Consider the following 72,089-nt stretch of genomic DNA (forward strand, 5'->3'; position numbering starts at 1 on the left):
CACATTTTTCCAGACCACCAGGATGCCACTGCCAACCATTTTCTTTAAGTTTACAAGCTATGTGTGTGTGTGTGTGTGTGTGTGTGTGTGTGTGTGAGAGACATGGTAACACTGTTCAATTATATTTGTGGACATTTGCATTGAAAAGAACTTTCATTCGTGTCAGTCACCAATTAACTCTGTAGAACAAAATGGAAAAATGAATTGGGGAAACATGTCTTTATCACATTGTGTAGTAAATACACACTTTCCACTTTCTTGTGGATTTCCTTGTGGTTTCTTTCCACTTTCATCTTTCTCCACCTCTAGCTTTTGCCTTTTTAGCATCTTGTACTCCATCCCCTGTTCAACTCCTGTTTTTGGGCCTTATTTCCCGAAGCTTTTATATATTGTTTTAACATCTGCTCCCTATAAGACGGACATTTCTTTATAAGGTAATGAGTTGCTATGAGCATTGCTGCAAAACAAGAGACATAGGTACACCTATTGCATAAAAGCCCTGGACATACACATTTCTTTGAAGAAGTGGTTGGAGATGAGTCTTGGTTTTCCTCCTATAATCATGCCAATAATTTTGGACCGCAAATCATAACTAATGGCAATTAGCCAAAGCATTTTCTTAGAATTGTGCAATTATATAAGGCCTATCTCTGCTGGCATCGCGGTGCGAGCAGACACAGTTTCATCATCATCATGATGAATCATCTCCTCCTGCAGTGCACAGATTAATTTCTGCCAGAATTTACACAGTGCTTTTCAACACATGGTGGAAAAAACTTAAACTCATTTGACAATGTTAAGAGCCAACTCACATCTGTGAGCGCGACAGCTGGACACCGACTGTCCTGTTCCTGTAAATATGTCATTCAGTAAGGCTATGGGAAATGTGTTAGGCCTATTGTTAAATGTTTGGGAAGTGATTGAACCACCAGTTAAATTGGCCGTCATTTTTTTCTTATTTGCCATGTTAGAGATGTATATTTTACAGTGTGCTGTTCATGTAAAATAGAGTATTAGTAGGGCAGGTCTACTCAGCAGTCATAAGTATATTCAGTCAGGAACACTCTCGTGATGAAGATAACACCATAATTGCATAATTGGCTCTACAGTTGGCGGTCTCCAGGCTGCTCCCTGTATGAATCCAAGCAGCATGCTAAAGAGGCAGCGGTGAGCGCAATCAACCCCCCCAGACTATCAGAACAGAACCCAGCAGACACAGAATATACTGTACATAATGCAAGAGGCAAGAAGATGCCATTGTAAGTATATTAACTAATAAAAAGCTAGAAGAGGTGGAGGGAGAAAGCAGTCAGCAGCAGCGTGTGGCAGGTAGGAGCCGCAGGGAAGGAGGAGGAGCTGGCAGCTTAAACACATCGCCTTGTTTGAAGTGTCAAACATGATTGGTGTTGTTTGGATCAGGGAACTAACCAAGCTTCATTTTTATATTTCACTTTGTCCTGATTCGTCATAACAGAATGACAGTGGAGTAATAATAATAAAAATGCTCTTTATTTATATAGCACTTTTCGAAACACAGTTACAAAGTGCTTTACAGTCAAAATAAAAAGAAAGTCCAAAGACAATAATAACTATGAAAAGAGAAAAAGTAAAATAACAACAATAAGATGGAACAATAAAAGGCAAAAAAAGAAGAATAAAAGCAACATATAAACACCAGAAACAGTAAATCATGAAACAGGGCAAAATAGTATAAAAAAAAAAAGAAGAAAAAAAAGAGTAGGCAGGGCTGTAGAGTATCTAAAAAGAAGTCCTTGCATATTCACAATAGTACAATAACATGTCTGTGTGTGGGAACTGATCTATAGTACATTCTGTCATACAAATTCAATTACAATATAGACAAATAGGCTATGAAGGAATGCATTGTAAATGTATGCGCTTGGCAAGTGATTATCAGGCTGCATCTGCTTTGTTAACAAGCAAATAGTAAACATGTTGTCCCCCATCAGTGATGTAGTTCCACCCTTGGGTCAATCAGTGATTGCTGAGTGTACTTGAAATATGAGTGAAATTGTATAAGCATTTTTTCATATGGGACAATGAAAGGACAGATTGACCATATATTTCTGTTGCCTACTCTTCTCAGAATTAGGCTTACAAGTTATATCTTGAAATGTAGTAACTGTAATTATCCTGTTTTTACTCAATACAGTACAAAATATAAGAACTACAATACAATTTATAATACAATATACAATATAACATACAACACCAGGAGTGTGAGTGTTATGAATAATATAAATGCTAAATGATAAGTGATATATGGTTTTGCACACTAGGTAAGTGGTAATATGATATAAGTAGTCAACACTGACGGCACAGTGGTAGTGCAGTGATGAGTTTGCCCAAAAATTCTCCATTGACTCTCACTTCAACACATTAGCCCAGTCTGATGTCTCCATGTGTGTAGCGTGTGTAGACTATTATGTTACCTATGATAACTTTAACTGTATTGCTTTACCACTGAGTCCCCATTCATTGTCCCCCACATTGTATGATAACTTTAACTGTATGACCTGCTTTACCACTGAGTCCCCATTCATTGTCTCCCACATTGTATGATAACTTTAACTGTATGATCTGCTTTACCACTGAGTCCCCATTCATTGTCCCCCACATTGTATGATAACTTTAACTGTATGACCTGTTTTACCACTGAGTCCCCATTCATTGTCAATGCCGCCCCCTAGCGGCACAAAGTCAACATTACAGTGTGACTAACAAACAAACAAACAAACTAACGAACTAACTAACGGATGGTGACCGATCCATAGTCCCCCCTTTGGTGGGGGACAATAACTACAGTATTGCCTTTTTTGGCAATAATGTATGAGTTGTAGCTCTGAGGCTGTGAAGGACACAGCGTCTTCTTTTGTCGCTTTCTCTACCATTGAATGCTACACATTTCTCTACTCGGTCTGCATTCAAATCTGTGGAGTGCACACATCACCCAGTTGCCTATAAGCCTGGCATCAGTTAGCTTGATATAAGCAGAAAACTATGTAGGAAACTGCATTCATGAAATGGAATTTATCTGCCTTGGTGAAACAGACCTAAACACGTTAACATGGTGCTAACTGAAGTGAGGCTTATTTTGGTAAGCACGGCTTTTGTTAGCCACGTTTGTGAAATACGCCCCAGATTTATCATTTTTGCCATAATTGTGCAACCCTACATGTGTATAGCATATAGGACTAATGATGTGTTCACATCACGGGCTACAAAAGCTATAAAATGGACTGGCATACCAAGCTACACTGTCGCCAACTAATAATGTCATACTGTCATAGCTTTGTTTTTGTCTCATTTTTTATTTTATTTGGCAAATAATCATTCTTGTTAATTGAAATAATGAATCAAATAAATAATAATAAAGTAAATATAACTAACATACACTTCCTTCCCTCTACTCAGATTGTTTTGTGCTTCACTGCATCATCAGAGCGTGGAAAAAAGCATTTGTAGCTTTGTGTCACGGGCTCCCATTGAAAATGAATGACTACCTGTTGCTTTGTAGCCCATAATCTGAATGTGCCATAACACTGCCAGAGTAAGGAGCTCATTCCCACTGAGGCCAGCCATGCTGAAAGCTAGGCATTATTGCCATTATATAAGATTACTGCATTCAGATTCACTTTGATGTTTCATCAAACTAGACAGCAGGCCTATTCAGTTTTGTCCCATGAGAATTCCTGTTCATTACTATTGATTAATGCTGTATTCTACTTCCCCCGCTTGGTGGCATGTACCTGACGGGAATAATGTATATTTGGTATGTATGATAAGATGAATATGAATATGATGAATATGTGACACTTAAACTGCATTCTCTGCTGGCAAACACCATGGGATGCATTTCCTTTGATTAGAGCACCTGGAGATTTTGTTTTATTAATTACTTCATTGTGAACAAATTGCTCTTGGCAGGCCCATAGCACAAGTGTTGAGTCTTTGTGGGTAAACAGGACAAATAAGGAGTTCGATGTTATTTATAATTTTCAGTATATGCAGATACCAAGGGCTAGATTTTAACTACTGCCTAATACCATGTGCAGATTTTACTGAACCAATATACTGTATACATCCAGTGAGTCTGTGTCAACAGACAAAAATAACTGAGACTTCCCTAACTAAAGAGAAAAAGAGAATTAAAGTAGATTTATAATACATTTTAAAAGGATATTATACAAATATCACAGATTAAACTATAAGTCCCTATAACGTTGTATGTTTTTGCTTTGTCCCAGCAGCTACTGACCTTTTATGTCTTTTTAACATGCTATTTTGTGTCTTGTGCTTTGTTTTGTCTGCATCCTGTATTACATTATTTTGTGATTGATTGTTGATCAGATCTAGGTAGGCTCGTTCTCTGTAAAGTCCTTTGAGACATGCATATAATATATAATATTAAAGTGATTTTTCATCAGGGATAAATCTTTTTTCTCCATTAGAGACCTAACACTATATGTGTGACAAAGGCAGAGAATGACTATTGATTTTGTACATTGAACACATGGCTCATGTGTACTGGAGAAATTATAATTTTTTTAGCCAGGTTATGGTCAATATTCAGTACCAGTGTCTGTATAAGTGCAGCTCTGCCTATATAGAACATCTAAATGTATAGACTTGCATAGTGGTAACTGAAACAGGAACAAAAGGATGCAAGGTTGTTTACTGCAGTGAAGGGACACTCAGCCCACCTTTATAAGTGTGTGAGTGCGTGTGTGTGTGTGTGTGAGTGTGTGTGTGTGTGTGTGTGTGCGTGTGTGTGTGTGTGTGTGTGTGTGTGTGTGTGTGTGAGAGAGAGAGAAAGAAAGATTAGTTGACTATGTATCCTTTCTCCCCAGTATTTTGTCCTTGCTATCTGCCGGGCAGCTAGATGAATGTGATTTTATCTCACTTTTGCAGAGCTATACCTGTGGTAAAATAATAGACACAGGGGCATGATAACCAAACTTTGATAGTGTATCTTTCAGTGACCATATGTGGGCATTGCATAGCAAAGCACTAGCAGCAGGGCACTAGCAGAGGGCTAGGGTAATGAAATGCGGTGGATGGGATGGATGTGAATATTGCCTGACTGCATTTCTGCTGTGCCACACCTTCTTGCTGAATGATAGCCTTATAAAAATGTAGTCAGCAATATTCCCAGTGATTTAAACAAACTGCTTAATACGGAGCCATTCCCAAGTCCCGAGCACCAGGCATCAGAAGCAGATAGCGGGAGGAGGAGGTAAAACCAAACTACGCCCTGTAGGGTTGTTACTGCAACCAGGCACGCTGACAAACTGAGGCGGCTTATTGGTTGGCTGACAAACTGATTTGCTGGCTGGCGGGTTGACTGGCTGTCAAAGTGATTAGCTGACTGGCAGCTTTAAAGGATTCAATGTTAATGGGCTGGCTTGCGCATTTGCTGACTGATACTTGGCTGGACTGGCTGGCTGGTTTGTTTGTCTGGCTGACTTCTTGCCTGGTCGTTTGGAAGAATCCCCCTCTCCTACGCTCCCCTCTCCCCACCAAACCTCTGACTGTTTCTCACAGAAACGCAGCATCCATCTCTCATAGCCCTGATGCGCTCTGTACCACAGCAGCAAAATGCAATGTTCCCCCCAGTTAGATGATTAGAGCTGGCCAGCTATTCATCTAGGTGTGAAATGGCCTGAGGCAACACTGCACTGGGACGGAGCAGAGTTGCTGGGGAATGAAAGCCTAGAGGACTTAAATAGGATTTGGTGGAGCTGTAAACACACACACAGTCTCTCTCTCTCTCTTTCTCTCTCTCTCTCTTTCTCTCTCTGGGGTGTTTGGTGTTTCATAAAGGATTTATGTTTATTTGCTGTTAAAATGTCATTAGTTTCTCATTTTCCCACATGCTATGATCAGTCAAGAGTCACTTTACTTGAGGCTTCGGTTTGACCAGAGCAAAGCCACTTTGTGAAATGGAACAGATAGTGGTGCAGGTAGCAGGTCGACGGCTATCTCACTGCAGCCTCTAGACCGGAACAGCAATTTGAGAAGCAGATAGCCTAAGCACTTTTTACCGCTTTCTCAAGTAAATGGAAACCTCGCTGCCTATAACTACACATACTGTATATGCTGAATAGCTTTCTTTTCTTGGCCATGACTATTGCAGATATAGGTATTTTCTTAACTCTACCACCTCTCATTTTATTTATTTTTAAAATGGTATTTTTATTTAATAGTGTGCAGAGGAGAGTGACAGAAAAAAAAAAGGATAGCATGGGACAATGGTTCTTAACCAGTTTAAACTCACAACATTGCAAGTAAAAGGTATGCACCAGTACATGGATGCATATGGATTCTTTCAATAGCCCAACTTACTGTTGCTGCCCTCTGAAATGCCTCTAAAACAGCATTTAGATTATATGATTATACTCAAACCTTTTGAAATACATGAATGCAAAATGTACATCTTTAACTGCCTACAATATCATATGTACACACTGTATGTGCAGATACATATAGGTCAAACATATGTGCCTAATAAGTGTCTAGACATCTAAGCATGCGTTGTAAAAAACGATTTACCTTATAAAATATGTCCAATTCCTAGATATAAATAACATGTACAGAATGTGCAGATTGGCGTGTACATTATTAGCTGTTCACAGTATCAAAAACACCATGTGGAGGAGCCATATGTACAGAAAAACAGCCATACTGCCACTTTTCTGCATCCTCTTTCACAATATAAAGTTCTTTAATCTTTTTATACAGACCCACATTTTTCTCCGAAAGACAAATGTTTGGCGGGTGGAATATGAGGCAATTAAACTTAGTTTTGGTTGATTAGCCCTCCATACTGACTTGGTGGCCTCATGACATCACGTCTGCGAGGGAGGCCTGTTTCTGCAGGGAAAGGGCACATTCAATGCCCCTCGATAATAATCGTCTTGACAGGAGTAATCATGCTGCCAACTCCAATCCAATATTGCCTGCCTCCTAGACAGCCCTGTACCTGACATGGCAGAAAGGAAGGCATACACAGACATGCATGTGCGCGAACACACTCACTCATGCATGTACACACACACACTCTGAAACTGTGCTGATGTGTGCATATAACAACATTTACACTCTTAGACACCAGTCAACACATTTGGATTCATGCGCATGCACACACACATGAACACATGTGCAAACACACATACACTGAATCCACGGTGACCTCACAGATTCTCTGGGTGGGTTGATAATGTTCACACATGACATTTTGAATACATTTGTATTCATTGTAGATGAAATCTGAAGTGTGATTCTGCAGCAAAAGGGTGAACTTTTCCTTTGTAGCAGCCTCTATAATTCATTTAATTTTGTATGATGGAAGGATGAAAGATTATTTCACTACAGCGAGGGCACCCTCAGCCCAGTGTGATGAAATAAAATGTTGTGTGCATGTGTGTGTATATCTGGGAGTGTGTAAGCTTCCTTATTGCCATCTTAATCCACAACCACAGACACACACACACACACACACACACACATACTGTCCACTACACACTTGGTTAATTTCCCTTAGGTACAAAGAAACATGTTAAGCCAGTAAAGGGACAAAGGCAGAGAGAGAATGGAGAGAAAATAAAAGAGAGGGAAAGAAACTGAGAAGGGGCAATGAATGTTAGTGTATATGAGATTACCTGAATGGAGTAATTGCCTCTCTGAGGGTGGTACGGTTCCCCAGATGGGTCATATTGAGCCTGGCAGCGATACACACAGCTCTTGCCAGAGCTTCAGCCTGTGACATGGAGATCAATTGATGCCCCAATAATTCCCAAACCATCCCAATTGCATGTTTAATATGCACATTTTTTGCCTAGCAACAAATACATGTGCAGCCACTGAACATATTTTAGCCTGATATTGCTTGATAATAAAATTTAGTTCCAGGACATAACAAGTGGTTTGGGAAAAAGACTCTGGATACTGATGGTTGCTGCACTGAAACACATTTCAGATACCAGAGTTTCATTGGGTTGGCTGTATTTTTGGAATGTGCGTGAAGAAGAGAGAAATGTAATTCAATTTCTAATTCTGTGCTTGTAACACCGATGCTGATACCCCACGGTTGGCTGTAATGCCAAGTCCCTCTGCAGCACTGAAAATCAGATATCAATTTTAGAAATGGGAGAGAGGCATGCCCATTCATTTTATCGTATATCTCTTTTCCAGGGCAGATCACTTTGAAGAGTTATTACTGTACATATTGAACAAAAGATTAGATGTAGATTTCTGCTACCTGAAATTTATGTCAGAAGGCAGATCATTTTATCTTCAAAATGAAAACTATCTTCATAAGCAAAAGTCTTACATAGACTCATAACTTTAGCAAATATTGTGCTCATTATGAAAGTGGTAGATAAAATTCTGGATATCTTATTTTGGAAAACTCAGAAACTCTTCATTTTTTTCCTCATAATTAATTTTTACTTGTATCCTGTGTAAAAAGGAGTGTAGCTATGTGCAAAAATAGCTGTGGTGTGTTAGAGGCTGAGAATGGGAGAAGTCGGATGCACCAGTCTACAAAGAAAGGACGGACCACAATGCAGATGATACTTTATTCAGATGCGAGAGAAAATGCATTCAGAGAGATATCAGATTTACATTTTATTCCACTGACACTGCACTAATAGTAAATCTATGTGAATGTGTTACTGAGTGTCATCCACACAGCTGTAATTATCCTCTGTACAATTAAAGTATAGAAAAAATGCAGACTGTTACCAGACCCAAAATAATTTCAAGTACTCTAATAACATAATCTGACTCAAGTTCTCCACATGAACAAATTATGGAAATCATTAAAGAGTTTGATGGTGCCTCACATTGATAGATCATGGACAGCATTACTGATGATACTGACTTTATGCAAAAATAAATCTCACTTTCACAATATGTTGCTTGGAGACTATATTGCAGGCTGTATATTCACTGGAAAGCAATAGCAAAACTATCATTTGCCGGCAGCCACATTTTACATTTTGGAGACAGTTGATATTTTACAACTCCATTGAGTACCCAAGAGAGCCCACAAGTTTTAAAAAGTGTTACTTTTTTGTGGTAGCTGGTGGATAAACAGCTAGTTTTAAGGCCTGAAACGAACATAATGTATAGTAATCTATATTCTTTCATAAAGCGATCGAAAGGTTTGATGCTACAAATAGACTGATTGTATGTACAGTATCAAATTATCACATCAGGTTTCAGTCCGTATTGGAAAAAACAAACAGGTGAAACAGACTCAGAACCTTATAACCATACACTCCTCATACATTTTTGAATTCGGGTTGTCATGATTTAGATGTTTTTTTTAACATGTATTGTTTTCATGTTCATATAGACCTCTTGAGTTGACAAGGCAGATTCGATATAATAAAAGTCGTAGACTTAGAAGCAGAATGACTCGTTGGTCCAGCATCATCAAAAAGCATTTTCTGGCGATTTCACGATTTGATGTTTATAAAAAAAAGCAACAGTATACTTACTGTACAGTATTATACATAATATATGAATACAATCATGTTCATCTTTACACATCTTTTCAAATAAAAAAATACCAGCACACAGCATAGTGAGCAGAGCTACAATAAAGGCAACTGGCAATTCAACATACAGCACAATACATAAGCACAAGCGATTATAAAGATTACAATAGATATACAATCCTGAATGCTTGGCTCACTTGCTAAATGCTTAAGAGGAGAAGTGATTCCATATGAACCTATACCTAGCTTAATGGCTACTTCAGCTTCAGTTAATCATACACTCATAGTATGTTAGCACTGTACAACAATATGTCACGCTCTGTGCGCTGCGCAAACAGGCTGATGTGTCTTCTTTGCTGGTTTTGTGGATCCACAGTTCAACACAAGGATCCAGTGTGATATAAACAACTTGCTGGATTTCCTTCCATACATTCAGAAGTCTGTCGAACTCAGCGGAGAGAGAGAAGAGACAGTACTGTATGTTCAGTTACTGATAAGTCCAGCAAGAGGGGAAAAAAAGAGAAGAGAAGAGAAGAGAAGAGAAGAGAAGAGAAGAGAAGAGAAGAGAAGCCGAACAGAGACAGGCCGAGGAAACCGAAGGGGGGGGAGAGCTGATGAGAGGAGAGAGGAAGGTTGTATAGCAACAGAGTCAACCTTTCTCAAGTGCCCAAAGACAGCTTAGTCTCATGTGGCTCAATCAGCGGAGCATGGCGTTAATGCCTCTAAGGTTTGACCCCCGCTGGATCCATGCTGACGACAGAGGAGCGCCACAGTCGGTGCTGTGAATGGCTTTGGATTCAACTTACTTTGTGTGCTAAAGACGGTAGGAGTATTTGAGCATTCAGGGGTCAGTGCAGAAATCCAGAAATCAATAACACAGTCAAAAATCTGATTAGTTCCCATACAGTCCAGTAACCCCCATGAATCCAAATTTCCTTGAGCGTGCCCTTGTACAAGCCAGAATACTTTTCAGGTATAGTCAGGAAAAGGAAAAGTGAGGAAGAAAAGTGAAAAGACGGCCTTCTGCAGTAACTTCCATGTGACAGAAAGCCCTCTGCAAACAAAGACACTGAATGCACGTTTTTTTTCCAACCCTAGAGAGTCAGGAATAGGTATTTAGGGTCGGGACAGGATGCTTGGATCACTGAGGCGGTTCTATACAGAGCGAGAAAGAAAGAATTAAATAAGAATTAGAAAGAATTAGTGGCTCCTTTAGGCCGTCCTGCTCGCTTAGCTGCGCATGCCGCACATCCGCAGCTGCATGGGCTTCAATCCCAGTTCATTCTACGCTGATGCCTCTCATTTTGCTGTCTCTGTTTAGCGTATATTCTCACAAACCACTACGATGACTACTACTACTTCTAATAATAATAACAATTGAACACTAGGCCGCACAGTCCCCTTAGAAATGATTGAGTAAAGCAGAACATGCTCTTGTAAGACGGGAGTAGTAGCAAAAGCACGATTCGGTGCAGCCAGTTCTTCTGTAAGCAGGCCATGGTACGGGAGTGATGCTTGATTCTCTGTTTTGACCAGCAGAAACCAGAGAGAAAGGCCGTTCAGTAACTTAGTTTCACTTGAGCTATTTCAGTAAAAGCCTTGTGTTGGGAATGATAGCCATGCAGTAAGGAGTTATGCCGGTTTGCCTGTCCTGATGCAGGGCTGCAGTCCAGCCTGCGACACAGCCTCTACATGGTGTTCGCTTGTTATCTTGTCGTGGTCACATCCTGGTTTGTGTGTGTGTGTGTGTGTGTGTGCGGCTGCGTGTGTGTGCGTCAGAGTCCTGTGGTGACCTGCGTGACTTCCGAGTTGAGGTCGTCATTGGCAACGCCGCCACAGCAGCGAGAGTCCGCCGACGACCCCTCCAAGGCTAGTCATACCTGTAGAGAGAGGGAACGAAAGAGGGAGAGAGAGAAGGGGGGAGAGAGAGAGGGAGAGAGGGAGAGGGAGAGGGAGAGGGAGAGGGAGAGGGAGAGAGAGGGAGAGGGAGAGAGAGGGAGAGACAGAGAGAGAGAGAGAGAGAGAGAGAGAAAGACAGAGAGAGGGAGAGGGAGAGAGAGGGAGAGAGAGAGAGAGATATTCAGAGCCACTCCCAAAGTGCTGTGGGCTTTGATTCCCCATTAGGTCCACTCTATTAGAAAGCAGTGTTATGATGGAGATTAACATGTTTACAATTGCTTGTATTAGTGCTGAAACGATTAGTTGATTAATCGATCAGTTGATTGAAGAAAATGAATCAGTTCTAATTTTGATTTTAATCATTTATCAAGTAAAAATACCAAACTAAGATTTGCTTGCTTTTCTCCATTTCATATTAATATAAAATGAATACTTTGGTGTTTTTTGTCTGTTGGTCAGACTAAGTAGGCAATTATAAGAATCAGGCTCTGGTAACATATTATGGGCATTTGTCATTATTTTTGACATTTTATGGACTAAATGATTAATCGATTAATCAGAAAAATAATCAATAGATTAACCAATAATGAAAATAATTGTTAGCTTGTATCATATTGTATTGAAGTGTATTGTCCTGATATTGATAGCCTATATGATATGTACTCTTAAGTAGTAAATTTAATTTAAACAGACACATGTGCGTGCACTCACACACAAACACACACACACACACACACACACACACACACACACACACACACACCCTCTACCTGTTGATTGGTCCTGTCTCCTGTGTGTTCGCGCTGTGGGACGGTGCGGCCAACGGCTCCGGCGCGGGACGAATTCTGCAGCTCCAGAACCGAGGGGCTGGGGGTGCAGAACTCACGGAAACAACGCTTGAAGTTCTCATCCAGGAAGGCATAGAGAACTGGGTTCAGACTGCTGCAGGGGGCAAAAACCACCAGCAGGTCATATTCTCCTCCCATATTGTGTCTGTATTTATTTTGGTAGACCCTATCTAAATGAAATGGTGTGTATAATGTCTAGAAACCTATTAGTCAACTTGATAAATCATTGTATAATATCGTAGCACCCAGAACTGGAAAATAATCATCAAAAATATCTGCTATCACTCATCTATAAAAATGTTGTCTATAATGAGCATCCTACATTCTAAGCATAACCTGTGTTATTCCTAAAATTGTGCTTTCCACCTTTTTATCTATTAAACACTGGAATAAAATCTATGCATCTGTCTGAGTAGACAGATGCATAGATTTTATTCCAGTGTTTGTGAATGCAAGGCACCTTCAAAGCAATACCAGTAGACTCTACTGGTATTGCTTTGAAGGTGCCTTGTATTTCTGTCTCTCATTTCTACACTGACTTATCTCATTTTCACAACTCAACTTACCAGCTACTATCCTAACACATATATATAATTCATTGGCTTCACTCTTTCATGTGAGCTAGGCTTTTTTAAGAAACGGAAAAAATGCAGCTACTTTTGTTGGAGGCCGATGGATGCTCTTCAAAAAAACTTAAATTGATGCAGTAAAAACCATGCCAAGTTTTTTGAAGAGCATCCATCAGCCTCTAAGAGTAGCTGAACTTTTTCCTTTTCTAGTTATTTTCAGTTCATGCACCTTGGTTTAAAGACAAAGTTGCGACAGTTAAAAAAATGGACAATGAAATTGAATTTCACTTCTTTCATTGAGGAGTAGTAACCTTAACTAAAGTTGTTTTATTTGCCTAAACTTAACCGGTAGCTAACCTTTTCATATGACAAACAGGTGAAAATTATGTGCTTTTGTCATATAATCCAAATCATGGTATTGTCACATAATCCTTTTGTGGTAGAGGACTATAATCTTCACTAAATTTGTGTCCACAACATTTAATCTGTATGTCAGAGTTTGTGCTCACTTCACAAAATTTAATGAGTCTGTATTAGTGGGGGGGGTGACCAGTGTACACATGCATGTAAAGGCACTGCTGTATGCCGACCTGTTGGTGTAGCCCAGGGCGATGCAGAAGTGCCAGGTGACCGTCTGCAGCAGCGAGCTGGGGATGGTGACCAGGGCCTTGATGATGACGAAGATGTGGATGGGTGTCCAGCAGACGATGAAGACGGCTACCACCACCAGGACCATGCGGGTGATCCGACGCAGGTTCCTGTCCTTCTCCTGGGGACAAGGTGGGTGGCGGAGGAGAGGGAATTAAGGAGAGGAGATAATAGGGTAAGGATGAGGAGAGGAAGAGGAGGTAGAGAAGGAGAGTGGCAGAGGGGATAAAGGGGAGGTAAGAATGAGGAGGTGGATGGAGAGACGAAAAGGAGGGGGATGAGGAGGAGGAGGGGATGATGAGGGGAGCGATGAGGAGAAGATGGAGGAAGAGGAAGAGGGATGATGGGAGGGAGGAGGGCGAGAGGAGGAGGGAGGGGGAGAAAGAAGGGGAATGGGAATGGCCATGGAGGGAGATCAGAGGGAGGAGAAGATAGAAGTAGGAACAAATCATATCTAAAACAACAGGACTTTATTTGTTGTTCTTGTTGCCATGGTGTCTGGTAAATTTTCTATCTATTGACAGGGAAATTGTTGTTAATCTATTGCATTAATAAACATCTGCCACAACCTCAGGCTCAATTGGATTTTACTTAATTACCTTCTCCTTAAATGAGTGTACAGTGTTTACATGCCTGTTCAAGGCCACCTTCTGTAGTACATTATTTTATTGTTAGATAGAATCAGTCACGTATTCAGTAAACGCTGTGGGCACTTCAGCAAGTAGACCCAAGCTTTTCAAGGTTACAGAACAGTAACTAACACTTGTATTTTCATATTCCCATTTGCCACTGTTGTGAAAGCGATTAAAGCCTCAGGCGCAAACTCTAAAATATGAAATATGCATTGTTTTTAGCCAATGGTGTAAGCTCAGGTTTGTAAAGAACAGTGTTACGGCTATATGTGTTCCCTGTGCTGTTTGTCCCTTTTCCTCTCCTGGCTCTATAGCTCCGCCCAGGTCTTCTACACCTGATCAGTCCTCAATGAGGAAAGGAAGGGGTTAAATGCTCCAGGCTCCTGTTCTAGGGAGAGGCTTCTGGTTTGCGGACTGCTGGTCTTGCTGCCTCCCAGCCTGGGATTCTATTGAGTGTTGTTGTTATCTTTTGACGGTTGTTTGTAGTCTTGATTTAGTGTCTTGGTTGTTTTGTATGTTTTTATGTTAATAAATCCCATGACTTGGGTGGGGTGTAACTACAGGGGGCTCGTCCGGGATAGTTAATTCTGGATTTGTTTGATTAAAACCTGACTTCAGTAAGCCATTCAAGCTAGCTGTGGATGCTTGTGATGTAGGAGCTGGAGCAGTCCTTCTCCAGGATGACTCCATGGAGTTAGAGCATCCTGTGTGTTACTTCTCTAAGAAGTTCAAGAGTTATGAACAACTTTATTCCACCATTGAGAAGGAGGCCCTAGCCCTCATCCTTGCTTTGAAGCATTGATGTGTATGTTGGCTCTTCCACTTTACCTACTGTGGTTTATACTGACCACAACCCTTTGGTTTTCCTCTGTAGCATGATTAACTCTTTTCCCCCCGTTCCCCTTTTGGTTGGCAATTATTTGTAGATAATAAACCACTTCCTTTTTGCAACTTCATTTTGTTGTCAGTGTCCCTTTATGTTACCTCCCTCCGAGCCAGGGTCGTAACAAACAGCTTCAGTTTGTTCCTACCTTGGAGCCAGAGAGCATACGCACGCTCTTGAGCCGCAGGATCATGAGGCCGTAGCAGACGGTGATGATGAGGACGGGCATGATAAAAGCAAAGATGAAAACGCAGATCTTCAGCAGGGTCTCCCAGTACCAGGGTGGGTGGGGGAAAATCAGCGTGCAATCAATAATGCCAGAGGCTGCGTATTGGGTGGGGAGAAATACATGCACAGGCACGCAACACAGGTGTACAGACACACGAACACACACACACACACACACACACACACACACACACACACACGTGAGAAAAACGATGACTAGGTGTTTTATAAACTCTGTTTTCACATCTAGCTCCGTTCCAATTACCAGCAGTTCCAGATGATGGCACTTGTCTCAGGATAGTTCTGTATGAAATATCTGCCTTTTAATCTGGTTTTACACAATACATAGTATTTCTATGCATAGTCCTTTTTTTCTCTGTCCATACTCTAAGAATACAATGTGGATTTATTTTCTCTCTGAACCTTCTGGTGATTTTTATATGTGATTACATTGCATTGGCCATCAAAGGTTGCCACCACCATGTCACTCCCATCAAAGCACCAGAGGAAATATACCACAGGTTCATGTCTGTCTTATGCTGTCCTGCATGAATGAAGCTTCATGTGCTTACTATCAAATAAACTAAACAGAGCTTGAATATACTCTGCACCTTAGAGCTGAAGACAACAACATGTTTAAGCTCCAGCCTCCCCCAGAGTGTCGACATGACAGTAGCAGCGATTCTCTCATTACTCTCACTCCTCCATACCCAGAGTGCAGGAATCACGCCTCAGTAATTTCACTGGCAGTTTTCCCTCCATTATCACTGCAATTATACAGACAGGCCCCGTCAGAGAGGCCTGTTTGCGCGGGGAGCTCTTTGACTATGCTGACATTTGCATCAGTCACCTGGTATATAGCATTTTGTCTAACTGTATTAAACGGTTCTTGTGCACAATTACACGGAAAAACTTAAACGACTCTCCCAGCCTGTCTCCTTTAATGGAAGCTGTTAGAGTACATAATTACCATTTTACCCTGAAATGCAGTGGGTGAACCGAAAGTGGTTTTTTCCTGTTCTGTGCCTGTTCTACAGTCTTTTGAACTCATACTGTATCAAGGATATCATAAGAAAGGTAGTCTTTTCACACTCCGCTGGGTTAAGGTTTTCAGGTTTTTCATGCAGCAGCTGCTACTCAACAAGCGGCGGGTGATTACTGCCTATCCTTCCACCATTTGAATTTGCTCTTCACATCTAAATCTGTTAGATGAAATATACACTACCAGTCAAAAGTTTGGACACACCACATTTTTCTATATTTTTACTATTTTCCACAGTTTAGAATAACAGTGAAGACAAACTATAACACAAATGGAATTATGCAGTGACTGAAAAAGTGTTAAACAAATCAAAACTATCTTATATTTTAGATCCTTTAAAGTAGCCGCCCTTTGCCTTAAAGGCAAAGGCTTTGAAAGAAATTCATACATAGGCATCAACTTCACTATTTATATTTGTCTAAAAAACAAATTTCAAGCATTTAAGCATAAGCCTTTAGATTAAAAATGGCTGTAAGATAATGAAAAGCACAGTACATTCAATCAGGTGTGTCCTAATTTTTTGACTGGTAGTGTGTATGATCGGCAATAAAATTGTGATTTTCTAAATGTTTCCATGTGTTTGCATAATGTTTACATATTTTTTGAAAATACAGGTGTCAAATTATACCTATAAATTCTACATCAAATTATGAGTCAAATAAGTCTACAGGTGTTTTTATGTAAGGTCCACATGCATTTCCACCATACGTAGTGATCACATCTGTGTGTTTGGTGTAGCAGTCAGCAGTGTGGTAATATCTGTCGGTGTGTGTATGTGCACATGCTTACGGCTCTGGTAGGTGACGGTGGTGGAGGCCATGAACATGACAGGCAGCCCGATGGCCGAGGACAGGATCCAGTTGCAGACGTTGACGATCTTAGCGTTGCGCGGCGTTCTGAAGTCCAGCGCTTTGACCGGGTGGCACACGGCGATGTAGCGGTCGATGCTCATGGTGGTGAGCGTGAAGATGGAGGTGAACATGTTGTAGTAGTCGATGGACAGCACCATCTTGCAGAGCACGTCCCCAAACGGCCAAGTCCCCATCAGGTAGTTGACGCTCTGGAACGGCAGCGTGCTGGTGGCCAAGGCGTCGGCCAGCGCCAGGTTGAAGATGTAGATGTTGGTGGCGGTCTTCATTTTGGTGTATCTGGACAGAGGGAGCAGGGAGCAAATCCTACAATATCTCTCCCATTGGTCTCCTAATATAAAACAAGAAATCTGCATGGTTAAAACACCAAATAGGATATGAATTAATGAGTTACAAACCTGAAGGAAATAAATTAGGCTGTGCAGCGCTGTCGGTTGGACTCTGAACAGTATCATACTATAAAGCAAGGAATCTCTGTCTTTATGTGTGTCCTTTGCATATCTCGAGAACCGTTCATCCGATCTACTTCACACTTGGCGGGTGTATTGCTGGGGACCCAAGGAGGTGCAGTGTCGGATTCGACATGCTCAATATTAATAAACTGAATAAACAAGCGGACAGCGCTCTGTGCAGCAGCGGGGCTCAAAGCAAGCGACTGATAGCCTACGTCTACTTTGAACGGGCACAAGACTAGTTTAAAGCAATTTGACGAGTCTCCAGAACTAAGCAATCAAGATGTATGTCGAGTGGGCGAGGTTTTAAGGGATCAATAAAGGAGACGGCACTACCAGAGCACAGGGAGCGTGCCAAGAAATCATTTAAATGTGCTGAGTTTGACACAAGCCCAGTGCATCCAGTGTTTCTGCTTTGGAGAGGACCTTGATCAGTGTGTTGTCTTTTGAACAATGATTTGCAGAACTACATTGCGCAGCTGACATCCCTCCCTTGTTACTCCGGGAAACACGTGCCCTTTCCGTCAGGCGAGAAGAGCTGATCTCCTGGGATGTATCAGGAAAATTTCAGATTTCTGTCTTCAGCTACCTGTCTGGTTCTTAATGGCAATGTGCAGTCCTAAGTCACAAAGAATGTATTGTCCAGACAATCACTTAAACACAGAAAAATGTCCACAATGCACAATCCATCTTGTTACTGGCTCTCCAAATGTCAAACTGCGGGAGCCATCGGGGCACTGAGTGCACAAGAACATATTTATAGGAAGAGGAAACGACAGCATTCCACGAACATTCAATTGCCATGCAGTATGTCATGCTGATGTGGCCTTAACAAATGTGAGCACAAAGTTTCAATGAAATGAGCAATGCGATTGTAGGGTGGCATGACAGCGACTTCAATAGAAAGCATTTGTCATTTTGACATAAAACTTATTTTTGATCTAAGAAATTATTTCAATAACTTCTTACAAGCAAAAAAAAATACAGAATGTCCTAATTCAATAAAGATTTTGTATATTTTATTATATTTTTTATCTAATTTATGTCCCAAAGTCTAGTTTCCAATGCAGTTTTCATGTGCAGTTATCTTAAACAAAATTGAATTAAACAGAGACAAAAGTTGTTGAATTGAAAGAAATTATTGAAATGACTGAATTGAGGCCGCATAAAAGGCAAAAAATCCATGACCTGATTTTCCACCGTACCGATACGAAGGGCAAAGAGAAGCCCGTGTTCAAGCGAACCCACGGCCCAAATCCTCAAGTCTGACCAACTCAAAAGTGTGAATCTTGATCGCGTCTCTTCACACAGTCTGCATGGAGCCCTTGATGAACATAAAAGTACACTTTACACATTTACAGGTGAACCCTTTGATAGCACATAGCCCACACACTTCCTTTAAGAGAGAACATAGGCCAGGAAGAGGGGAAGTGGTAGTTCAAAGAGAATAGATAGTGAAGTGTTTGCAGAAGAAGAGAGAGAGCATGGATCCATTAGGACGGAGAAGTGGATGGAACAGAAGAATGAAGCGGCCCGGCTGTTTAGAGCTGCCGTCAACAAAAACAGACAAGATGTTTAGCCTTCGCTGTCTTCACCACAGTGCGGCAAAGAATAAAGCCGGATCACATCAAAAACATCTAAAATGATCAATTCATCTTGGAAGTCATAACACACAGACCTAAGGACCGACTTCCAAATACTGAAATACGTACAGAGAGCGATCTTAATCCAATGCTGCTTAAGATGGACAGACATTTCTGGGCGATGTGGCCTCCCAAAGACTCCACAATGTTCCGGAGAAAAATGTCATGAAACTTTATTAATATATATTTATGAGTGAAAATGGAGTGAAAAGTTCAGACGCAGCCTGCAGCGTGTGTGTCCATGTCTCTGAGCGTTTGATTATTACGAGTGATATATGGCATTCTGGTGAGGGTGATTTTTGTTTTTCATAATGTTAAATGTGGGTGGGATCTCCACAGCCAGAGCCCACAGTGAGGTCAATATGCCTGCAGGCTATTCATCAGGTCCGCGGAACGGCAGTATACGTTAATTAAGTCGTCAACCCAACTAATTAAACTTGCCAGGAGTCCGAAGATTGTGCCGGTGAAAAAGCTATCAGGTTTCCCTTGTTAATTTAGCACTCAAGATATTCTTGAGTGCTAAATATTCTAGACATTTTTCAATTTAGGTGATATGTAATTCAGTCTATTTTCTTCTGACCCCAGGATTTAATTAATTTCCAAAGCACAATAGATAGATAGATGGATAGATGGATAGATGGATGGATGGATGGATAGATATATAGATAGATAGATAGATAGATAGATACACAGACAGATATAGACAGAGAGAGAGAGATAGATAGATAGATAGATAGATAGATAGATAGATAGATATGTAGAGACACAGACAGACAGATAGATAGATAGAGAGAGAGAGACTTTATTAGTTCCCGAGGGGAATTTTGTCTTGGACATAGACGTGCTGGGAAAAACAATACAATCAGTTTCACATATACTGATATGTATATACAGAAAAAACCCAAATACGTGTCGCTTGCCAAGTATTCATTCACACTCCTCCGACTCGCATTTGTCCAATTCCAGTGCTAAATCTCAGTGGACATCTCTTCAGCTGCATTATATATTTGCTTTGTACTGTAATTTTATTGACAGCAGAACCAAAAAAGCTCTTGTATCCACTGAGCTTGCAGGTGGGCAACCTGTATCCGTTCCCTGGCGGCATCAACTCACACTCCGTATAAACAACGTGAGACGGGTGAGAGGGTGATTTTTCTTGCCCGCCTAAACCACCATTTCCTCGAAAAACCTCCTGAGGCGAAAGAGGGGGGTGGAGGGCTTAGACATTTCCCTATAGTAAGGTTATGGTAATATCACGGATACACAAAAGCGATGGTAATATATTACACCCCCCAACACACACACACACACCTCCCCACAGGGCCTTCATATTATTAAATCCCAACTGTCATCCTACCACTGGTGTAATTCACTTCTGTTTGTTTAAGCGCTCTCCTCAATAATCCCAAATCCTCTTAAGAACCAAAGATGACAGTTAGTTCATTAAATTCTGATTAACTTCAGCACCAACAGCTTAGTGCATTTGTTGTTTCTGGGGTTTTATTTGCACAGGGATCATCGTCACACCTGAAGATGCAGTAAAAAAAAAAAAAAACCCTATCACCCTACACTTTGAAACTGAGCGGTGCGCTGCAGCTCGTGGTAATTTCCAACATCCCCTAATTGACTGTGAGACTGTCATTAACGTGGCTTCAGATAATAGCTCTTGTTCCTCCTGTGTGTTGCATCGGAGGGGCTTACGACCCTACCAGGCCCCTGTCCTGCTGTACGGGGGGTGAGCGGCCTCGTCCCTACTATATAAATTAACAGGACTGCCGAGGGTTTTTTTATTTATTTATTTATTATGAGTTTTCAACCTTAATCTAATGCATGCCCTTGAGGCTCTGTCACACTGTTCACCCATTTATCGTTGACATGTTTTTATTACACTGCGTGGCACAGAGGGCACAACTGCGAGGCATTGTTAGCCTTTTTAACCAGCGTTGTGTTGTTGTGAAACCTGACGTGTTTCTATATATAGAAACAGACAAATTAAATTAAAATCTGTGTTTCACTCTAAAATGTTATATTTCTCTGTTGGGATTTGAGATTTGAGATTTGAGATTTGAGAAGTTATTAACTGTCGTTCATTGCTCAATACTTAAAAATAGAGATGATATAGTGGTAATCCCTGAATCCCTCTCTTTTTTGGTGACATCTTTGCTGATAATCAGTCAGCGTTTTTGCACTGAACTTCCAGAGATCACCTGTCAATCAATCAGTGTGTCCAGTACTGTGATGTCTTTTTCCTCAGATTTTCTGTTGATGAAGTTTGAGTTCCTGTAGGTGGCGCTCTTGTCCTTGTCTGTTGAAGCATGGAGGCTATTGTTGCTCATGCTAACTATCCAGTTCTTCTTCTATTTATTCCAAACAAACCGTTGTTGTTACCGCTGGAAACATAAATCAATTCCTGTGTGCAAGGTGATTTTTCCCGGAAAAGAGCTACCAGATGCCGGGTGTTTAGTACAGCAAATTTGCTATATATATTAAAATGTCACATATTATTACTTTAAAATGTTATAAAACTTGTAAGCAAAGACCTTCAGATAACTAATAAATTCAGTAAAATGTATTTTCATGCCAGCAATCATTTCATAAATGTCAGCTGCAAATGGATATGGATCTCCTCTGGACCATATCTCTCAAACTTTATACTTGTGGCCCCCTTCATTCCATATTAACATTAGGAAAGAACTTTGCCTCATTAAACGTCAGTAAACAAACAACAAATAAATATCTTTACAACGGCCACAACCATGAGATAATCAACCAGATTAAGTGAGAGAAAGAGAAAGTCAGAGCGAGAGTGAAGCCACAGAGAGAAGGGAGTAATTGACCATCTGCGAAGATAAAACTTTATTCCTCTCCTTCTGTGAATAAACAACTCTCGTCAATAGAAATTGCTCCATCTGCCTCTAAACTATCTTGACTCGTGCTTTCCTGGATCACCGGAGCACAGAAGCGGCAAATAAATGCACAGTAATGGACCTGTGAATCGTTCAAAACAGTCGATTCAATGACATCATGTATAATTCATAGCTCTCCATCAATCCATTAGCTGTGGCTCCCACCTGGGGGTTTAGATGCTTTCTCAATTCTGCTAATTCTCATCTGTCTTTATTTCCCCTTTAATGAGAAAAGCAGATTTGATAATAATGGTAAATTATCCCTGAGACGGTTCTGACAAGAAACTGATTTTACAAACTCATCATATGGGCTCCCTGTGGAGGGAGGGAGAACGACAGAAAGAGAGAGAGAGAGAGAGAGGGAGAGAAGATGAATGCTAATCTTACAGATTATCACCCAACATGCATTATTCAAACATTCAAATCATTTGACACATATGCAGATCACAAATAATTATGTCAGTAAAGGAGTTTTAAATACATTTCCATGAATAGAAAATTAAGGTCTAAAGACAGGAGAGGACAGTTGGGGAATTGTAAAATTCTTTGGTGTTCTCTGCTGGATTTTAAACCCAAAATAATCTTCTTCTATGTAAACACTGTATGACTGTTTACGAAAACAAAATGATAATACCGTCTAGCTTGGCTCACCACTGAGCTCATCTATTGTTCATATTTGGTTTTGTAGATCAGTGGAACATAGAAGCAGCTATTTAATTGGTAATTATCCTTTTGAATGGGACTGATTTCCTGTTTTGGGACTTTGCAATGCTGATCCAAAAAAAAAAAAAGGAAGAGTGGGCAGAGGCCTGTTTTTCATGGTATGCTGTTTCAGAACACTATATGTGTAACCCACTGCCTATACTGTCTGTCCTTTGTTGCTGTTATCCATGTATGTGTGTCAGTGTGTACTGTGTAAGCATCGTCATTGTTGGTATGTCTCTGCACCATTATCACCAAGAAAAATTCCTGTTGCACTTGGCAAAAAAAGTAATTCTGACCCTGATGTTTTATCCACTCAGAGTGTAAATGATTGTGCTGATTCTTTTGAATTTTGATGACACACATCATCATATTTCCCACATACTTGTTACCTCCGCCAAGAAGGTAATGTTTTCTCCCGCGTCCGTCCATCTGTTAGCAGGATATCTCGAAAAGTTGGGCACGGATTTGCACAAAACTTGGTATGAAGGTTGGTTATTGGCCAAGGAAGAACTGATTAACTGTTCATGTCGATTGACCAAAACAGGGTGCGGTGGTGGGCGTGGCATATCACCAAAAGGTGCGTAACTTCCTTGCAGGGTGTTGTCAGACATGGCGGAGGTCTGTGCTCTACTGAACACTAAGTGGAGCAGAAAGGTCTCACTCTGAAACAGCATTTACACCATGAGACACTTAAACTCTCCACTGACACCAATACTAATGAAATTCTGTTAGGTGCAGTGTGTTTGAGGTGGACCAGGGCGGTTAATACTGAGAGAGTGACGGACATCAACACCCATGGGACTATGAGGCAGGGAAAGAAAATGCAAATAGCGCAGTGCTATTGACACCAGTGTCACTGCAAGGTTCTGCCTACACAACATGTCCCTGTTTAATGGGGAACGGTCCGCTGCATGAAGGCATTCAAAGCGCATGAATATCAGTTTCAAACAATTAAAAGATGATTGTTTGCACATATTAAGACCTTGCCTCACCATGGCAACGTGACCAGGCAGAGGAGAATCTCATTTTTGGTTGAAGATGCAATTACCTAGCGTGATTCTCATAATGAACACAATGATGATGAAATGTCTCTGTACTGAAAGTGAACATTTACTGTAATATTCATAGACCTGGGGACATACTTAGCATAATGTTTCCGTGGGAAGAACAAGCTTTAATGAGGCAGTGACAAGGAATTGTTTTTATTTCTGTGTGGTCAAAAATGTTTGTGCGTTTCATGTTTTCTGAAGGTTTGGTGTCAGTTAATGTTTATATTCCTTCATTTCCATTAGCTGATGCTGTATAATGAGTTCACAACCTCTGCTCTTGTACAATACAATAACAATAGACCCTAGAGTAGAATGTTCGCACAAACCTGGCTCAATTAAGTGTAATTTAGTTTAGTTTAGATTAGCTGCATGATGATAAAACACAGAAGCAAAATGATTGAAAAACCCATAAAGAAGAGATGCAATTATTAATTTTTGCAGATGAGGTGAAAAAAAATGAGGGGCTTATAAAAAACATAATTGGATTGGGATTTATAAGAGGTTTCCAGCTGCAAGAGGCTCATTCCCTGCCTGCTCGTTGTTGGTTGACCTCAACTAAACAACAACAACTAATCTACTCCGCAGCACAACTAAAAATCTGAACTGATAACTCTGGAATGCTCACAGACATACAGAGAGACGGATAACATGGCCGAGCGGTTAGCGCTACCCTACAAGTACCAGGATGTGCCTTGTTTATCTATATTTAGAATGAGCCTGTTGTGAATCAATAGACCTGTCACCGAGTTCAACGGTTGGGGTCGAGCTGAAACCTATACACTTGTAGTAAACAGTTTGGAACAGACTTGGCTTCATTTTCATGGTGTTACAAAGCAAGTATACAGCAAAGTAAACTATATAATTCATCATCAGCCTGCAAAGCTTGCCAGTTTTTGTGTGGCTGAGTGTTTGATTCATAGATAGCAGTGGGAGCAGATTAACTATTAGGTCTTGGTTACAAAAACAGAGACTGTTCATGTGCACACAGACATCTTTAAGCCTCTGGCCTCAACCATAACACTGTCCATGCACACTGTGGGGAGCATGATGGATTAGGACACACGCGTGTGACTGTGCACATGTGTGTGTACTTCTGACCTGGCTTATGTGTGTGTGTGGTTGTTAGCGATTCCAATACCGATGGCGACATTTGTCTGCACTTTTTAACTTTATAAAGAAGGTATAATAGCTTTCTAAAAGTATAACACAAATGTGTATTAAACCTTAAGGTATTAATATACTTTATTTAATGTAAAACGTCCAATAAGTAAAGGTTATGTGTCCAAGTGACAAGAACAGTAGGTGCAGAGCGAGTGATAAAAGATGCAAAGGTGATTGATGATTGTAAAGCACGGCTGCATACTGGGTTTTACCATCGAATGATTCTCCTTCAAAACCCTAAAGCAAATGTAAAGATGTTAAAAATCACCTTAAGGTGCTTAGGGCTGACATTATGTTCGGTATTTTCTTGGTGCATTAGGAGTATGGTAGATCCTGATAGTGATTTATATGAAAAAGGCCAAAACTGACTGCCAATGTGTCCAGGGAAACATGATGATATTAGCAGCAGCAGACATTTTGTCTGTTACATTGTGGCTGCAGCCAGTGTCATCCATCCAGAGACAAGCACAACAGCACAAATATCTGTAATATGTCCCAGCCTGAGGTCACAAAAGAAGAGACACTGCAAAATCGAATGAATAGCAGGAGGCATTGGCATTTATTGCTAGATAAAATAAGATATGTTTTATCTTTTCTATCATTATGACAATTGGTACAAATGGCATTCCTATTGCGTTTTTATAATGTGTTTTTATTGTTAACCCTGTCTTCCATTATGGGACAACATGAATTGAAGTGAATTAAAATTTGTTTCTGGGAAACTCACTTGGATGTAATTTCAGTAAATGGAAGTCAGAAAATAGAGAAAAAGCCCCAGAGTGCTGAGATGCTACTACTGCTACTACTACTATACTAATACTAATACTAATACTATACTAATACTAATAGTAATACTTATAATAATAGACTTTATTTACATAGCATCTTTCATACAAAATTGTAGCCCAAAGTGCTTCACGTAATAATCAATTAAAAGCAGGAAAAATATACCAAAGTTAAACATAAATACTTTAAAAAAAAGTAAAATTTAAGTAAAGTAAAATAGCTGATGCAAAATAAAATAACAGGTTACTAAGAGTAAAAATTAACATAAAATCTATGTACATAGAATAACCTGAATTTAAAAAACACGTCTTTAACTTATTCTTGAAAATACCAAGAGAGCTTGCCACTCTGAGATCTTGTGGGAGGATTTTTTTAGGGACTTCAGCGGCGTAAAAACAAACCAGTGTTCTTGTGTAAATCCTTTGGATCATCTAATAAAAAAAGTGGAGGACCTCAGCGCTCTGACAGGGAAATAAAATTATAAACGATCTTTGATGTATGAAGGTGCCAGGCCATTTACTGCTTTATAGACAATTAAAAAAACTTTAAAATAAGATTCTAAAAGACACAGGTAGGCAGTGTGGTGTAGCCAGTACTGGAGTCATGTGTTGTCTTTTTTTGTTAACATTTTTGCCGCAGCACTCTGAATAATTTGTAATTTATCTATAGATTTTTTGGTAGCCCAGTAAAAAGAGAGTTACTGTAGTCCAGTTGGTTTGTGATAAAAGTGTTTATAAGCATTTCTGCTGAGTTTTGAAAAGGTGTCTAATTTTACCAAGACAGCTATTTTGACATTTTTGTGGCCACATTATCATTGCATGACCATAAATGTAACAAGACTAGGTCAAAACCTAGTATATGGCTGGACCGTGTATGGGTGTGCCACGTGCCACGGCCGACCAATGGTGTAACTAACTCCGCTGTAGACTGGTAATATACAGAATAATGGTACGTTCCATTTGAACTGGGAAGTCGGAATTTCCGAGAAAATTTCAACTGGAACGGCCCCTGAAGTCGGATTTCTGACTCAGAAGAACATCGGAAGAATCTCACCAACCCCGACCTCAAAATCCAAGATGGCTTTTCGCGCCTCAAGCTGTAGTAATATACTGTTTATTAGCACTTCTGTCTGATTTGTGTCTCATTAAATCAGTCGTACACACCGTACTGTCCAACTTCTATCTGTAGACATGTTGCTACGGTGTTTGTATGCGCAAAATACCGCGTAATGCGTTGTTATCAACTGGTATTGCTAACAATGGCTAACCTGGCTAGAGCAAACCCCACTTCCAAACTAAATGGTTTTCCGACTTGTTGTACTGGAACGCGGTCAACTCGGGTGTGATGTCATTCCCAGCTCCGAGTTCCGAGTTCCGAGGTAAATGGAACGTAGCGTAACAGTCCACACATCCAAACTGATCTCCGTTCCAGCGCGTCCCGTCTCCTCTCTCCACCGCTGTCCTCTCCACCGCGCTCATGGCCCGCAACGAGCCTCCCGAGCCCCGGACACCCGGTGACGCATCGGCGTCGGGACCCCCGCCGAAATCTCGGCCGGATCACCGGGAACAAATCGGCGCCCAGCTATCGGCACTGGCCGGAACCGTGGCCCCGGGAAACTCCGGGAAGCGTCGGCAATAAGCCCTCGGCGCGCCAAAACCTCCATGCTTGTCTGTGTCTCTCTCCCGACAGAACAGAGGGGTGTCAGGTGGACTGAGCGCGCGCATATGCATCGAAATAAACGGCGATATGATGTAATTGTATAGATTCTACTTTAGCTTCAGTTAGCTTCAGTTAGCTTCAGCTTACATGCATGATATTGGTCAGCCTGCTTACTGTGTGGGAGTAACGGGCTCTCTCAGCGGAGAAACAAGATGGCGGAGAAAACAAAACTTACATTTCTGGCTCTGTGATCCTATGATGTGCCACGTGCCACGGCCGACCAATGGTGTAACTTCATCACTCAGTCAGTGACAGACATTCGCGTTTATAGGGCTGGCCCCGCTGTTGCGGTCCAGCCAAAAATGGCACAAAGTTACATGGCTTGAAGGCCAGGAAGAGAATTTAGAAAGAAAGAAAGCAAGAAAGAAAGCAATAAAGAAAGCAAGCAAGCAAGAAAGAAAGAAAGAAAGAGAAGAGAGCAACCATTTTTTTTTTCCATTTTCAAGTAAATACCCACTGTGGTTATCAGCTAAAGGGATGCACACTCACTTAAGAAATACAAATAGAACTAAAGAGATTAAGTGATAAAAGCACATAATGACCAAAGAATTGGCACAGCTTCCCAAGCACAACGTGGGGTGATGAGAGGATGATAATGTGTTCTCGTCGAAGGTGGGCCTCCAGTTCTGGAGAAATAGGGACCCGGTAGACAGACGGAAAGACACAGATGGGCAGAGAGAGAGATTAATGGCTTTTCAGACAGTAAAAAGCACTTTCTTTTCTGAACAGGCCACATTAAGCGTTGCCCTTTCTCCTCTCCATCATTAGAAAAACTGTGTTGTCATAGAAACTCTGAACAGATGATAAAACTGTTGTTACCATTAACTTTTTGGATTGAGGTGAAATTAATTTATTGAGGTAGAACAAACAGGCTTTGTGCATGTGTCTGTGTGTGTGTGTGTGTGTGTGAGAGAGAGAGAGAGAGAGAGGATACTGACGGATAGTGATGACATCTGAGTCTTTTAACTGTTTTCTTACTGTATTATTTTTCGTTAACTTCTCAGAAATAATGTTATATATAAATTAATAAATAATCTATATACACTCCCAGTTTGTTACAAACATACTGATACCCACTGAGCTGAGATACTGACACACACACACAGACACACAGACACACAGACACTGATACGCAGCAAAAACAGTGATTGATACTTTTATGTACTGTTAATTACCAACTGTAACAGAAGCTTTGGCAACACTGTTATCTTTGAACATTTATTCCAATAAAGCACATTGAACTGAACTGAGACAGAGAGAGAGAGAGAGAGAGAGAGAGAGAGAGAGAGAGAGAGATGATTTACTGATTAATAAACCTAACACATCGTGGCTGGTTCAAATTGATGAGACGTGTCGGAGTTCACCTCTCCCTCCTCTCCATCCCTTCTTTCTGTCATTCTCTCTCTTTCCCGATTTGTTCCGCAGTTTTGACTCTTAATCTTAATAGAAAAAAATACAGAGAAATCAAAACATCTACACTATAAATCCACACTGACAAAATACTTATGAAAGAACAGAGGGATTTAAGTGTGTGTGCATCAGTGTACATGATGTGTGTGTGTGTGTGTGTGTTTGTGTGTGAAGTGGGCTTGTGACCGGGACATTTTCTCATCTCAATTTGTTTTTAAACTGCTACATCAGATCCGTTCTTCTTTCGCCGCGGTCTGCTGGTTGTGTTGCGCCTATCTACATGTTACCTATGAGTAAGTAAACACATCATTATCTAGTTTTGCTTATTTTTCCATAATCAAGTCAAGTTGTACTGTGAGGAACATTAACCATATAAGCTACATATGACTTTTTTTTTTAGACTGTAGGGCTAAATGGAAGCTTCTCAGCAGCTACCCATAGATAACCTCACCTCCAACATTTATTTAAGTGACATTGTTTTATGTTTCATCTATTTTGTTTACTGACATGGTGATAAATTACTAGGCTAAGCAAAATCTTGGTATTTATATACATTTATATGGCTCAAATACGCAACAGACCGCCAAAAATAGAAGCCATGCGTATCTCAAAGTTGTGGCTCCGATCCATCTCCATTTCAGATCCGGCAACATGCTGCGTGTGTGCGGACAGTGGAAGCCTGCTCCATGTGTGTGTGTGTGTTTGTGTGTGCATGTAGTGCACGTGGCATGTAGGACATTCGTGCATTCATGTGTATGTGGACCTGAGACGGCGTACCAGGCTCTATGAGAGATTTCGGGCAGGAGTCCTCCCTGATATTGATTGAAGCTGCCTGGCTTCAGCTTGACAACACACATTTCCTCAGCTGTCACAGAGCAGCTGCTGTGGCTCACATACACACACACAGAAGCAAACACACACACACACACACACACACACTGGCAGATGAGTGGAGAGGCTGAGCAGTGCTAAATCCGAAAGTCAGATAGACAGACTGAGTAACTTACTGAATGACAGACAGAGAGACAGACAGACTGACACATGAGACAGAAACCCAGCTTGTGCAGTATATCTATGAGTCTGTCTGACTCATAGATATACTGCACAAGCTGGGTTTTGATGCTCAACGGCTCGCATAGATGCACACACACACACACACACACTCACACACCACACACTCAGAAATATTCACAGACACACACAAACAAGAACTTATACCATATGTACACACACATGCACAAGCTCACACACATTTCCTACAAAGGTTTTATTTGCTGCCACTGAAGTGTTTCATTTTTATTTACAGAGGATTCAACAATTTCAGATCTTCAACATGGTTTGTGAGCAACAAAAATGACATTACGTGATGTTGGGTTATATAGCGGAGAATTGTCTTCATGGACTAAGCATTCCCACACCAGGAAACAGATGTGATCCAATTTCTCCTCTTCTCAGTGTCCTTTGCAGATCCACCACTAGCCAGCCGACAGGGAAATTACCCCAGAAGTACATCATCAGGTGACATATTGGAACATTCCTGCCTGGCCTGAGTGGCATATTGATTTAGGGTGATCAATATCCATGAACACAAACACAGTGGGATCGAAACTCAGCAAATTGATCGCAAGTCTTCGGCAACAGAGTCATAACACAACACTACCACGCGTGTGCACGCACTTACACACACACACACAAACTGATCAAAGTGGTCATACAAGTTGCCTGGGAATTATAATATTAATAATAATAATAACTTTTCTTAACACAAGTTATAAAGTGCTTTACAGGAATAAAACAAATGACAATAAAAATGGGATGAGAATAAAAAGAAACAATTTAAAAGACCACAGCACTAAGAAGGTTTATGAAAAGGCTATAAAAAAGAATTGATAACAAATAATCAGTAGACACTTCATACAAGACCCCCCCCCCCCACACACACACACACACACTTCTCACTTCCCTCTTTCTCTATCTGCTTCCTTGTCCTCTCATTAAAGGAAAAATCCAGCCTTACATTACATACACAATACATTCAAGGACGTATGAGGGAAAGTGGCTACACCAGTAGATAACAACACTTGATGACAAAAATACATTCAAGGACTTATTTTCTCATCAAGTGTTGTTATCTACTTTTTTGGTGTACCCACTTTCCCTCAACCTGCCTCGTCTACTTCTGCTACTTTCAACAACCCCCCAGATAACAGGCGTGAACTTGTTACCTTCAGCTATAGGTGTAACTGTAGGTGGAGAAAGCAATTATAGCTATAGTGATGGCATAGCATGAGCAAGTTTTTTCAGTTGAGAAAAACCGAAAGACCCACTCCTTATGCAATGTAACATGTCCTGTGGCTGCATTGCATTATGGTCTATTGAGGCTTTTGTCAGTGGAGACATTGGTGGCTCTTCCTCTTGCACAATGGATTTCTCCCTGTATGATTGTTGAACATCGGTGTAAGTAAGGCTCTTGCTCTTTGATTCTGAGGGACTGACACCAAAACCTGACATTCACTGTTGATGTTTTAGACCGCTGTCTCCTAATCCAGTCCTCCAGTACCAGCTCCAGCTCTACTCTTGCAGACCTGATCCAATTAAGGGCTTAATGCTGATTGGTTGAGCAGCAGAAGCAGGGCTAGCATGAGTGTGTAGCCCTTAATTGCATCAGATTTGCAAGAGTAGAGACGGAACAAAAATGGAGAACCGCATAGTTAGTTAACCATAGGAATAAGAAAAATACATCACCAAACAACAAAATGAGCCTAGAAATGCAAAGTACATCACCAGTAGCTGGATTTTTCCTTTAACAATCAAAAGCCAAACTTGTCATAGTTGAATTGTGCTTGGTTTGTTTTGCAAAACACTCCAAAATGGAACCATTTACATCAAAATCACAATCACAATCACAATGACACAATCATGAACTCCACATGTTTTTCCAAAGCAGTATTCACATATTCAACAACTACTGTATCTTATTTTGCCCATGAGTTTGACAATCACTATTCACTTCATCCTGATTGACTCTGTAATGGTTTTCCATCTCCAGAGCTATGGTGAAAAGGAAGAGGAAACCAATTTAGGCCAAGCCCTCCACCTCAGTAATGCTGGTAATGGGAACAGGACCTCAAGAGCCTGAAGACTTCAGCGGCTTGTTGCTTAGGAACACCATTGTTAGTGTACATCTTCTGCTGTGTGTCTCTCTGTGCCCTTGGCCCCAGTCTTCACCCACAAGTACAATATTATTCCACATCACAGTGAAAAGGTGCAGCAGTTCAGCGTTAAACCTGCAATGAGCCGGTCTTCAAATGAGTTCACGGCCAATCGTAATCACTTCCTCATCTTGTTCAAATGTTTTTATTGACTCAAAAACATCTTTGGCTTTTTCTTCATGCCAAAAAAGCAACAATGACCTGGAAATGATGTTCTGTCAACCCACGTTTGAAAGGAAAAAATATTATTATTTGTTACAATGCAGGATGGGGGATGTAACAGACTCGTCAAAATCATCTTTATAACAAATCTCTGATACAGTCTGAGGTTTTGAAAGGCCAGTCTTGGAGAATAAAGAGATGTGTAACCTGTCAAAGACTATAAAGAGTGGAAGCAGGGTAAGTGTGTGAGTCACTTTGTAAATGACAGATGGACAAAAGAGCCAAGAGCTGCCATCAATCATCAAGTGCAGAACAAGACAAAATCTTTGTCCTTCACTCACTCCCTCTCTCTCTCTCTCTGTCTCTCTGTCTGTCTCTCTCTCTCTCCCATCATCTGCCGTCATAATCTTTTATCTAGACAATACCTGGCAGTGATTTTCACTTCATTGATCGGACAAGTGATTAACTTTTATCTTCACTGTGATTTATACTGTTAATGTGTCCACAGCCAAGGTCTGTCAAATCTGATGACCTTAATCCACATCAAAATTAGACATTAATTATCTATCACTCCATGTTCCTTTCTTTGTTTCTTTCTTTCTTTTGTTCTGCTGGTTTTAACAGGACATTTGTTCATGTTGAGACCCTTGTGTCCCACTTCCGCTATGCACAGCACTTGCATTGCAGTATAGAGGTGAAACTCTAGAAAAGTTTTGTCCCGCATCATCATATTGTAACCAGAATGAAGCAAGCTAGGCTAGCCTGTTGCCCAGTTAGCTAGAACAATAGCGCACACATAATTAATGAGTTGAGCAGTTCCAGTTATTTAATTAGAACAATGCAACAGGCAACGTAAAAAAACAACCTCAATCATAAACTGCCAGGCGCTTGGTACGAAACTTTTAAGAAGGATTCAACATCCCACAGCTGATTCTCAGACTACCCATTCCCGGGCCAAATAAAATAAAAACGAGACAAAAACAAAGCTATAACAGTATGACATTATTAGTTGGTGCACCCAACTTGATGATGCCATGAACCGGGCGACACTTTGCTGCTCCGTTGGCCACAATGTAGCTTGGTACACTAGACCGTTTTGTAGCTTTTTCAGCCCATAATGTGAACACACAGTAAGATTTAGTGCCACGCCGCACATTATTGCAGGCCTCTACTCCAATACATACAATGCCAGTGGCCCCACTGTCCAGCGGTGTTAAGTAGCTCAAAGCAGCTCATTACTCACAGGATGATGAACACACACACACATACACCTGCACACACACACACACACACACACACGGAGACACAGACAAAGAATCCCCTAATTACCTCTTTTCACTTTCTATTCGTAATTGTCTTACGCACAACAAATTAGACCCTGCACCACCTGTTGTGTGGAGATATACACATGCAGCAAGACAAACAACCAGAATTCCCTACCCTCTGCACCCTCCTATACACACACACACACACACACACACGCACACACACAAATGCCACTTTGGGCTGTCAGACTCTTTCATGATGATGATAATTGTCATCATTGAAATTCAGGCAGCCTTTTGGTAACAGCACAATCCAAACAATTAATCTTCATTAATCAGCTGAAAGCCTTAGTGTTGCGGAGGGAGGAGGTTAGGCCCTGAATCAATTTTTCTTGACTCATTTTGCACCGGGTGAGTTTGTCGGTACCCAAAACCAAACAAAGTAATTGCAGCAGAAAACCAAAAGGCGTGCAGCAATTATCAACCTTTTCATTTGTCATTGGTTAACGACGCTGAAGGACAGACACACAATGGCAGTGTGTTGAGCTCTGTACAGCTGTTACAAGGTCACTGCTCTGGTTCTCAAGTGTTTATAGCCAGTGAAGAGGGGAGAGATGGAAATGACGAGCGTGAAGTACTAGTTTACCCGTGCACACGCGCGCACACACACACACACACACATACATAGAGAGATGCAAGGCTGAATGGTAGATGATAGATAGATGTTATTTTTGGTTGGTAAAAAGGTTCGGAGCTGCTGCAAGCACAGATGTTTGCCGTTGGTTCAGTTAATTTACCTTTATAGTTCCTCTGCCTACCGAAACACATTCACATGTTGGATGATCCGACGCTGCCACAGCCACTCTTGCTTACAGCCACGTGTGCATTCATATAAAAGTACAAGCTAACATCTATCATGCATGAGAAAGTACACGAATAGACATGAAGGGCACGTAGTAACCAGGGTCTATTCACTAGCCTGAGCTATTAAAGTGGTCTTTAAAATAAACTCAGTAATCATGAGGGCTTGTTTTTACAGATTTTTTTTTTACAGGTAAAATGCTGTATTGCTTTCTCTAAGATTTCAATTAACACAAGGAGAATTCATGTCATAATTTGTGTTAATGAGGGGAAAGCCATTCCCTTTCATCCCCCCTTCAACGCACCTCCTGCTAATTAGGCTACAAAAGAATCTGGTGAATAAAAATGTAGTCCCTCTAAAATACGAGCTCGCATTTTAGCACCTAGTGTGACCGTTTTCACTGCACAAACATTTGGAAGGCACTTGGAAGCACTTGGAAGGCTTTTATTCCCTGGTCTCCATATGACAATAGCGCGTCGAAAGGCTTCACAGGTTTGTTATTTGAAACTGGGATCGCAGTAATTGCAGTGTCAAGGAGACACTGGAGCTCAGAGACACAAATGAGGGAGCAGCATTAGTGAGGCGAGGATCTGTGACATTAGTCTTGTGAGCCAGATTGCGTTCGACTCTCATATAAACAGCAGGGATACAGATGCAGATGCAATTTGTTTTAATATCAGTGAGCTGGGTCATGGAATTGTACCAATTTCAGGAAATTTTGGTGAACCAAAGAGCAACAGAATGGGGCAAGATCACACATTTTGAACAGCGATTTAGTGTCCGATTGGGACATCGGTTCTGCCACAGGCCAGCAGGTTCATATTTTGGTTGTTGAGAAAAAAAGAGAAGTACTGCCTCTAAGAAGAAAGCCTCGAAAGTTTCAGAAACACAATTCAGGCATAATGTGCCTGGCCGACCAGGTATAGAGCTGGCGGAGGGGGTTTTTGCACACACATCGCACTCAGAATGCCTCACAGTGTTTCCATGGGAACAGGAAGCACTCTGCACCAGTTGCATACTCCCTATGGAACCCAGTGGTGGTTTCTGTTCAACCGAAATTGATTTTTCCAGATGAGCGAGCAGATTTCTGGTCATGTTTGTTTGCACACAAGTTCGCGGATGTTAGCGTGGAGCTAGCAGACGAAGAGAAGGAGGGAGAGAGAGAGAGAGAGAGAATGGTTTATGGCCTTAGGGTTATCATTATCCAGACAGTAAGGGGAAAAACATCTCTCACCCACACTGCTGTCTCTATTTAATCTAGCAAAATTGCATTCACGTCCTGCCCGTTAAGTGGGGACAGAGACTATTACAAGTAAATATCCACGGTGGTCATTAGCTAAATGGATGTACAATCTATCTGAGGGAGAAAGAGAGAAAGACACAGAGACAGACAGACAGACAGACAAATAGTGAGAAATAGAGAGAGAGAGAGAGAGAGAGGTTGATGAATGTTAATGACCTTGATGGATTGTGGGTCTCGGAGGAATGGGACACATCCTTTACCATCCCCTCAATTCCCTTGAAGTCTCATTAGCTGAGCTCAAAAACTTGCAGAAGCCCCTAAAACTTTTCTCGGTCACAAACACACACACAGCAACACATGCCTGCACACACACACACACACACACACACACACACACACACACACACATACATACACACACACACACACACACACGCATACACACACACACCGCTGGTTGTCTGTCAACATCGGGACTGGAGCCCGTTCCATTAACATCCAGGGAAGGCAGAGGGAGGGTGGGGCGTCCTAAATCTGTTCCCACGAAAACAGCCAAGGACGAGGCAGCTAAAGCTTAAGTAATGTCCTCCACCATCTATCATCAGTCTTGTTGACAAACCACCTTAGAATACATAATGAGAACCGATGTACAAACTCATACATCATAAACAGTGTCCCTACGCTTGCCAGATAGCAGCAGACATAGATAATTTATATTCCAAATGGCAAAAGCTTTAAAAAAGAAGTCTGCCTTATTTGACTTCACTTTGTCTCGCTCTGTCTATTTTTTTTCCCCCTTCATTTCAGCGCTATGCAAGTGCCAGAGAAGCGACCTGCCATAAGTCATTCGAGGTACAGCTTGGGTGCCTGTATTTTGTCAGCAAAACGGAGCTATGTGGGGCAGCACTCAAACTGAGGGGAGGGGGTGGGGGGATGGGTGTGGTCTTCCGAAGCAGCATTAGCTCGATGTTGCATCTGCCTTGGAAACAGTGAAGCAGAAAGGTCCCGTACCACCAGTGAGCACTACTGCAAATAGAGAGGGCTCCCTTCACATTAAACTTCCTTTTTACACAGACTGATTTCTCCCCATAAGTAGTGGCATTTCCACTTTTAAAGCTATTGAAGTGCCTGACAAGTTAAATCAAGCAAATCCTCCACTCGTTTAGTCTTTTCATCGATTCTCTCAGACCGGCAGAGTGTGTAATCCCGAGGTGCCGCTCTGCCTGCTGTCCTCCTTCCACCTTTCTCCCTGTTCTCCTCACTTCTTACCTCGCTCATCCTCTCTCTCTCCCTTTTGCCCGCCATCAGTCTTTCTTCCTCAATCCTTTGCCCACATCCAACATCTCACCTGTTTTTTTTCCTCCTCCACCTCTCTATTTCTCCACCATTCTCTCGCTCTTTTGTCCCCTGCTTCCCCTCCTGGTGCCACATCTAGAATGACTTAGCACCACCCAGGGAGCATTCGAGCCAAATGTCATACTTTCTGGTTTAATTTGCAGAAAAGCCACTTCTCCTTTTCCCTCCTGCTCCTTGCGGTGAAAAGCAGAAGTCCAGATTAGTCTACAACCGTTTGTTGTCTCAGCCCATCTCAGTAGGCCTACATCACAGGCACAGCGGGTATTATTCTGTTTCAAAGCAACACACCAGTGTATTTACCCCCCTTGGTTTATGCCATGGCATGTTCTGATCAATTCCTTCAAGCAGTGGGTACGTTTTCTCAATCAATATCAAGGTTGTGCACATGAGAAATGTCACAGATGTACACATGCACACATACAGTAGGCAGGTTAGCCATGATTGATCCAGCCTCTTGCACCAAGAAAATATTACGACCGCCTTCCTCATATTGACTTAGAGCCCCTTTTGCACAATTAATGTCTCCGTTCTCTCAAGGCTCCTTTCTTAACCTGTGTCTTAGCCTTCATTTAAACCACTCCTTCAGGGATAAAAGTTGATTTTCAATGGGTGAACTCACCTGGGTTAGGGTTAGGGTTAACCCTTTTCCTGTGATGATATACTGACCGTTTGAGAGTGTTTGTTTGAGAAAAGTGTGAAATATTCATTAAAAGATGTTCACCTTATTTACATTTGAAGTGATAGTTATCCATGGAATTGGCCTACATACGCCAGAACCATGTGTTACTTTATACAGTCAGTGGCAGAAGCATTGGAACAGTTTATTTTGCTGCTGTCATTGTTGTAGCATGCTGTAAGATGGAGGCCAGTAATGACTATCTGACAGGCTTTCATTCCATCTTTTGATATGAAATTAGTATTACTGGAGCTGAGTCTGCAGTGACAACAAAAGAACGATCTTGTCCCACTGACTCAGTACTTCAGCTATATGCCACTTTGTTTTTTTAGAGCAGTTAAAAAAAAACTTCTAATGGAATTTGCAAAACACTGAAAATGAGTGCAGCCATACCCAGGAAAACAGGAAATGTTTAAGAGTTGAAGTGATATCAGGACATAAGCACTTTACCACTTTGGGACTTCCTATTGCATAACTGTATTTTCTTGTTTAGCAGACACGTGAAAGCAATAGAAAGCATTAAATTACTATGATCATATCACGTCACTGCAACTTCTGGCTTCTGGCATGGACAAGAGAAAGCAATTGGAAGCATTAAAGTTTAACAACGTATTCTTGTGTTTAGTTATGTCTACATTAAATATGGCGTGTGCATAAACCTGTTGTCAGGGATCTGTGTGTGTGTGTGTGTGTGTGTGCATGAGAGAGAGAGAGAGAGAGAGAGAGAGAGAGAGGGGGGGGGGGGGGGGGATCAGCAAGTTATGCTGGTGTATCTATTCCTCGGTTTATATGGATATTAATTATTACAAAATGCCATTAGTGCGCGTGTTTTCGTGCGGCAGCTTTCCCTGTCACTACTACAAAGCCCCATTCCCTCACATGCGCGCCTTGTGCGCGCCGGTGCAACCTGGCGCGAGGTGAGATCGGAGGTATTTTACGCACGACAGCTGAGCTGGCAACCATGTCAACACCACATTCACATGGTCTCCCCCTGCCTCGTGCACAAGCAAGAAACGAGGAGAACCCACAGCAACAGGTTATGAGTCGTATTCCACTCATAGTAATTCAGAGTAAGACAATTCCTGATGCCACCTTTGTGTATAAAACGTAATAATGCGCAATATGCTGAATACATCTGTAGATTTATGACACAATGTGAGACAGAGCCACACGTTACTGTTGTGTGAGTGGTTTGTCTGTCTTACCTGATAATGACATACATGACCAGCACGTTGCCCACGAGCCCCACCACGCACACTATGGAGTAGAGAGCGGTGATGACAATCGCTATGATAACCGGAGTCGTGTCGTCCTCCAGGCTGCTGGGGTGAACGCGGTCCCGGTCGCATCGCGCGTCTATGAGGCTCGTGGTGTTACTGCCGTCGGTAAAGTTCCGACAGTAAGTGTTGTTGTAAAGCATGCCCACGTTGGGAAACGGGCTCCGGTAATCAAAAGCCGAGCTGTTCCCTGCGCTCTCCATGGTGCTCGGTGAGGAATGGGGCTGTCTGCGCCTTTAGGTGCGTGCGAGGGAACCGGCTCCTTCACGTGCCTGTCGGTGGACTCAGTGCCTCGGATCCCCGCGGGTCCTTGTCGCTGGAGATACGCTGTGTGTCCGCCGTTACGTTAATTCTCACCGTGTGGAAGAAGAGGCGGTAATGAGAGACAAGCCTGCGCTCAGCGAGCAGCTCTGCGCGAGACAGAGTTCACTGACGAACCTAGCGCGCGGCAGTGCGAGCCTACACGGGACAGAGGCGACGGCGTGAAAGTGAATTAGTTCGCTTCCTTCTTTCCTACCTCCTTCCTTCCTTCCTTCCTTCCTTCCTTCCCTTCGCCCCTTCCTTCCCTCCGTTCCTACCCTCCGTTCCTTCCTTGCATCCTTCCTTGCATCCTTCCTTCCTTCCTTCCTTCCTTCCTCCATCTCTCTCTCTCTTCCTTCCTTCCTCCCCTCCATCCCTTCCTTCCTTCCCTCCTTCCTATCTCCCTCCTTTCTTCCTTCATTTTTTCTTTCATTTTGTCCCTTCCTTCCTTCCTTCTTTCCTTCCCTCCTCCTTTCCTTCCTTCATTCTGCTCCCTGTGGCTCCCTTCCTTGCTTTTTTCCTCCCTCCCTCATCTATCTCTCTTCCTTCCTTCCTTCCTTCCTTCCTTCCTCCCTCCCTCCCTCCCTCCCTTCCTTCCTTGCTTCCTATCTTCCTCCCCTCCATCCCTTCCTTCCTTCCTTCCTATCTCCCTCCTTTCTTCCTTCATTTTTTCTTTCATTTTGTCCCTTCCTTTCTTCCTTCCTTCATTCTGCTCCATGTGGCTTCCTTCCTTCCTTCTTTTCTATTGCCTCTTCTTTCATTTTGTTGTGTAGGTGATAATTATTGGTCCAATCATGATTGTAACAGTAATTAACTGTATTTGCATAAACACGTTTACAAAAGGCTGTACAGGCAAGTCAAACAGCTGACACATTTGCGTGCATGCACACATACACACACACACAGACACATATTTGACAGATATTTGTCTTGGTGACATTGGTTCAGAAACATATTGACAGCTCTACATTTTCTCAGTACACACTGACTCACAAGCTCCAAGGACCATGCAAGCTGTACAAAGAAGACTATACACGTCATTCTGTATACGTCTGCCATTCGATGTTCTAGCTATATGCATTTGAGTGGCATACAGTGTGCTAGAAGCTGTAGACGTAAGTGTGTTGACTAACAGCTAAAAACAATCTTTGCCAGATTTTTGTCACTAACATCCGTGTGGCTGAAAAGTGACATATTGTGCAAACTGTGAAGTACATAGGCTTGTGCAGACAATGTAGTAGTGCGAGAATATGCAAAACCAGCTGGGTAATAAATAATACCATGTTAACAAGTCACATGAGTAAGGTTTGAAGGCACTATTGGATCATGAGGCGTCCAGGGATTATCTTTCAAGTCATCCATGCATATACATGTAGAGTTTTGATGAGTCTTCTGCGTTCTGATTTCTGTCACAGCGGCATTCTAATGAGTGAGGCGAGGCGAGGGCATGTAGCTCAGTGTAATCCAATAGGGATTGATTTTAATCAAGATAATGTCCCTGCTTGTTTCATTACAGTTTCAGAGAGGCACAAAGTGGACGGAGATCATTTATTAAATGTGCCAGAGGCCAATTTGAAGCAAAGCTATACAAAGGAAGCTTTAGTAGTACTCAAAGTCATTGTTAAGTTAGTTATTGCACTCACTATAATCAACAACATCCACACAATTACAACACGTTGGCTAATTGTATTAGCGTGCCAGCTAACTTCAGTCTGAGCTCATTTTAATTGAAAAAATAAAATCCTGGAACACTTCAAAGTAAGAGCAGTGCGTGTGTGTGTGAGAGAGAGAGAGAGGGAGAGAGAGAAGAAGAAGAAGAAGAGAGAGTATGAGCTGTGTACATGCATATGTGATTTGAAAGTATTAGATCACAGATATTCTTTAATCTATCTATCTACGGTATCTAGCTATCTAGCTATCTATCTATCTATCTCAAAACTTTGTGAAATAGGCAGCTACACTAGTAGCCTGCAAAGAAGAAGAGGAGCACAGTAAGAATAAAATAGAATAGAATAGAAGATTAGGGGACTGGGGCTCAGATAAAAAACGCACTAGGGCAACTTTGCACAGTGGCGGCCCCAAATGGCAGTGAGAGGTAACGGTTTAAAAGATTTCAACTTCAATAGCCAGAAATCCTATAAGATGACGTCAGTAAACTGCGGTCAGCACGCTCATGTTTACCAGCCTGGCCGGTCTGTGATGCTTTATAGCAAAGGAAAACAAAGAGACGGGAGAAGAGACAGATCTAACGCTTCTCTGGACTGTTTTAAGTGACAGTTTGTATTTCACAATACAAAAATACAAGCTGTTACGTAAAACAGTCCAGAGAAGCGTTAGATCTTTTTCTTCTCTCGTCTCTTTGTTTTCCTTTGGGTTTGGGGTTTAGTTGCTCTTTAAGTTTCAATTCGTCACGTCCTGTGGGCGGAGACGTGACCACAACAGAATTTAATTTAGGGAGGGATGGGTGAACCTTCAACGGTAGGGTTATGGTGTGCTCCTGTTTGTAGAGATAATGATAATCAAAAACAGCTAAAATGCTCCAATACATTTCCCAGGGGGAAACTCTCCTGACGTTCCTTTGTGGAATAACTATTGGTTCATTTTGGGGGGGCAAGGCACAGAGAAATAAGGATTGGGAAGCAAAGGGCATTAAAACTCTCGATGATTTAGCTCCTTTCCAGGGAAGAAAAATGGACTTTTACTGAAATTGCAGTAAAGGTCATTCTCAAATTGAGGTTAAGGATTTTTTTTTTAAATATATGCAAATTACAGTAGATCCCATTTGTGTAACTACCCTGGAGAGAATGTGACTACACCAGGACTGACAGAGACTGAATACACTCTAGAGGAAATGGTAGATGAGGCATAATGTATTGCTTCTAAAATTTATAAAATGCTGAATAATTCCTCTGCAGGTTCTGAGTGGGTGGCTCTTCAGAAAAACTGGGAGAGGGACTTTGGGAAATCTCTTGACCCTGACGATTGGACTCGCATTTGGAAGAAGCTGTAGATCTGTTAAAAACGAAATGATCAGTTATAATTTTGTGCACCTTGTTTACTTCAGTCCAGTTAAATTTAAAATGACAAATGCTTCAGAATGTGACCTATGTTGGCACTGTAAACAGGAAAAGGGCACATTTTTCCACATTGTCTGGCTACATCCGGTTGTTAAAACTTTTATAGGGTCTCTTGGACATATAATTGCATGTATAATCAGATGTGATCTCGTAATGTGACTTTTAAAAATTTTTACGAAAGGAGCCTGGGCTAAACACAAGAGATACAGCCGGAACTGGAACAATGCAGTGTATGTCTGCGCTAACAGTATTAGAGACACATGATGGAAGCAGCTGCCAATTTAACTGAAGTTTACAAGGAAGAGCAGTCAATATGGAGAACTATTTTTAACATGGTAAGGAATGTTCCCATGTTCCATAGTATTGTAAAATACTTGTTATCAATGCTTGTAAACTGGAATAGCGCTCACAAATGTTTATAGTAAGCCTATGTTCCTGCTTGTTATATACATTTATTAATTTAAATTTTCCGTTCAATTTCAATTCAATTCAAAAGTAGCTTTATTGGCATGAAGTAAGTTTATTTACATGTTGCCAAAGCAAATGTAATTTGTATTTGTGTGTGTGTGTGTGTGTGTGTGTGTGTGTGTGTGTGTGTGTGTGTGTGTCTGCATGTGTATATACACTACCAGTCAAAAGTTTGGACACACCACATTTTTCTTTATTTTGACTATTTTCCACATTTTAGAATAATAGTTAAGACATCAAAACTATGAAATAACACAAATGGAATTATGCAGTGACCAAAAAAGTGTTAAACAAATCAAAACCATCTTATATTTTAGATTCTTTAAAGTAGCCGGCCTTTGCCTTGATGGAAAGGCAAAGGCTTTGGAAAGAAATTCATACATAGGCATCAACTTCACTATTTGTATTTGCATTAGAAACACATTTCAAGCATTTAAGCATAAGCCTTTAGATCAAAATTTAAGCTTTAAGGATAATGAAAAACATAGTACATTCAATCAGGTGTGTTAAAACTTTTGACTGTGTATATGTATATGTGTGTATATGTGTATGTGTTGTCATGATGAGGATGATATATATGACTTTATATATGGATGTATATGGATATACAGTATGTACACTTTTTTCTTTATTCGATTTGATTTTTATTAGTGTTGTAAGTTCTTTGTGTTGCTTTTTGTTGTTAAATTTACTCCTGTGGCCAAAATACTATCCTTCCACTTAAGCTTGAGTGCATTATTGAATAAGATCAGCTGGTAGTGTGGCTGTGTTTCATGCTGACAGGTACCTGACTCGTGGGTTCAAGTCTCACACCGAGAGGCGCTGTAGTCACTGTCAGCATGAATGGCACAGATGGTCATTAAATCTGAGAGGGATTTCATACTGTTGTTGTATAAAGAAAGGATAAGAAAAACTCTGATCTGAGAAGATACAGAGAATTGGACAAGCTCAGTGAATCTGTCGCATAATTAAATCATTTCCAATTAGGCTGTAAAACATTTAGAACACACACGACAAGCCATGGACTCTTTCACAATTATTTCCAGAGAGGTACTTGACTAAGCACTTTGAAGTGAAAAATTGTTGAGACTGAAGCTCTTTGGTAAATGAAATTTGTGTCCGCTGTATTAATTTGGAAATTGATACCTGTCATTACTCCAGTGAAGTGTTGCTACATTAAAATACATCTGGGATAAAGTGGTTGGAGTCGGGGCTTCTGCCTGTTGCCATGGTGAGGGTGAATATTTTGTTCCATGAAGCAACAGTTTCAAAGGCTACACAGGTACGGTGTGTGTGTGTGTGTGTGTGTGTGTGTGTGTGTGTGTGTGTGTATGTGTGTGTGTGTCCACCAGAAGAGTGCCATACATGGCAAGAAAAAAGCATTTATCTGAAGACAAGAAAGCATAAGACCAGAACTCCAGTAGGCTAAGTATTACAGGAGCTGGAATCATTGATCAAGGTTTCCAGATTTTGAAGAGCCGCGGCACAGATGTGTGAAGTTCTGGCTTTGATGCCTCCATTCGCTGTCTTTTAAAACCTAGTAAGTTACACTGTACTAACCCCTACTCTTTTGAAGACCCCCTTGCAGCTACACTGAAATTGATCAAGTCATTTTCTGTGAGATAGTGTTGGCTGTGGAGAGAAAGACGTCTGAGTGTCAGAGTGGCTGCCTTTTCTGTAAGGAAGCAGCTGCAAGAGAAAGATCAAAAGTTATCTTAGCCATGTCATCTAGTGTTCACTTTCAAACACCAAGGTGACACTCATTGAGTCACCTTTGGAAAACCACATGAGTGCCACTAACCTAGACAGTGAGAGGGATCAGACGCACTGACCGACAAACCTGTAAAAGCCCTAGTTCTGTCAGGAGTCACATCATAGCTGAACCATTTATGCAAATAATCTCTATTTGCATAAATGGTTCAGCTATGATGTGACTCCTGACAGAACTAGGGTTTTTACAGACTTAGCTGTGTGGATCTACTCTTGAGGATGCTCTCTGCTGCTGCAAAACGCATAGAATACATAGCACATGATAAATAAGATGCAGGGAGCATTGCGATAATCCCCCCATGGAGATTCATTTAGAAGTAAAGACCCTCCAGGGTGCAAAGAAAAAGAGCAGAACCAAAGCAGGTGGAGGCTGAGGTGGAGGAGGTTCTTGCAAATAACAGCAGCAAAACACACAGCAAGTTCAAGTTCAATCTCAAGTTTATTTATTTATACAGTATAGCCCTTTATCACAAGCCTGTCTCAAAGGACTGTACAGAGAATGAGCCTAGCTAAATCTAACTGATCAACAATCAACCATAGAACAGATTTATATAGGACAAACATCAAGAAGAGCAAGACACACAAAACCAGATTAAAGCAGGACATAAAAACCTACATATTCTACCGGGTACCACCAGGCTTAGACCCTCAGTGCATACAAGGAAAAACTCCCATGAAAAAACCTTGTTAGGAAAAAAAAAATGGAAGAAACCTTAGGCGGGCCGAGTCACAGAGGGATCCCCCACCAGGATGGCTGAGCGGGCGATAGGTGCCGGGAAAACAGTGACAAGAACATGCGGGCAATGACAAAGACAAGAGAAAAACAGAAAAACAGAGACAGATGAGGCAGAGAGAGGCAATATGCTGCAGAGAGATGGAGTCGCTAATATCCACAGATGCAGCAACGCCTGCATCCTGTGAACTTAGAGTGTCCTGCCAGAATGAGGTAATTTGTTCAAGTCTCCACCAACCCCCCTGAATCAGCATTCATCAGTTTTTTCAGATAGAAAAGCATAAGAAAAGTGATTTCTTACCCTTTAACCACAGCACCACGCTTCACCACAACCTATCAAAAAAGGCCCAATGCAACTGATTGAATCTTTATTGTAGTCTGTAAAACTACAACCAACTGCATTCCACGTCCTCTGGGCTCCCATTTTTTGTTTTGTTTTGTTCTCATTAGTTTTCATTCAAATGGGAAAAATATGATTTTTAGATGATTTTTTTTTCCTGTGTAAATCCAGCCATTGAACACCAGGACACTTAAGTCCTCTGCAATTCGAAACATCTGTTATTCTTGGGGGGATCATTAAGGTTATGCTTCAAAATGGAACAACACAACTTCAGAATTCAAAATATTCATATTAGCATCTTGGTTCTCTGCTTTCGGTCACTGGGAAATACTTAGCAATTGAAGTTGTTCAGGCTAAATGTAAATTCTGAAATCACTGTGACCCAAAGATAGGTATCATAAAAAAATGACCTCTCTGCATTTTTGGACGTGCATCATTTTTAAGGCGTTAAAATGCATCAAAAACTCTTCAGCACTTTTTACAATGGGATCACAGGCTTTCCAGTAGTTTATGGCCGTATGGAGAAAACAAACTGGTTCTATGAAACACAGATAATAACACACTGTTTACCTTACTGTATAATGAAATGTGCTATCATTCAACATGCTGACATATAAAACAGGTATTGTTTCAGACAGAGAATCAAGCTTGAAATAATTTAAACTGGCAATTGTATCGGAAAATTTCCAGTGCGACGCAGCCCTCCTGTGACCAGTATCTATTACCAGACGCAGAGGCAGACACATGCATCACTGCTTTGCCAGAACTACTCTCCTAATGGCTGTGCAGTGTTTTGTCAGAGAGCCTCTTACAATAGTCAGACTCACATCTATTTATTCAGAACAAATATTTATTCATTCTAGCTGGCCATATCTATTTGTCATTTTGTATTTGATAAAATATGCTTCAACTGGGGAAGTTTACACAAGCTTCTTATAAGGCATGTGAATCTGCACACATGGGTGTTGTGACATTATCTCAAGTGACTGCTATTTTGTATGCAGAATAGACTCCGAGGATCAACTTGAAGCATGTTTGTTCTCAGCTACAACCAAGCATTGTAATTGATGTAAAGACAGTGGAAGAGTTACCTTATATGTACAGAACCGTACTCTACATCAGGCACTTTGGTTATTTCATAGAAAGGCATTTAAAAGATGCTTGAAACAAGTTTGAAGATTAATAACAATCTGATGAGCAGGAATTTTCTTCAGATTCAGGTTGCTTATGGTTGAGTTTCTCTTTTTCACTAATTACTACTAATAGCAGTAGCATTGTTGACCTGGTCGACCTCTGTTACTGTAATCTGTAGGATCCCAAAGATAAGGACATTTTTCTTAAGCGCCATTTGTTCAAACCACTAATTCTAAAGTGAAAGTTCTTTTGAAGTCCATGGAATTTGAAATAGAAATCTCTCTCTCTCTCCCTCTCTCTCTCTCCCTCTCTAATGTTGCAGACTTGACTTGCAGACCCTTACCTCAGGTGGCTCCTGCAGTGTCCTGCTTTGCTTCGTCACTGTGAGAGAATATGTAACACTCTTCAAAGCGAGGACCAAATATTCTGACATTGACGGACAAAGATGCAAAACTCATGATCTACAAGACTAAGATAAAAGAGACCGAAATTAATCAATTGTGAATGTAAAAGGTTAATAATACTTCAATCAGTATCTTGTTTCAAATGGCTGCTAGGAATATGTATAAGAAGCCAAAAAATCAACAGTGATGTAATTAATTTGCAAAACTTACCAAACATAGAATAATATATCATAATATCTCTCTGGAATCCCTTTAAGAACCTATGAATAATTTTATGATGAGTGTCAAAGAGTGCAGGAACTGAAACAAAACCATACGATCTTACAAGTGAAAACACTTCAAATGACACCAATAGCAAAAACATCGATGAAGATGAGTGAAATACAACAATTTGATTCTTCAACTCTGATTAAATTCTTGAAAGATTTTTTGACAAGCCGGGTTCGTTCCACAATTTAATTCATAATCACTCTGCATTTCCTGAGATCATGGAGTACGTTAACGTCACAGATAGGAACAGAACCTCCGCAATGCCTCCAACAAGTGTAAACAAAAGACATGCAGGCATTTGTGTTATTTATTCCAACGAGGAAGTGGCGTGTGTCAGCCTGTTACCTGTGTATAGTTTTTGTCTTTTCGTTATGTAAATATTGTCAAACAAAGCTGGGGTTGCTGGAGGGGCTTCGGTGTGACACTTCCAGTGAGGTGAAGCAAGGCAGCGTTTCTCAAAAGCATCTTCGCTTCTTTCCACTTCACTCCACTTCAGTTCAGTTTAGATAAATTCTGTTAAGTTCTGTTAAATTCTGTTAAATTCTGTTAAATTCAGTTCAGTTCAATTTAATTAATTTAGTTTCATTTCAATTCATTTCAGTACAGTTAATTTCAGTTCAAGTCAAGTCAATTCAGTTCAGTTCAGTTCAGTTCAGTTCAGTTCAGTTCAATTCTGTTACAAATTCCATTGCATTCAATTAATTCCATTCCGTTACATTCATTTAAATTCAATGCAATTCAATTCAGTTCAGTTCAGTTCAGTTCAGTTCAGTTCAGTTCAGTTCAGTTCAATTCAATGCAATTCAATGCAATTCAATGCAATTCAATTCAATTCCATTCTGTTACATTCAATTTGATTCATTAAATTCAGTTCAGTTCAATTCAATTCAATTCAATTCAATTCAGTTCAATTCAATTCAACTGGACTAAACTCTTCTTAACTCAGCTCCACATCTGTACAGTCTAGTACCTTGGCAGATGACAGTACAGTCACAGTCTGAACTGGGACATGACACACGAGCAGTAAGACTTTCTAGTGTTCTTTTGGTCAACCTTTCCCTACTTCAGTGGGTGATATGTGAAATGTCCCGCTGCAAACAGATGATACTAGCCACTCCTTGTTGTTTATCCTCCATGTTTTCCTCTTCCTTTCTGTTTTCTCTCTCCATGCACCCTGGGGTCAAATCCTATCAGAATCATCTCTCCTGTGTCTCCTCTGCTCCGTGTCCCTTGTGTTCTTCCTGTCTCAGGAGAGATGAAGACATATGGCTACAACACATAGGTTGTAAAATGGTAAATATGTGTTTTGACATAAGACAATGATTTAGTGCTACCTCTATAAAATATCCTGTAAAAAATGCTCCATGGATGATTGTTCACCTTGAAGTCATACATTATGTTGATATGATAAGGCACCTTGACTTGTGTTATGACTTGCCTTTATACTACATATAGGTGCCATCCTGCTCCAATGCTATGTATTGAATTTCATTGTGTCACATTGGCACAGTCTTTAGTTTTATTGTTATTTATGTAGAAGAGCTAATGGTGAAATATCAGAAGCCAGTTAAAGATGCAATAGCAGCATTTTTCTCTGCGCTCCATATCTAAAAAATTTACAGCTCTAGGATACTGTTCAGTGTAATCAATTCTGCTAACAACCGTTTTAAAAAGTTATTTGTAATCATTTTCATTTATCATTTTGAAAGGAGACTGTCCTCCTCCTGTCCCCTAGATGTTGTCCCCAGCAAGAAGAGGTCTTTGAAGCAGTTGGTCCCAGCGTTTTATCAATATAAACAGCTCTCTGATCACTGGTACTTTAACTCCCAGTTTCAAACATGCAAACAGAAACCTTCATCAGTTAATCCTTGTGAACTATAGGCCAACATCTAAACTGCCATATTTACGTTCTCAGGAAGTAGTTTTTGACCAACTGATATCGTTTTTTAAACAGCAACAACATTTTTGAGAAATCTCTCTCTGGTTTTGGAGCTCTGCATACAGTACCACAGAGACAGACTTTCTAAACATAACTATCGACCATTTGACAGCGGATGCAGGATACTGTTCAAATTTGAATCCTTTTAGACTTCAGTGCAGCCTCGATGCCATCGACTATCGAATTTTAAGCCCTGGGTGAGTCCTGCTGTAGCCTGGTTCCTCCACCAACCTTTCCAATAGAATCGACTCCATCCAACAATTTGCAGCTGATCCTCCTCTTCAGCAGACAGTTCTTGGTCCAGCTCTTCCCTCGCTGCACATGCTCGCTTGTAGCCATATAATCCATAAGCACAATGTTTCATTTCACCGCTGAGCCCATGATACCCATCTATATCTCCTGTTAAACCCCCGATGATCCAAACAATCAAGTTATGTGGAGGTGAACATGTTTCTCCCACCGCTGCAATTCCACTTGATCTCCAGTATCAGTGATGAAAACCAGGCCTTTAAAATGGGTCTATAGAACGTGTTACACAACATGGTTTAATATGCAGACTGTGTATGCAAAACACACGGGAATTGACAGAATATTGTAAATGTTTCATGGACAGGTTTATGCAGTGGAAACAACCATAAATATGCATATACAGTATGTCCATGTCAGTGTCTATAAATTAAGATTTTTTTTTTAAGATTTTTTTTAAGGTGATTATATTTAGTGAGCCCCTAGGTGCCCTTCTACCACATTTGAAATGGAGGTTGGGGCCGTTTTGACCCGACTGGAATAACTACAGTCACACAGAGAATTAGATCACATCTGCTAGTATGTGGATGTCCAGCCGAAATGACTTAAACAGGTCACTTCTGAAATAACTATTCAGAGGAACGCCAGGAACTGGATGGGATTAGGAGAGAATATGGGATAGACAGAGAGAGAGAGAGAGAGAGAGAGAGAGAGAGAGAGGGAGAGAGAGAGAGAGAGAGAGTTGATCTTGATGATGATATTAGGGGTTATGTACTGAAAACTATTGGATAATATTTGTGATGTTACAACAACTAAAGCACTGTATTGCTTTGGCAACATAGGTCTCTTTCATGTCATGCCAATGAAGCTGATTTGAATTGAAAACATTTAATTGAATTGAACTAAGAGAGAGAGGGAGAGAGAGAGAGAGAGAGAAAGCAGTGAAATGGCAGTGAGAGAAGAAAACGTGATGCTTGTCCACTTCTTGTCTCACTACTGTTACACAGTGTTACACCATCCATGCATCCACTCATCCATCCATCCATCCATCCAGCTATCATTCCTCTTTGTATCACCACCTCCATCCTATATTCCCTCTTTCACCTCATTCACACCTTCACTCAAAGGAGAAAAGGAAGGGGGAGGTGTTGATGGGAGGCTGAAGGGAGTGATAGGTAAATGAAAACACCGGAAGACAAAGGTGAAGAGGCTTCACTCAGCAATCATCCATCCCTCTTCTCTCTGCTGCACACTCCTTCACCTCTATCTATCAATCCTCTTTTATTCTTCTCACAGTCATCCCAGACATCACCTCCCCCGCCTCACCTTCCTCTTCACGCTCTCGCCATCATTTGATCCATCCGCCTTAACCTGCAATCCTCGCCATCCATCCTCATCTCCTCCTGAGCAGCCAACCTCTCTCATCCCTGTTACCTCCATCATCTCATCCCTTCACACTCTTCCCTTTTCTCTCTTTGAGGCTCTCTCCATCATCCTTTATCACGGTTTCCCTGCCCGCCTGTCATCCTCTCCCCGCAACGGACGCAGCGAGACGGCTTCAAACACCCAGTCCGGCTGAACTTCAAACACACACACACACACACACACACACACACACACACACACACACACACACACACACACAACACACACAGGGAGACATGTGTATGTATAGAAATGAATTGAGAGTGACATTCTAGCCAGTTCAAACCAGGATTGGCAAGCGTTGATAAAACCTCCTGATTGACAGCTGAGCAATGTATCGCTGCAAAACGCACACACACACACACACAATGCTCTTTGTGAATTCATTACTTTCAATGAGCCCAACATCCAATGTCTGTATTTAATTACTCGCTTCCTTATCAATTTCTTCCACACAGCCGCCCTCCTGTTATTGCCGTCTCTCCATTATCGCTCCTTATCCTTGTTTTGACATCTGAAATGTCTTTCTTTAATCCTTGAAATGAAAAATCTCTATTTAGCATTACTGACACATCTAACATCCTTTTTTTTTGTAAAGCGCCCCCACTTATGACTTGAAAATTCGTAACTACCCTTTCTCACTCTGACTCTTTTCATACACACCCACACACACACTCACACACAAATGCACCCTATAACTCATCAAGTTTGATAGTTTAATGCATCTTGATGAGTTTTAATTAATAACCTTTAAGAGAGTTCATCTCTTCCTCCCAGACTTGTCGCCCACTGTCCCCAGAGCAGGAAGGATGCTGTTAATTAATATCAACTTATAATGAACTCATCTTTTCATTACTGCTCATTATGTAATTCATTTTAATGCAGGGGTTGTCATCAGACGTTGTTGCTGGACAATGACCACACATCACACAGACACCAGAGGGAATTAGTCCTGCAAAATGCTCAGCCTGCCTGGACCAGGTCTGCAGCATTAAGAGAAACAGGCCTACATTTGAAAAATGCCTTTCAAAATGATTTGGGAAAATTGGAATACTTGAGGAGCCCTTTTGCCTCGATCTGGTCTGGTCAGTAAGTCTCTGATTGCATTCTGGGATAGGTTTCCCAAGTCTTTATAGCAAAAGTAATTTTCTGCTTCTTTATTGACGTCTGAAAAAAAAAATCTTCATGTCAAGTCATATGAAAGATATGAAATCTTAAAAATTGAGCTGCAGAGACTAGACTAGAATTAATTAAATTGTACTGGAGGAGGTACAAAGGAGAAAGTCACCGACAAGCTGTGTTAGCTGTGTCAGTTTGAGGCAAATTGCCATTGGCCAACTGGTCAGTCCAGCTGGACCAATAAGATAATGGAACTGAGTTGCAGGAAACCAGCCTGGCAGCCATTTCTGTAAACAGAGTAATCAGATTATTATCCACAGTCAAGTGTCTGCTGGTGATTTTTTACATTAGTCTTCCTATGGAGCCTCACCAGAAGGCTTTCAAACCTGCCAGGCACGACATGCCTTCTGCAATTATATTTACCTCTACTGTAATTGCACTAATGATGCAATGCTAATATAGTTATTTCTGATGTTTTACATATATTATACACATACATCCTGTTTTACATTAGATTCAAAGTCATCACTGTTTATTCCATATAAAGGAGGAATTACCCAGCTGCACACTGTTAGACTTCAAAGATAGGCTTAAGGAGCGAACAACCATCCTTAAGCGTAAAGTATTTCCACTGCCTTAAAACGTGGTCTCTAGTCCTCTGCCTCTTCAGCAAATTCAGTTTCCTTCAAAATCACACCACTCTTCTTTCTTTTACCAAGATTAGAGAATGAAAATCAGCTGTCCTTTCCTTTGCAGAGGATGTTTGGAAATGTCTTCTGTAAGACTAATCCAGCGCACTCACATTCATTCAGTTGTTGCATTATCCCACAACCACATCTGCTTTCCTACCAGGAATTCAAAAACACCTTTGCTGAGCTGAAATACGGGTAACCTTTACAATGAGTGAATCTGAGTGGAGCAGATAAGAAGAAATCTATAGCCTTGGCGGCACACAAAATCCACTCAGATGGTGTGGATAAAGGTCTGACCTCGTAATTCACTCAATCAACACAACAACCGAGTGAATTATAGTAATTAGGCAAAAACAATTCTGCGCTCCCAAGTCCAACATGTTGATTTATAGAGTATATTGCCCTCCTCTTTCTCTCAGGATAACAGCATGATATGACCTTATCACCTGAGTTGCCATGCAGCGCTCAAGAAAATCCCCTTCTCTCACCTCTCATCACACTCATTCAAATCACAGTGGTAAAGTATCGGATTGGCACTGAGAGGACAAGGACAAAGAGCCACTGGTGATTTCTCTCCCCTGAAGTGGTGTGTTGCCATCAGTGGGTGACGAGTTCAAATTTAGCAGGCATGTTTCTGGGCAAGTTAACTGTCTCCTACCACAACAACAGAGGGGAGCATTTCATATTTTGAACTAACAATAGGGATGCATTCTAACCCTTAAATCACCCCCTAAATGTCAATCTTTTAAAAAACACAAAACAGCACCTATACAAGCCTCATATAAAAAAAATAACTCAACCTCTTTGCACTAATTACAAAATGTTTGTTGGTCCTCATTTTTCACATCACCTGGGAGGAATTCTGATGGTTTCAACTTTGATTTGTGTACAGCTCATGTTCGTTCTTTAGCTGCTTAGGATATATTGTATACTGTAGGCTAGTTTGATTCAGCTGAACAGCGCTCTGCTATTATTAGCTTTTAATGATTGACACAATATGCAAATTCTTTGCAAGTAAAGCAGCTATAAATGTCTCCTCTTGCTGCCCTGCTTCATGTGGTACATTGATCAGGCAATGTTGTTTCCCCCCCCCCAACAGTTTCTCCTACTGAGTGCAATTAGACAATTAGCATAACAAATTATCACAGATATGCCAGTTTCACTCACTTTACATGCAGTTAGTGGTATATCAGACAGTTTAACATAATAACAATAGACCTTGAGACAACCTCCAAGAATTTCTTAAAGTTGCTTCAATAGTGCCATGACAAGAAAATGAATATATCTAGATTTAGATTTACATTGCAATGACTACATGGATGGTTTGTGTGGTTTGCCTCCATTAACGTATGTAATGCAATTCCGCAGTACCAAGTTGAACCTTCCTCTAAGAAATCTGAAGAATTTCTAAGCACCTTGGTAAACAAAATTGTCAACATTAGCACACAAATCACTCCAGCTTTGCATGACATAGAAAGTCCACACAGCTTGCTGCCTCACAAGATTCAGATTCAGATTTTATTTGCTCTAGACCACACATCATGGTATGGAGTACAAACATAAAACAAAACAGCAGTACAATGGTAAACAACCAGAATAGAGCACCAATTAAGTCATTCATGGTCTTCCACGATGATTGTCCAATCGTTTGATAGTTCATTCGCATGTTCGTTCATCGCCCATGTGTCGTCGTGATATCTCAGGCACCACTGTTCAGATTTTGACAAAACATAAAGAAATAATGCATCTCATTACTGAGTTTTGGCATTTTGAAAATTACACTGATTGGCCCAAAGGTGCTACTTCGTTCATTTGTTTGTTCGTCCATGTGTCACACATGATATCTCAGACACCACTGATTCAATATGGATGAAATTTGGGGGAATGATGCACCTGCCACTGCATTTCAGCCTTTTCAAAACATCCATTTGTCGTTTTTAGAATTGGCCTACAACAATAATGTCAGCCATACATAGTATATGACATAATTCTATAAGTTCTATGAATTATGAATTATGATCATCTTAAACATGCTTGGATATGGATTGATTGTTTATATTTTTTAAAAGAAGGCACCTGTTACACCTTGCATTACCCCTTGCATTAAGGTACAGATTCTATCCAGAAAATATCCACATAGAATCGGACTGCTCTTGCACTCACATTATATAAAAATCACCAGCATGACAGATTCTCAAACTTGTGTGCATTAAAAACTATTTCCAGGCACTCTAGGGAGGTTGTAATGGGGTATCTGCTTTTTCTTTTACTTCAAAAAGTCACCAATTACGCTGGCATAGCACAGGCTAAAAACTATTCCTCTGAATTTAAGTCCTATTACTGGTACGTACGCACAAATATGAATCATTTTTATTGCAAAGAGAAGGACAAATACAAAAAATCAGATGGCTGATAATGGTTGACGATGAAAGAGAAAGCCATGACTTCAACTCATCATTGAGTGAATCGATCCGACCTCCTATGGTTTCTCTAGGAGTGGGCTCTAATCCTGTATTGTGCTTTTACTGTCTGATACAGTACTGTACATGCATGAATAGAGCGTGTATGCTTGCATGCATTAAGGGTGGGAATGAGTGTCCGTATGTGTGCTTGTGTGTAAAAATGAACAAATTGGTGCAGGGTGAGCAAGTATGAATGCATTTGAGTGAATGTGCAAATATGTGTATTCCTGTTTGCATGGCAGGGTGCGCATGTGCATGGACCTGCAAACAAGCAACGTTTCTTCCCATGACCATGTGCTCACAAGCAAGTCCATGTGCTGTGTAACCGCGTGTTTACAGGCAAATGTGCGTGAGCAAACATGCATTTGGGGTGAGCAGATGATTTATTTGACGCAGGCTATATTGTAAGGTTAAGAGTTTGATTGACATTTTTTTTAGCAAAGTTTAACCCTCCTGTCGTGCTTGGGTCAATATTGTGGAATTGTATACGGTACTTACACTATGGTCTTGATAACTGATCAGACCTAGAGTTTCAGGATGTGCCAGATGTTCCTGCTACAAGGCCATTCGTCTTTGATCGTCAATTGCTACATCAGCTATCATCAGCTATCAGACATATGGAGACATGCAGGAGCCATGTCTTGTCATGTATGTGGCATGTACGTAACTGAATAGATCACAGGTCTCTGTCAGTAACATCACTTCCTGTGTTCATGTTGTTCCTCTCCAGTGATGCATCATTAAATGTCTACCAATTGATCAGATCGCCTCCTGTCTGTATCAATAAAAATGACTCAAATACAACTTTGAAGGTGGAAATATGGCAAAAATCATTGGTGTAGCACTTTGACCTTTCATGACTGCTACTAAAATGACCCAAAAAAGTAAAAACATTTTTCAGTGATCTTACGCCTGGGTGCTTCGGGTTAATATGGGCCACGTATGAATTTCAAGTATCTATGTGGATCAATCTGCTCATATTACACACACTCAGTTCTCTCCCTGTCATACACACACATAAACACCTAAGTACACAAATGCTTGTAGACATGCGCACACACATGCACACACACACACACACATGCATAATCATGTGCAATCATCTCACCCTGTGTTGAGATCCTGTATTGGAAATTACTGGAGCCGATCCTTACCCACTGCTAAACACACACACACACACACATAATAGCATTGTACATCTATGGACGACGCTACAGGGGTCAAAAATGTCTGACCATTATTGTATTGAACAGAGTTTTGTTCAGCAAATAAAAAAGGTAACTGTTCCAATTTTCAGCTTCCTATTTCAAAGTATCACAATTCATGTAGCCTACATTTACTCTAGGCTATTATGCATTTGGCCAATTTGGTGGCCTGTAGGTGGCGCTATAGGCTCCAAAAGTGTCTGACCACAAATAGACTATACACAGTTTTGTTCAATGTGGAAAACAATTTTCAGCTTTCTATTCCAAAGCATAAGAGCTACTTTACATTTACTATACATGAGGCCAAATGATCGAGTCAAACTGGACCCGAAGCATCCAGATGTAACAATCTGTGAGGGAAACAGGAAGGTTAAAATGAGGCATATTTTGACTGGAAGACTCATTGTTTGCCTCTGAGACATGGAATGTGTAAAATAATCATATACCTCATTTTTAAACATTTCTTTTTATCAATATTCATTTGTTTTGTCGGCAAAATTTAATTTGTTTAAAGCTGAGCATATCATGGAATCTTTTTTGCACATTTTACTATACTGTTTGTATAAATACTGCAGAATATATAATAAAATAAAAAAGTATTTTGAATTAGGCCTAAAATTGCTCCAAAAAACATATTTTCCACGTGAGTTGAACACTTCAGGAACATGTCTAAAGATTAGATCGCAAAATAAATTGCCAGTTGTTTAAAAGACCCGCATGACTCTATTTTACATTCTCTTTTCACTTTCCTGCACTGAGGCTGGGCTTTATCAGTAATGTAGTGTGTTGGTTCAGTTCACCTCACTAGTATTTGACTTGAATGCTGATTAGGGCCCCCTCCGATGGTCAATCTATGTAAATAAAAATGAAAAGAGTGCATTTAGCGGTAGACTAGGCAGCAATTTCTGCCATGATTAAAATAAACAAGATGATTTTTTCCTTTTTCAGCTCCATGATGCATATTTGTATTGTGAAATTTCAAACCAAAAACACATGTGTGTAGGGGGGTATTAAAGTGTTTGTGTTTGTGTGTGTGTGTGTGTGTGTGTGTGTGTGTGTGTGTGTGTGTGTGTGTGTGCTGGGCTCAGAGGGCGAATCAGAATGATAGCAATCAGAGGAAGAAGCTCTGATAATCAAGTGAGTCAGCCTGACTAAGAGCCTCCGGACATTTTCACTTCACACACACACACACACACACACACACACGCAAAACACACAAGACAGGCTTCCATTACAGACAGTGTTGTACACATGGAGACAAACACCACAGGCATGCAAGACACATTTAGACACACACACACATACACATTCACTATATGCACGAATGCACGTATACTGACACACACACATGCAAAGATAGTACAGAACAGAACAGGATGTGCGGGGCGGATGTTATTTGTTAAGTTATACTGTGCCAAAGCGGGGCTTGATGCTGCACTGCTCTGCTCTCCTTCATGTCACCCATATAACTCTAACTGCTAACAATGGACCAAAAGGACGGGACTGCATTCATCCCAAAGCTGTGGGCGTTGCATGTCTCAGCTGTCTTGTCTCCACCGCGCTCAACCCACAAAAAAAACGATGCACACCTCCTTCATTCCCATAATTATGATGTAATTAGACTGTAAATCTAATAATAGCATTATCGTGACTTCATGTATAGAAACTACTAATGCTGCGTGAAGAGGGAAAAAGCAAAGAGGGAAGCTGTTTTTCTCTCTCATAGAAACAATTTATTTGTCTCAAAGTGTATCCGAAGCCACCAATCTCACCGGATTATTCATAGGTCAGTTGAATGACCGGCGACAAAAGAACCAGCTGTGTCAAATTTTTTTAGATTTTGTCTCCAACTGAGCTGTAATAATGGAAGAAGAAAGTTGTTATCTAAAGTATTACTAAAAACTACAAATTGGTTTAGGAAGAGTAACCAAGGTTCAAATCACAGAAGGAAATTACTGCTGCAGCAAAGTGCAGGTTTGGTCTTTGAATTCTAAGTAAAAAAAGTCCAGTCTTACTCAAACAGTACACATCTATGTTTTCCCTCTTCTTTCATGCAATCTGTTGTGAAACAGGCTCACTCTGCAGTCACCTCAACTCTCTGGTTCATTCCACAAGGGTGAATGCAGCAAATCAGCCACAGGAACATACACATTTGTCTACCTTCCCCGGACAAAAAAAAATGCAAATGTACTTAAGAACACAAGTATGATGATTGCATACAAGGTCATGAAAATGTGTGTGCACACTCTTCCACACATAGCCTCAGCAAGCATCAAATGTAAAAAAATAAATAAATGCAGTTTGGAAATGAGATGTGCATTTTTAGCAGAGCCATCAGAGGCAATAAGGCCTTTCTAATCACCTGATATCTCTCTTCTCTTCTCTTCTCTTCTCTTCTCTTCTCTTCTCTTCTCTTCTCTTCTCTTCTCTTCTCTTCTCTTCTCTCCTCTTCTCTCTCCTCTCCTCTCCTGGAGGGAAAAGCCATATGGAGGGAAATATGGTCGCCTGAGCCTCCACTGGGGTCTACATCTACATCTACAGAGAATGTTCACCATTCTGCATGTGCAACAGGATTTTTTCCAAAGTGACCCGATAGTCCTCGCCGTCTGTGATGTCTCATGACTATAATGTTTACTGCTACATTTCCCTTGTGGCTTCCAATCTGTCCAAAACCCTCCAGATAAGGAGACCTGTCAGCGCCTCATTGCTCAACCTCCCCAACAACAAGCTTTGAATTTTATCTTTTTATGTATCCATGGAAACAACACTCTGCAATGCCACAAGCTCTGGAGAGATTTTTTTTTTTTTTTTTAACTGAAATGTGGTTGATTACTGGACAGCTGTGTGTGTGTGTGTGTGTGTGTGTGTGTGTGTGTGTGTGTGTGTGTGTGTGTGTGTGTGTGTGTGTGTGCACATACATGTCAGTGTGTGTCTTTGTGAGCATGTGTCGGTTTTAATGTGACTGCGTTTCAGCAAATAGCAGCAAATTCCACACACAAATTCCCATATATCCCTTCAAAGCTAAAAGAAATGCTGCCAGCCCCTTTGTTCTTTCATTTTGATGCATCTGTCAACCTGTCAGTCTCTCTTGTGGCTGATGAGGAAAGACAGAGAGCCTGGTTTTATCTCCACCAGGTCAAAAAAAAAAAAAAATTCTCGCAGTTCTCCATCGATCTGTTATTACTTTGTCACTTTCTCTTTCTTTCTTTTTACACTCTCTTGCTGCATGGAGCCGAGTGAGCAGAGGGACACAGAGGAGAGCGTGTTGGTTTCAACACCAGGGGGAGACAGTGAGGAGGGGCTTCATCTATTATCGCTCATGCTGCACTTTTGTACTAAATGGAATCATAGAGGCCTGGAGTAATGTTCACAATTTGAAAATATATTTAAAGATATGTAGCAAGCAACAAGGAAATGATAATCATGTGTTATAATATGTTGTTTACTTATTTTGTTCTTATGGTGCGCTTGACGTATCTATCCAAAAAACCTTTTTCTTTTTTAAATGTTTGCATTTGTATTTATTTAAATTCTGTCCCTAAAACTTAGCTCCTTCTCCATACTCTTTATCTCATTCGGCCCTGCAACTAATAATAATGCAGAACAGTAAACACAATGAGATCGTCCCTCTTCTCTCCTGGACCAATTTAATGTGTAACAGAAACCATTGACAGCAGCTGAGACGATCGCCTCTGTCATCAAATATGTCCGTCTCATATGGTGCAGGGATTGCTGCTGAATGGCATAGAACCACTTGGTTGAGATTATAGACTAAAGCCCTCCATTACAGTTGTTGTGTGCATAATCATTCAGTAGAAAACAACCATTACCTGGGAGGGAGGGGAGGGAGGGGAGGCAGGAGGGGGGACAAAAATAGTTTGTGAAAGAGAGAAAGAGAGCACAATTCTGGGGGAGAGTGGAAAAACATGAGTGTGTGTGTGTGTGTGTGAGAGAGAGAGAGAGAGAGAGAGCACTCTAGAGAATGTAATGACAAACAGAAAGAGAGAGAGATGGATGTTTCAACCTGCACTAATAGAGTTTTCCTGGCAGGTGCTGGGATGTTGCCCCAACTGATGGACAAACAACATCCCCTCACTGACACACATGCGCACACACATGCGCATACACACACATACACACACACACACATCCACCATGCTGACTAACTGTTCCTGGAAAACAGCCTCAGAGAGTCACCCTAATCACCTAGGCAGTCAAGCTGAGAAAATGTGGGCAATGGCACCCAAAGGATGCTGACTCACCTTATTGATCAATTGTCTCATATTGTGTGCGCACCATAATAAGTGCTTCTCTCTTTGCCTCTGCTATTACTGATATTTAATCAAAAAGTTTCGCCTTTTCAAACTAATGGCTTCAGTTAAATCTCTTAAATGTCTTATGTCTAGGAGAGCTTCAGTGTTATCAAATCAACCGTGAATGTATGTTACAATTCTAGCAATAAAACGCAGCCATCACCGCTGATACAAATGGTAGCTCCAATAAGCTGCTTTGTGCCTGCATTTAGAAGGATTTTGGATGATTCAGGTCAGATTTTCCACTGAAAACTCCTTTCAAGCATACTGACTGACATTCTTAAATCAGCAGGGAGAAGCAATACTCTGCTCCTAATGGAAAGTAGGTCGTATGGGGCCACTGCAGCATCAATGGTCACATTTTCAGCGGCCTACAAAAAGTGTGATTTGAGAATTGTACACTTAGGACCAATAAACTTTGGAGCAGGACCTATAAGAGTGCTATAAGGGTCTTCTACAATCAGTAGAAGACTGTGTCTGTAACGAGCAGCTCCTAAGTGTGAATGTACGAACTGTGCGATTTTGAAGTGGGCCGTTAAAGAGCAGGTCCTCAGACAACCTTCCTTGGATAAATAAAAGTTTGGAATATAAATTGGAAGTATGTCAAAGTGGTTGAAAGTGATTTCAAACAGGTGGGAGGCTTTTCAGGCAGAACAAGGGACATTCCCAACCTAATTTTCTCCTATATTGTATGTTTATTAATCTATTATTACCTTACGATGGAGCCAAGTGAGACACAGAGGGATTTTTAGCACAGTTTGCTTAAATGAATACTATCATACAGGACTTGCAACCATTTTGACACTTTTAATCCGATAATAATGGGTGATCTGCTCTCAGCACCCTGTAGAACTGTATGCTAGTGGGTCTTTATATAGACTGAAGGTATTAAGCAGGAAATTGGGTGGTGGGATAATGTCAGTTGCCAACACCAGTGAGATGGTTGGTAATTTCCTCCATCGTTGCTGATTGACATCCCAGCGATTTTGTTTTTGGTGCATCTGAGATAAGCTCTGTAATTAACTAAGGGGATTCAAGCCAGTTCTCCCTTTCTTCAGCTTGATACTGTATATTACTCCCTGCATAATCCCTTTTCTGTGTTGTGATTAAGCTGGTTAGCGTTAGCATGCACCGGTGAGACAAGTGAGACGTTTCTACTGCTTCTGCAAAAACATTTTTTGGAGTTGTCACTTTGCTTGCTTGTCTAAATGGAGCATTAATAAGTCTCTTCATCACTACAACTATTACTACTAAATCACTATTCTACACCATCTTCTGAGTCTTCTCCATTTTGACTCATTCCACTTTCACCTTCTCATCTTGACTCCTGTAAACCTAAATTCCACTGAATAGATGTGTATAGGGACCAGCAGTTGGCACAGGGGACAAAACGCTATTAGTATAGTAAGTTTAGTTGAAGTTTACATTTATTTGCACATTGATAAATCATTTAAGCAAGGATAAAAGATCAAAATACAAGGATAAAAATCATAGAAAAAAGAGATGCAATTAACAAGGGGCTTTCAAGAACACCTTACCTCAAAACAAACAACAAAAACCAAGACACAGTTGCACTGGATCACAGAATCTAAATGTCGTAAGAAATAACATAGCTTAAGAAAGTAGAACAACAATAAGATCCATAAAATGACAAGCGAAAAATACAATACAATAGTCCTAGTGTGTGTGTGTGTGTGAGTGTGTGTGTGTTTAGGAGGAAGACAGATAATTTTGGTGCTGAGTTACTGGAGGAATAGACAGATCCTGAATCAATATTTCAGATGTAAGAGATGTAGATTCACTCCCAGTGTGGATGGAGTAGTTAGGAATCTGGGAAAGTGCAGGTTGTTAGAGTGTCTGGTGCTGTAAGTATAAACATGTGAATTCAGGCTAATTACATTTTGAAGGGCAATGGAAGGGACTCTGGTTGATGTATTTGGCTATATATTTGTTCATAAAAAATACAGATATGCAGTGTATTTATGGGTAGCTTGGTGGTTTGCACTGTTCCCTCACAGCACAAATGACCCGTGTTCGATTTCCCACTGAGCAATTTTATGTTCATTAGCCGTTTAAAAGATGTCTAAATGGTTATAGACATCTAGGCTAAAATTAGGCTACATAGGGTTTAAAAGTAAAAGTTTAGTAGACGTCTGTGTCTTAGACTTAGTCTTCTGGGATAAATGACAAAAATAAAACCTTATCTTGCACTTTTCTGGAACATATTTTTTAAATATTTATAGCTGTTTATGCATTGTGTAAATATGTAATCATGTATTTATTTCTTGGTGTAAAACTGGGCTATACATTGCAAAGAGATCTCAGGCTATATGAGAGCTAAATCATAGATGCAACGTTGAAAAGACGTCTAGTACTCAGTAGTCTCTGTATGGAGTTTGCATGTTCTCCTTGTGTTTGTGTTTGTGCTCCGGTTTCCTCCCACATTCCCAAGACATGCAAGTCAGGAGGACTGGAGACTCTAAATTGCCCATAGGCATGAATGTGAGCAGTAATGTAACATTTTTTTTTGTTTTAAAACAGAACTTAAAAAAAGAACCATCATCATCTGCTATTTAAAAGCTACAGTGGTTTGAAGAAAATCTTTCCTACTTACTTTACTTTACCCTACACAGATCCCCACAGGCCGATCCTTGTTCTTTGAGCGCTCCTTCAAAGCAGTGAATTGTGAAGTATGAGGAGTGAAACACTACAAACACACCAGTTCAGCTTAGACTGAGCAGTGTGAAGGGTCTGATGCATGTGGGTTTGACTGATTAGGCCAGTGGGGATTGCTGTGTTGCTGCCCGCAGCTGGCTTCGGGGCTTGATCGATCCATTTGAAACATCCTTGCAGGAGCAGCGAGAAGCAGTTAATTAGTTTGTTAGGATTTAAGGAGGTTGTTACGGTGGTTATGGAGGGAGCGGGGATGACAGCTAACGACTCTGGCCCGCCTCGGCTCACACTCCCGGTGGAACGTCAGTCTGTCACTCGGCCGACAGGCTCGCCACGAGAGGCTTCTCACGGTTGTGCCTCTCCGCCTCTCCCCTCCCTTCCTTCCTCCGCCTCTCCCCTGCTGCTCTCTCAGCTCTGAGTGGGCAGACAGGACCCAGAGGAAGATCATCCCTCTGGTTTTAATTAGACTTTTTAATTACAGAGCGGAGACGCTTTTCACGGAGAGCTGCGCCGAGGTAACAGTTGAGTGGAGGCGATAGCTAAGGGAGGCTAAACGTGTGTCACTGCCAAAGTATTCTAGATCTGCCAAATTGGATTAAACTAATAGACAGATTGTTTCCTTTCGGTCAAAAGACTTCTGTCCTTTTTGTGTAAAGCAATTTTCTTTTCCATTTATAGTGCGTTTTCTTTTTAGTTTTCTGCTGTTTAATAGTAACTTACAACAATGGGTTTAGAAAATTGACGTAGTTTTTCAATTTGCTCTAGGACTCTAGGTAGAAAAATAATTAAGGCAGACCAAAACCAGTCTTTTATTTAATGCATATAGTGTGGGGTGGTGAGGTATTGTTATTTAGGCATAAAATGTCTGATAAACATTAAAAAAAAAAAGTTAAAGAAGTTATAGACAGATCTCATTACACTGACTTTGGGCCAAAGGCTCCAACATAATATCTCAGCTGTCCATTTTAGAATGAAATAATTCAATTAGCCGTTCACAAGCCTGTTCTGTGTCTTCTATCTCGTACTATGTTCTTGCTGGCAGTCAGATTAATACATTTCAACTCTCCTGCTCCACCACTCGCAGTGTCAAGGCCCATTCATTCATGCATGAGTCATACCTGCACATACAATTTGCTGTAATCACATGTACTGTGGTGGATCATGCCTGTGACAGATTGAAGAAAGGAGCCTCATGGATGGAATCTTGGGATTAAAAAATCTTTACAAATCGCTCTGTGAGAAACTTTAAAATGAAAAATCCATTATTTGTACTTTTCTCAGAATTTGGGTTATTCGGGGCTGTTCTTACATGTAAATGTGTTATGTTTTATACATGTGGGCCACGATTCCAGGGAATTTTAATGACATGCTGTTAAAATAGGCACTAATATTCAGTGTCTATTTAATGGTGTTTAATGCCCCATTAGACCAGACATCAAGGCAGATAATTGTCACCTCTTCCCATCTGTTATTTTGCACTCACTTGCAAGCAGGCAGCATTTCTTTACACTGACACATTATGCTGTATGTGGTAACACATTGTGTTACCACTGCTATCTAACTGACCTACATTGACACAGATTTTGTGTAATTCTTTGCAAGGAGGCAGGAAGACGAACAAGAAGGTTTTGGTTGGGGGGGTTGGTGGGAGTGAGATAGAGATGGGCAGGAGAACTCAGTTATAGGTGTTGATAGATAAGAATGGCGTGACGTTTCAAACAGGCCACGCCCTCAAAGTGTGGTACAAATGATATGCCCCGCTGTATTTCTATGGGCAAAACAAAAAATCAACATTTTCTGTGCTTTTTCTGTATTCTGATAATTTGTGTTAAAGGCATATTGTGTAAATAATTTGTCGTTACCTTTTCACAGTTATCACAGAACTGCATCATCATTAAAATGTTTTTTTCTGGAAGTCACAAAATAACAAGCTAGCAAATTTCCGTGCAAAAGTCATGCTAGCATTTTGACACTTCAAGAAAAAACATTTTAATGATCATGCTGTTGTTTGACAGTCATGGAAAGGTACAACGTCAAATTATTTACACCATTTCACATGAATTAGAACACGGAAAAAGCAACCACAGAAAATGTTGATTTATTGTGCAGATGTGTCTGTTAGCAAACTGTCAAAACTGAACTGAAGGCTAATATTAGCGACGAGGCTAATGTAGCATTATCATAGACGGCACTCTTCTAGTCAACATAAGCATGTCAGCAATCCATGGCAGCAAGCAGACGGAGGAGCTCCTTTAATTCTTGCTGTAAAACCTCTCACCTCAGCGACTTGCTGCAAGCCAAATGGAGAGTGAAAAAGGTGACAGATACCAGGGCAGACACAAAACCACTCAGAAATCATTCACTTAAGTGCCCTATTTTGAGATCAAAAAGGTGACTGTCAACCTAAAGGTGACTAGTTTGCATCCCTGCGGTTTAAACAGAAGCTAGCCCAACAGTACACAGAAAAATGGCCGCCGCTTCGACCATCCTGGAACGTTGATTTGAATGGAAAATGACCGTTCTATCCATTCAAGTCCTGTGGGAGGTGTACAAGACAAGAGATGAGAGGAGAAAATGAAGGTGGCGGTATACTAACGACAACATTGAACTTGCCTGAAATAGAAGCACATAAATTTGTGTAATTTATGCTTGCTGCAGCTTCGTATTGTTTGTGTTTATTTGTTTTACACTCCACATGGAGTGTAAACAACATGTAAACAAGGGAAACCGGAAATAGCAGGAGCTGTTTTAAGTATATCTTGCACTGAACAACCATTAAGGTGCTGATATATGACCATGAGATTTTAGCACACAGATGTAAACCACCGACCTGAAAAGGAAACGGAGATGCTTTTCCACAAGGCGATACATCCAATCACGTGATATTTTAGACCAATTGCAGACGATGGTGCTCGAAACTAATGTGGCACTTCTATTATTTTCGTCGTTTTGTCCACACAAGGCTGCCAAAATCAGTTTCCGCAGCAAGTATACCGTGACCCTGATGAACGTCACAGGATGCAGGAGAGGACAACAGGAGCTGAGGAGAGGAGAAGTGAAAGGACACGTGTTGGGGAGCGAGGATATGGGAGGAAGAAGTACAAGAGGAGGCGAAAGGTTTGAAAGGTGGAAAGAGAGGCAGTGGACAGGAAGAGAGGATGCAGAAGTAAATGAAAGGAGACGGTGCTTCGGAGAGAGACAATTATTAGTTTATTATTGTGCTGTACTCTCCAGTTGGTGAGAGAAACATGAGTGTAGCTATGGAAACGAATGAGGGAATGAGTCATGGGTAGCAGCTGTGGCGTTGCGGTGGGGGGTGGGGAGAGATCGAGTGAGAGACTCAAATTATTATCAAAGGTAGCATGAAGAGACTGAGAAAAATGATGCGCTAGTTGGTAGCAAAGCAGGATTTGTTTTCTTTTCCCATATTATTCAGGTTTCATGATTTTGTATTCAGATGGCTCAAGATAATAGTAGCCTACTGTTCATGATGTTTTGCAAATATTTGTGGTTTAGTTCAAAGTTGAATTGAATTAGTTAACTTGAATGAATTTGAAGACTAGGTCCTCACAATACTGGACCCTGATTGGCCGTCAACAGCAGCTTCTCTAATTTAAATGAGGTAATTAAACCTGCTGAGTGGAGGAAGGAGTTGTTTAGTGAGCGGAGCCAATCAAGACCAAGTCCAGTTGTGATGCGTTGACTGGACATGAACACCTTATTGTGTCGGATGATCAAGTCGGAGAAATCTGGATTATTTTTTTGGGGTTTTTTTTTTTTTTATTATATATGCATTACCCTAAAAATCCCAAATAGCCCATGAAATAAGAAATAGTAATCCAACATTATTCATTATGCATCAACATTATTTATTATTACTTATTCTCAGACAAGGACATTTAACCTAGTGATAGTTTTGTGCCTCACAGCTCTCATCTAACGTTACCAGCACTGAAACTGGGATTACAACTAGGCTAGCAAGATGTTGAAAAAGTCAATCATCTGGAATAATTTCAAAATTTGCGAAGATGACCCCCAAAAAGTCGAGTGCCGGATATGCCAAAGGAAACTGGCATATCACAAATCGAGTTTGGCAAATCACCTGAAAACTGTAAGTAACAGCTTAGCCATCTTGCAATTCCTAAAATTTTCTTTTTTCTATTATGGCTGATGTTAGTGCGACCTGCATGCTAACAAAGTATAGGTTACCAACCATGATGGCTAATTGTCATGTTATTGTAGGTGCATCGACTGAAAACTGATGTTTCAACTACCGGCCCCTCACAAAAAACACTGGACTCAATGATGGTAAAACCCATTACAGAGAACAGAAAGCGAGTCATAACTGATGCTGTAATGTCATTTATTGCTCAAGACATGAGGCCCATCAATATCGTGGAAGGACAAGGATTAAAAAAAACATTGATGAAAATGCTGGAACCAGGCTAAACTCTGCCCAAGCGAGAGAATATCTCTCATGCACTGACAGCAAGGCACACTGACATACAGGACAAAATATACAGCCTTATCCGAAAGTGCTCGGCCCTCAGCTTCACAACGGACATATGGACCACTCAACAAATGGAGGCGTACATGACGGTGATGACTCATTGGATCAAAGGCGACTGGGAAATGGAGAGCTTTGTATTAGAGACTAAATCAATGGATGAGAGTCACAAAGCAGCGCATATTGCACAAAGACTTGGAGAAGTGGCAGACGCTTTTTCTATTCCTGCTGAGAAAAGAGTTGCGATTGTGCACGACAATGCAGCGAACATGGTCCTGTGCGCCGAGATGCTAGAGGAAGAGGCCTCGTGGGGGAGAGTCATGGGCGTGCGCTGTGCTGGACACACACTCCAGCTTTGCATTACAGCGGCACTTAAACAAGACCCTGTATGCCGCATCGTGGCTGCTGGAAGGCCACTCGTGGGGCATTTTAGGAAATTGCAAAAGCAACCGCGGCATTAAAAGAAAAACAGGAAATACAGCAGGTCCCAGAGCACAAACTGATTCAAGATGTCCCAACACGTTGGAACTCAACGTGCTTTATGCTGGAGCGTCTTTGCGAGCAGAGGGGGCCCATTTCAGCGGTCCTATCTGACCCAAACGTTACCAAAAAGGCTGACCCAACACTGGACCTGACAACAGACCAGTGGGCCATGGCAGAGGAAACTGCTACTATCCTTAAGCCTTTTATCACCCTCACTGAGCTCTTGTCCCAAGAAGAAAATGTGTCCTTGTCAGCAGTTGTACCAATGCTGACAAATGTCAAAAAACAGCATCTTAGAGCGCAAGAGGATGACAGCAACGCCACCAAAGCACTGAAAATTAAACTGGTGGAGGAAATTGAAAGGAGGTGGCGAGTGTCAGACAGCGCAGTCATTCCCCCGCTTCAAGCAATTAAATTGGCTGTCCAACGAGGAAAACAGGTGTACAAGGAGGTGACCATGTTGGCCAAGCACCTGGCCATATATGAACAAGAGGAGGCATCGACAGCTGATGAAGAGGAAGGAGACGTTGAGTCGGCTGCACCGAAAAAGAGGCAAAAGACTGATAAAGAGTGCACTGGGGAAATGGAGGGTGTACACACAAAAAAGAGTTGGTGTTTTTGCAGGAATGGAGTTGGTCGAACAATAATAATTAGTCAAATATGATGCAAAAAAAATGAAGAAATATGATGAAAAAAAATCTCAGCTAAAGCTAAGGTGTCTGAAATTGTTAGTATGATGATTCAGCATTCCTGCCATAGTTAATGTGCCAATCAACAGCCTAAAATATGTAGAATAACTATCTAAGTCCAAATGAACCATCAAGTCACTTGGATGATCTCCAAATCTAAATCTGAATTTAATTTCTGAATTTTCTGAACTTAATGTTATATATACAATTATGATATATAGGCAAAGAATGGGAATAGGGAATTAGCCATTATATTGTGTATGTGTGTGCATTTAAGGTACTGAGATGGGAAAACAAGCTTCTGTTACAAAAGCTGAATCACCATATCTGGCATTTTGCATCTTGACAGGTAAACCAGGAAAATTGAAATGTTTATCTCAAATAATTATCTTCCAAATTTGATAATTAGCCTTGAGCATTTGCAATGCCTCATTGACTCGGAAAACTGCTCATGAATATTTTCAGGACATCTTGGCAGGTTCAGTGAATATCATGAATTTCAAGCACGACTTTGCGGCAATGGAGATGAAATATTTAATGTAGTTTTAAGTAGGTTTGACAGAGAGCCAGAGAGTTTGTGTGTGTGTCCATGTGTATATCTGTGTGTGTGTGTGTGTGTGTGTGTGTGTGTGTGTGTGTGTTTGTGTGGTTGATGCTGCGTCATCCACGCAGTACACTGCAGTACACAGGCTTTGACATTTCATTGATAAGCTGTGACGGCTGAAAGCTCAGGTTGACAGACTGGTTCTGCTTTACTGCAGAACACAACCGCAGTATTCCTCTGAAATCCTACCAGTCTGTGGGACAGATAGAGTACGTCACTGATGTCAAAATAGAAACCTTCCCGGATGTCTCCAAAATGTCAACTTTTCAAGAATTAAGAGAAACTGTCATATTTTCAGATTGCCAGATATTTTGGGGTGTGCACATTTTAGACACATAACAGCCATAACAGCCATCTCAAACTAAGCTCTTTATAATATTGCAATTTCATAAAAGTACTACTGTGTAACTAATAGTCGCACATCACAAAACTACTTACAGCAGTCTATACCATAAATAATCTGGCCTGACAGAAATAAAAGGTTTGATGTAGAATAAAGTCATTGGTTACAACAGTAAACAGGTTTCTTTTGAAGCAAATTGTGATTCATCATTTTCATCAATACTTCTACCTGCTTACTGTATCACACATACAGTAGATAAATGTGAAAATGTCAGATATGACATCACAAAACTGACAAACCGATAACAGTGAAACTGTGAAATATTACATACTATAGTATTTACAAAATTGGAAGGAACAGATGTTTTGCTTACTGTAAATGAAAACACTTCATCAACAAATTATGAATACAATTCCATAAAATCAGATTATGGGACTTTCTGATTAACATGTTTTGTCATCAGTATTCCTGTGTGGCTAACTGAAACCAAATACTGACATCAAAACTACACACATCATCTACTGATAAGATAATACGTTCAGTTACAGCCATACAGGAATACTGATGACAAAAGATGTTATCTGAAAAGAAAGCAGCACTTCATTTTGCAGTGGAAATGGGCTGTTTGGCAGTGGCTGTGTTGAGAGCATGGACCCTCATTTGGAGAAACTAGTGCAGTGCCCGTTCACAAAATAAAGTAGATCGGACAAACGGTTTTCGAGATATGCGAAGGACACACATACAGACAGAGATTCCTTGCTTTATAGTATGATGTGTCAAATCAGTTGAGAAAAACTGTATTTACTCATAAAACGATTTATTTCTGAACAATCAGGACCTGACTACTACTACTACAGGGATGCAGTCATTTAAAGGTCCCATATTCTACACTTTCTAGTGTTTTATTTTATGTCTTGAGGTCCATTAAAAGCTGTTTGTGTGGTGTCATGTACCAAAAACACTCTCAATCCATTTTTACATGTTCATTTTCCAGCATCTCTCTGAGCCTTGCCAAGAACAGGCTGTTTCTGTTGCTGTCTTTAAGGCTCATTAATATTAACGACCCTCTGTTCTGATTGGCTAACCGTTTCAAGAGTGAAACAGCTGGTGGTTTTCCACTGCAGATAGTACCCCCTCAATGTGCCCCCCCCCCCCCCCCCCCCCCCCAACTCGTCATAGTGACGCCGCATGAAACTGCCGTGAAGTCATCATCCTCTGGACCGCAACAGCGGGGCCAGCCCTAAAAACGCGAATGTCTGTCACTGACTGACTGACTGAGTGACTGAGTGACCAAGTTACACCATTGGTCGGCCGTGGCACGTGGCACATCATAGCGTCACAGAGCCAGAAATTTAAGTTTCGTTTTCTCCGCCGTCTAGTTTCTCCGCTGAGATCAGGAGCCCGATTCTCCCACACAGTAAGCAGGCTGACCAATATCATGCATGCAAGCTGAAGCTAAAGTAGAATCTATACAATTATATCATATCACCGTTTATGTCGATGCATATGCGCGAGCTCAGTCCACCTGAAATCCTCTGTTCTGTCGGGGGAGAGAGACACACAAACAAGCATGGAGGTTTCATCACGCCGAGGGCTTATTGCCGACCTTCCCAAAGTTTCCCGGGGCCACGGTTCCGGCCAGTGCCACTAGCTGGGCGCCGATTTGTTCCCGATGATCCGGCCGAGATTTCGGCCGGGGTCCCGACGACGATGCGCCCCCGGTGTCCGGCGAACAGCGTTTTCGGCACCGACGGGTAACAGAGTGCCTGGCGCTTGGATTGGCAGGATCGATGCGGGCCGTGGGCGCGGTGGACACGACAGTAATTTTATTCTAATCCTACTTTACATTACAGGGACTTGACAA

At 41.0% G+C, this 72,089-nt stretch overlaps 1 protein-coding gene across 1 annotated transcript; it reads right to left on the minus strand.

Annotated features, from left to right (window-relative positions):
- Positions 1-12,196: 12,196 nt before the first annotated feature.
- Positions 12,197-39,172, minus strand: oprm1 (opioid receptor, mu 1; the record flags this gene model as incomplete). The annotated part of the gene is made up of 5 exons (XM_071540497.1): positions 38,958-39,172; positions 17,066-17,424; positions 15,155-15,330; positions 13,434-13,612; positions 12,197-12,368 (listed from the first exon to the last, which is right to left on the minus strand). Coding segments are annotated over exons 1-5 (1,101 nt in total), but the record flags the coding sequence as incomplete, so codon positions are not given.
- Positions 39,173-72,089: the final 32,917 nt, after the last annotated feature.

The sequence above is a fragment of the Centroberyx affinis genome, unplaced genomic scaffold (assembly GCF_046629955.1).
Source record: "Centroberyx affinis isolate AG114_WGS23_722 - 3 ecotype Tasmania unplaced genomic scaffold, CSIRO-AGI_Caff_v1 ptg003652l_1, whole genome shotgun sequence".
Lineage (NCBI taxonomy): Eukaryota > Metazoa > Chordata > Actinopteri > Beryciformes > Berycidae > Centroberyx > Centroberyx affinis.